This window comes from Eulemur rufifrons, chromosome 23 (genome assembly GCF_041146395.1).
Source record: "Eulemur rufifrons isolate Redbay chromosome 23, OSU_ERuf_1, whole genome shotgun sequence".
NCBI lineage: Eukaryota > Metazoa > Chordata > Mammalia > Primates > Lemuridae > Eulemur > Eulemur rufifrons.
This window is the reverse complement of record NC_091005.1, coordinates 26,659-94,802: the sequence shown is the minus strand read 5'-3', so window position 1 is coordinate 94,802 and position 68,144 is coordinate 26,659. Positions and strand designations below refer to the sequence as shown.

The following is a 68,144-nucleotide window of genomic DNA, read 5'->3' as shown; positions in this document are numbered from 1 at the left end:
AACTGGTGGACAAGTCAGGCATGGCGGATGCTGGGGACACTGATGCTGGGGTGGTTGTTGCAGGCGGACGGCGAGCCCGATCGATGCCCGTCATTGTCATGGCGGCCAGGAGCAGACGCCGAGCTCTGCCGCTGCCGCCTCTGTCGCCCCCGTGTGCAGCACTGGCGGCAACAGCCCAGGCCCAGCGGAGCTCCTCGCGCCTCCAGGCCACACGTCCGCAGTGACATTTCCCTGCTCCCCTCGGGAGGCACGATGTCAGCCCTGAGCCCGGTCACGCTCCCGCGGTGTCTTCCTGGGTCCTCACGTGTCCCCTCCTGGACAGGGAGTGCCGCGGAGGCCGGCGCTTTGCACGGTGCGCTCCGAGGACTCTCGGTGGTGTCCAGCGCTTTGCAGCCTCGGCAAACGCGGACTCACCTCAGCTGTCCCCAGAGCAGAGGGGACGGGTCCCCAGCCGCACTGGCCCCTCAGCTGGCTGCTGTGGGCACTCACGGGGTGAGGAGAGGCCCCGACTGTCGGGGACCAAGCCCTTCACTTCGTAGGTGAGGAAACGGACCCGGGGAAGTTGGGTAACGTGTTTCAACTACATCGTTTGTTTATTCATTGTTTAACAAAAAAAATCACATGTCAACCATGAATTCGGCTCTGGGGCTGGAGAGAAAGAAACTGCTTTGCCCTCAGGTGCGCTCGGGGCCCTGTGGGCGGCGGGGAAGCCTCCAGCAGGCAGGTGGTCCCGGGAGAGGGCTGGGAGGAGGTCTCTCCCCCGGAAGGCTGTATTCGGGGCCAGGAGGGCCCCCCACAAGGATGGCGTTCAGGGTGCACGTGGAGGATTTGGGGCAGGGGCCGTGTGAGGGGGTGTGGGGGGGCAGCCACGGGAAGCCCGGGCAGGGTGGTGTGGCCAAACACGCGGGCTGCGTCTGGCCCCTGAGGGGTGGATGGGCCGGAGCGGGAGAGACACAGGGGGCTGGGGGAGGGGCAGCAGGGTGGGGCCTCCCGTCGGGCACCCAGAGGGACCAGGGATCACAGAGGGGAGGGGGTGCCTTGCCAGGCCACATGGCGTGGGGGCAGCGGGCCGGGGCCCAGGCTCCTGCTGCAGCCAAGTGCGCGGCTGCGTCTGCCCCTGGGCGTCCGCCTCCACGTGGGGCTGAGCAGAAGTGAGTGTGCGGCTGCAGCCCCAAACACACCTGTGCACGCAGACACGCACACAGGTGCACACGTGGGCTCACACATGTGGGCTCACACACGCATGCACACAGGCAGGCACTCACGTGTGTGCCCCTGCTCTGCGGTCGGGGTAGAGGAGCATCATTTCGGGAGCTTCCTGAGGCCTGGGCCTTGCGTAGAGCTCGTGGCGCCCGCCCTGCTGGCTGTGGCAGAGGCCGGGCCGCAGTGGCGCAGGTCGGGGGTGCTGTGCCTGGCGCTGTTTCCCGGCACACCTGGAAGCACCTTCCCTGCCAGGTGGGGCACCAGGTCCGTGGCCAGGACAGGCCTCCTGCCGGGATTGGGCGCCGGGCACCCCAGGATGGGCAGCACAGAGGCCACACCTGCCCGCTTGGTGCGGAGAGAGCAGTGCTGAGGGCCGGGCGCCGGAGGAGGCAGAAAACAACTTGTTTTTGACGCTCCCCCCACCCAAGTCTGGCGGCCACTTCGCTGCCGGGGCAGGCGGAGAGGTTGCTGCTCCGCGCAAGGCAGGCCGGGCCGGGCTGCACCCCTGGGTGCTGTGTGTGCCACGGATGCCCCGGCCCCCACCCCAGGGTTCTTCCCTCCCCCTCAGGGACACCCTCTCCTCCCCAGCAACAAAGCACGGCCTCCCCTGCCCCTCGCTATGCACCCTGATCCTCCTCCTCCTCCTCCTCCTCTGTCCCCCCCTTCTCCCCCCAAAGGCGGGAGGGATGGAGCCGAGATCTGCTCCTGGCGATAATTGCTGGAAAGTTCAGTGCAGAAGCCGACAGCGATGCGGTGGGGGAGGGGAGAGCATTGAAATGCATGTGCACGGCTTGGCTTTGCAGCAGATGTTGGCATAATTAGAGAGAAAAAAATTATGAAATTAATTTGTGGTTCAATGTAAATTTCAGTAATGGGGAAAGCTGGGCTCTAGTCACCTCCTGTGCACGGAGAGACACGCACACGCACACACACGCACACTCACACGCACACGCAGCTGCCGGGGACGTGGTAATTGCCACGCTATAACGGGGCTGGCATGGAGTGCAGGGGGGAGGCAGCGGGTGGAGCCCATCCTCCCACAGGGAGACCTCGCAGCCGGGCAGGAGGCAGGCGTGGCGGGTCCTGGCCCACGTGCTGGGGTGTCAGGGGGGAACCCAGGAGGGCTTGGCCCCGGCTCAGGACGGGCGGGCGCTGGGGCCGTCCCAGGGAGCTCTGCCGGGAGCCGCCGGGCCGTGGGGCGGGGGCCGAGGCTGGTCCGTTGGGGAAGGGGTCTGGGGGGCAGGTGCCCAGCCGAAGCCTGTGTTCTGTGGCAATGCGGGGCCACAGAAAGTTCCGCAGCAGGGAGGGTGTGAGTGGCACGTCCGGTCCTCTTACTGAGCCTCCTCGATCAGGGGCCGCCTTCCTCCTGCTCTGCCGCCCCCACCCCACTGGGCACCGGGACTAGGGGGCCCCTGGGGCAGGCGGACCCTCTCTACCCCCCAGGGTAACCCTCACCCCACCCTGCCTTCCACCAGGCTGGGCTGGCTGAGTGACCCTCTGGGCCTCAGTTTCCCTGTCTGCTTCGGGAGGGCTGGGGGGCCTCTCCCTCTGCCGCCCTGGGCTGCTGTGAGGGAGGGCAAAGGAGGGGCCCTGGCCTGGGGACGCAGCCCCCACCCTGCCGGCCTCCGCCCTGCAGAGGCCCGACCCCACCTGCCCCGTGGCCTCTGGGACCCAGAGCCGCCCCATGGCCTCCCCCCACCCTGCTCCAGGGCTCCTGGGCCAGCATGGGCAGCAGGGGTCACCTCGCGTGGCTGACCCTGAGCCCTTGCCCGGGACCCCAGCCTGGAGCCTCCCGTCCACCCCTTTACCCCCATCCTCCGACGCTCCCTCACCCGCCTGGGGCTCAGCACAGACCCTGGCTGCCCAGGCCGCAGCCACTCAGGGTTCCTCATCCTGGAGCCCCCAGCACAGTTGGACTCTAGGCCACCTCCAGGGAGCCCTCCCGGCTGCCCTCTGGGGAAGGTGCACCCAGTCTGGGAGGTCTATGCCCCTGGGGCTCTGGGCTGCTCCGCACGGGGCCCCAGGGCGTGAGGTGGCCACAGTCAGAGGCTCCGTCCTCTTGGCGGCCTGAGAGCCCGTCTTCACGTGACGGGTTCTCTGCTGACCCCGCTGGACCCGAGTTGACCTCCAAGACTCAAGTATCAAAGGCTCAGAGAGAGGCCGGGAGACGCCCCCAGGTGCCACCACCTGTGGGCCAGGTGGGCAGGGCGGGTCCCGCTGCACCTCCCTCTCCTCCCCTGGGCCAGCCCCGGTGGGGACAGGCCCGTGTTTTGCGTGGTGGTCGATGGTCTCAGAGTCGCCCAGCAGTGGCTTCAGTGGGGCACGTGGTGGGGGTTCAGTGTGGCCCCCCAGGACCCCCCAGCCCAGTGCACAGAGGAGACAGTCACGGGGGTCTTGGTTGTCCGCCCAGGACCGCTGGGCTCGTGGGTGCCGGAGCCGATGCCGGGTCCCAGGTCTGGGTGGGCCCAGCCCCCTCTGCTGCCTCTGGGTAGGGCCAGGCCTCGGTGAGGGGACGCTGGTCTGAGCCTCAGTTTCCCCTGTTCAGTGGCAGTAGTGCTGCTGCCCACGTGAATGCTGGGAGAACAGGAGGCGGCGGCCGGGGCTCAGGTGCCCGGTGGGCCTGGGGGACGGGGGACGTTTCTCACTGGGCAGCAGCAGGATCTCTGGGAGGGGCTTCCCTCCTGGCCCCCCGCCGTCCCAGGGCCCCCCTGCAGCCGGGTGGGGCCGTCACACCTAAACAAGAAGGTCGAGAGGGGCGATGCGTGTCCCCGCGGGGTGGGTCTTGCACGTGGGTGTGCAAACCCTCGGGACTGGAGGGTCCGAGCCGAGCAGGTGGGGGCGGCTCTGTGCCCCGGGCCTGCAGGGCGGGCCAGCTGGGCGCCGTTGCCGGCGGTGGGGCCCACGGCCGAGTGCGCTGTGCCGGCCGTCTGCGTCGTGTGGACCTGTGGGTTCCTGGGCCACTCCGGCAGCCCCCTCCACCCCCAGCTCGGGAGCCTCCCCCATTATTCTGACATTCGTGCGCATCACGTAGCAGCAAGAAGTAATTTACTTAGAAGAAATTAAAAGTTCATTTTAATCGAGTGCACGCTGCAGTATGCAAATGAGCACATCAGAACCCTGCTTCAGAGACAAAGCTCTAATCAGCGCTTAACCCTGCAGGCGCTGGCGTGGGCTCCGGGGCCAGGCCTTGGGGAGACCGTCCCACCGGGCGGGGGACCAGCCACTCCCGGGCCCTGTTTGAGCTCTGTGCCCTGCGGAGAGCGTCCCTGCTGGGCCCAGGGAGGCCCCAGTGCCACTCGAAGACCCCCGAGGCCGACAGGAGGGCCCACACTGCAGAGCCCAGGGGGCCGGTGTCTCCTGCAGGCCGGTCACCTCCCCAAGGCCAGGACCGTGTCCCGCACAGGCTGGCGTCTGGCACACACTCGCTGCCTTCGCAGCTACGGCCCTGCAGGTGGGGTGGAGTGAGCGTCTTGTCCAATCCCAGAGAAATTTCAAGAAACAGCTGGCGTGTGGCTCCCACTGCCAGGCCCTGCCCTCCACGGGGCCTCGCAACCTGGTGGGGTCCTGGAACCCCCTCCTCCGGTGCTGAGGGAGACATTCCTTGGGGTCTCCCCTGGCCCTGGGGACCCTCCCACAGGGCCCCTCCTGCCAGCCAGAAGATGGGAGAGGCCAAAAAGCCAAAAGGGGCCCCCCGTGAGCCTCCTGGAGCCCAGCAGAGGCTGGGGGCTCAGGGCCCACCAGGCCAAAGCGGCAGGTTCTGGCCTTGTGACCGCGGTGTGTCACGTGACCTCTGGGGCCACCTGGACATCATTCCCAGCATCCCGTAAGCCCTCCCACAGCGGCTGGGCCGCTGCCTCTGCTCCTTCCTGGCAGCGTCGGCTTTAGGAACTGGGCCACGTGCTGGCGCCCGAGCCTGGTTGCAGAGCTCAGCGCCCAAGTGTCCCGTCGCCGTCCTCTCCTGACCTTCGCCCGGGTAGCCGTGGCAGCTATGCTGTGACTCCTAGAATCCTAACGCTCATCAGCCGTGCTCACGGCACAGGTCTCACGGAGCACACCCTGGGTGCCAGGTGTGGCACGTGACCCCGTGGGCAGCCACACTGGCCTTGTGTACGGACACGTGGATGGAGGTGCAGGGGGAGAGGCCTCTCCTCCAGGTCACGGGGTCAGCGGCCACGCCCAGTCTCCTGGAACCCAGGTCTCTGTGAGGCCAAGGCCCGTGTGCTTGGTCACGGTGGCCGCCAGGATGGGAGGGGAGGAAGCACGTGGCTGGGGAAGTTCCGGGGGGGGGGGCAGCAGGCGGGGAGGTCACAGGTCAGCCACGGCAGCGATGGGCGGGGCCGGCCTGCCAGGGCGCACACCCCGAGTGCCCGCATGCGTCTGGCACTGGGAGACGGCTCGCTGGGGGCAGCACGTGTGCAGACCTGTGCCCAGTCTCCAGGGTCGCAGGTGTCACGGGAGAGCTCTGTGCACTCAGACAGCCCCAGCGTGGTCCCGGCCACGTGGGATCCCTGGCAACCCACACGCAGGGTGTGCATTAGCCCTGAGCGGGAGGGGACACGGGAGCTGCCTGCTCGAGTGGCAAGCGGACTCCGTCTGCCTGCTGGCGCCAGAGACGCACGGCAGCCCCCGGAGCCCCCACAAGACGAGGGTGCCGTGGTGGACACGTGACATCTGCCGCGGTCGCAGCAAGTGTGGCCAGCCCCTCCCCTGCAGCGCTCCGGCGCCCGCGGCAGCCGCGCCACATCCCCTGCCCGGCCCTTCCTGACGTGCCCGTCCCACGCCCAGCTCCAGAGAACACGGATCACGCGCTCCCCGCGGCTCTTCGAGGGGCGTCTGCACCTCCGGGAACCTCTGCGTCGACCCCCCTGTGTCTCCCCGTCACATGGTGGTGGCGGCTCTTGGCCCGTACTTACCGCACGAGGGCCGGCCTCGCGCAGCACCTGGTGGCTTGTCTCGGCGGGTCCTCGGGGCCCCGGGAGGATCGTGCACGTGGACCGTCACCCCTCCTGCACGGAAAGATGGGGCAGGTTAAAAGTGTCCCGGGCGGGAACTGGAGCTGCTTCGCCACGGTGGGCGCCGCACCCTGTCTAGGCGGACGCACCGCTGTCCTCCGAGCTGCGCTTGCCCAGACCAGACGGGCTCGAGGAGGTGAATGCCTGCTGGGCACGGCCTCGGCTGTCACCAGGCCTTGCACGACCCTCCCACTGTGGGGACCCCACAAGCAAACGGCCCAGTGCCCAGGCCGTCCTCCGGCAGCTCCACACGTGGAGTGTCCTTGCTCCACCAGGGCCCGGGCAGGCGCCACCTCCTCCAGGAGGCCTGCAGGGCCCTCTGGGTGGGAGGATCCGCAGCACCTGACCCGTGACACCCGTCACCCTGGGGGGAGGGCGGCTGCGCGTGTCCCTCCCACCTGGTGCTGGATTTGGGGCACCACGAAGGGTCGTGGGACAAGTAAGCAGATGAAGAAGGTGCAGTGGCTCAGGGGACACACGTGTCTGCAGCTCCCAAAAACCGCAGGTGCGCGGCCGCTGGGGCGGGAGCCCCGCGTGGCCCTGCAGAGAAACGGGGCTGCGGCCGCGCCCAGCGTGGCACATGCGGGGACCACCCCAGCCGGGGACGTGGCAGGCGCCACGCGGGGCAGGAAGGAGTTAAGTCTTGGCAGCGGCTGCAGAAGGAATTGGTAAACAGTTTCTCTCCCTCGGCTAAATTAATATGCAAATTCCTAACCCCCCTCCGCTCCCTTCCCTTCCCTGAAATTAGCGAGGTAGAATGCTCCGGCTAATTACGCATTCGCGCGAGCAGGCTGCTTTGCCCGGCGCCGGGAGGATGCGGAGGATGGTTGTGAGAAGGTGGAACTGACGTCCCAGCGCAGCCTCTGCCACATCTGGACGCTCTCGTGTCCCAGCAGATGTGACCCGCGGTGACCGCCAGCCACCCCCGGCAGGGAAGGGAGTGGGGACTAGCGGTTGGCTCTGCGCCCCAGACGAGGGTCGAGGGGAGGCTGTGAGCAGCCCCCCGCCCTCCCTTTCCCCACTAGCCGACAAATAGAGCCCCCAGGACCCCCGGGTGTCCGTCCCCCACAGTCAGGACCTCTGGCCGGGCTGCTGGGACCAGAGCCGTGCGGGCAGGCGGTGTGAGCTGGGCTTGGTCCGGTTGGTGGAGCTCAGGCCGTGGCTGGCAGAGCTCTGTGGCTGCACCAAGGGCCTTGGCGCTGAGGGGCAGGGGTGGCTGAGCCCACGGGACCCTGCCCTCCAACCCCCTCGGCCGTGGCAGCGCCCACACAGATATATTATATGTTGTGGTTGTTCATAAAACTTCATTTCAAAATGGAGTTTCTCGGCCAAGTGAGAGTCTGAACAGCAGGAGAGAACAGAGACCAGGGCTGCCGGGCACCAGGGATGGATGGGTCCACCAGGAGTGGGCTCAGGGTCCCCGACTCAGAGCTATGGGTGGGCCAGCCAGGGACACTTTCTCAGGGGACCCCGTTCTGCTCCTGCTGGTGCAGCCCAGCCTCTCAGCCCCCTCCCACCAGGCACCGTCAGCGGCCCCGGACACACTGCCCTCTGTGCTAGTCACGGCTCTCTTGGTGGCCCCTCACCTCCATCCCAGTCAAAGCCCCCTCCAGACTGACACCGCGCCCAGCCCCCGTCTCCTCCCCTCATGCCTGGACCACTCCTGGGAAGCTCCTGATCCTCTCTCATTCTTGCTGAGTGTGGACACGGCATTCCCAGCATCTGGGAGTGTGTCTTCCAACTCTAAGGCCCCGCAGGATACAGCTTTGTGCTCTGTCTCTGCAGCACCTGTGGTCCTGGCCCTGACCCCAACACACTTAAAATCCGTCTGTTGGGAAGTTGGCGAAAGGATTCATTAGGCAGCCCCTGCTCTGCTGGACACACTGCTTGCCGCTGCGGAGAGGGAGACCCTTCCCGAAACGCAAGCCCAGTAGCAGGGAGGCCTGGGAGTCTCCTACACTCACCCAAGTCACTCACACTGCAGGCAGCGGCATCACCATCACTGTCGTCACCATCATCCTCACCATCACTCACCTTCATCACCACCATCATCACCATCACCATCATCATCACCATCATCACCATCACCATCACTATCATCACCATCATCACCACCATCATCACCATCACCACCATCATCATCACCACCATCATCACCATCACCACCATCATCATCACCACCATCATCACCATCACCATCATCATCACCATCATCACCACCATCATCACCATCATCACCATTAACATAATCACCATCATCATCACCATCATCACCACCATCATCACCATCATAATCATCACCACCATGATCACCATCACCACCTTTATTATCATCACCACATCATCATCACCATCACCATCACCATCATCACCACCATCATCACGATCATCACCATTAACATAATCACCATGATCATCACTATCACCACCATCATAATCACCATCACCACCATGATCACCATCACCACCATCACCACTTTCATTATCCTCACCACATCATCATCACCTTCGTTATTACCATCACCATCACCACCATCACCATCACCATCATCATCATCATCATGACTATCTTCCTCACCAGAGCAACCCCTGCCTGTCTCTGGGCACCTGCTTTGAACCAGACATCATGAGAAATGGTTAAACACATTATCACACTGAACTGGTACAGCTCGTTGGGGTGTGTCCTAGTATTTTCCTCAGTTTTCAGACGAAGAAACTGAGGCCCTTAGCTAGTGACAGCCTGGACTTGAACCTAGGTCTTTCTGACACCAAGATCCCAAGTTCGCAGCCCTGTATCCCGTTTCTTCCCACTCCCCCGAGGCCATGTCTTAAGGTGAGGGGTGGCGACTGAAGGAGCAGCGCATCGGGGAGCCTGGGCTGCTGCTGAGGATAGAGCCACCTACCCCAGCGTGAGTCACACCCCGAGGGACTAGAGTGGCGTGAACCCCAGACGTCCAAATAGCGTGTGTCTCAGGATAACCGAGGAGAAGGTTTAGCACCTGCAGGATTCTTACCTCTCCCAGAGTGTTTGAGGACCAGCAGACAGCGGTCACTGGGTGAGCCCGACCCAGCTGGTATGGTGCCCTTGGCAGGCAGGCAGGACGGGGACTGGGGGCTCAGGAGCACCCGGGACCCAGAGGCTGTCCCCGACCTAGGTCGGAGAGGATGCAGGATGGCCAGGGACAGTGTGTGGGTCCCAGAGCTAGCCAGATGCACGTGTGCGTGGGGCCGCGGGAAGCGGCCTCGGCCCAGTGGGAGGCTGGCGGGACCTGCCTCCCGCAGTTTCCTTCTCCTTCGACCCGGGGCACAGAGACCCCGTCCTTTTCTACCCTCCCAGAGCTTCCCAGGCCCCTGCCCTCGGGGCACATCCTGTCCCCAGAACTCTCTGCCTGGCCCTTCTCCTCGGCCTCGTCAACCTGCAGCTCAGGAAACGGCCCCACAGGAGGGCCAGGCAGCCTTGGTGGCTTCTCCAGGGAAGGACCAGGGCCCAGGATTCAGCGTTCAGAGGGTCAGAACCGCTCCCTGCTGGTGGTAGGACGGCTCCCTGGCCCTGCCTGCAGAGAGGTCAGGCCAGAGGCTCCACTGGGCCCAGGGCTCTCCCGGTCCTTGCGCAGGTGGCCCCAGGGGGAAGCTTTAGACCCTGGGGGGCTGTTTAGATCCTGGGGGCCAATGGCCAAGTGGGGCCCGTTTACCCCCAGCTGCCGTTTCCTGCGGTGAATTTGGCCAGGCTGAGCCGAGTGTCCTCTGTGGACTCAGGCATGGCTGCGCTCAGTGTCCCATCACACAGATGAGAGAGCCCGGGCTCAGAGACAAGGCCACACGCAGCCAGCCGCAGAGCCAGGGTCAGCCCAGTGTGCAGTCCTAGACCCCGGCCCCTCCGAGACCCCCTCCGCCTCCGCCCACCGAGAGCCGTGAGCAGAGTGCCGTGGGGGGTGCAGGCCCTGAGGTGCACAGAGAGCTTTTCGGAGCCAGTGACAGGTGGCAGTGGGCACCTGAGCCCCTGGGGAGCTCAGCCTGTCGTCCACCCCCCTGCTAAGCTAGGCTGGGCCCCGAGTGTGGCGTTTGGCGAGGGGTGACCCGGAGCTGCTGCCCCAGATGAGAAGGGGGTTCCTCGTGTCCACAGAGTGATCGCACCTGCTCAGGTGAGGCCAGACCGTGGCACGGACACGCCTGCCACGCCTACAGCTCTGGGGGCCTCGGACTCGGAGGAGGTGGGGGTGGCATTCCAGGTGCGGTGGCTGCGCAAGCAAAGGACGGCGCAGGGGGCAGGTGCCGGCTACGGGACAGGGGCCAGGCCCAGTACCACCCGCGCAGGCCCAGGAGCACTGGGTGGGCTGAGAGAGTTCCTCCAGGGAGCGCCAGCCCGGGGCTAAGCCAGGCAGGTGCGTGGCAGCCACCACGGCACTGACAGCAGGAGGAGCTCGGCCAGACCCCACTGTGGCACCGGCTGCGGGGTTGGGGGCCTGTTCAGAGGCCACGGTCGCTGGGAAGACGCTCGAGAGAGGGGTGACGCGGGCAGTCTCAGACATGGAGCCTGGGTGTCGCCCGCCTGTGCCAGCAGCGTGCACGAGGAGTGGGGCCGGGAGAAGTGACCCAGGCCACGGGCGCCGTCCTCCCCAGGCCCGGCCGGGAGGGCGCAGAACTGTGAGCTTGTCCACTGAGTCTCGGGGGCCTGGCGGGAGTCCTGGGGTGGAGGCTGGGCCAGCCCCTCCTTGCCGGCTGACAGCAGCGGGGGCTCCCTGTGGACTTTGTGGGGCCTGGGGAGGCCAAGCCTGGACCCCTAGGTGCAGGATTGGGTCATTTTTGCCCAGCGTGGCTTCCAGCCGATGTTGAATGAGGGGACACAGGGTCGGGGGTGGGCGGTGATGGCAGGTGGCAGGGAGTCGGGCTGGTCCCCACACAGCCGGGGCCAGGTGGGCTGCAGGAGTCGGTCCCGTTGGCATGGGCTGGGGCTCTCGGACACCAAGTGACAGAGGATGACGTAAAATCTCACCCCGGCCTGTCTCAGTCCTACGAGGCGAGACCCCTGCCTGCCAGGGCCCAGGGCTGCTGAGCCGGGATAGCCGACACCCGGCTCTCGTGAGGACACGAGGTCCAGGGCTGGGGTGGCGTGAGGTGAGCAGGGGGCACGTCGGGGACGGCGTGGCGGGTTGGGGTGGATGGCAGGGCTCCGGCTTCGTCCTGGGGCCAGGCTGGGCGCAGCCTCACTCTCCGTGGTGTGGGGAGCGGCAGACGGCTTTTATGTCAAGAGGCAGAAAGACGCCATGAATATTTCATGAGGGAAGCGCTGTGGGGCCTCGAGGAACATCTGGCAAAGTCTCCGGGGAGCTGAGCGGGCACAGGAAGCCGCGCTGTGAAATTCGGGAGGCGGAGGGGAGGGGCGGGGAGGCAGGTGGGCGTGCAGCCTCCTGCGGGGGGCCCCCTCCCAGCCTCCCGCCTCCGCCTCCTGTTCCCATCGAAGGGGACCTGCCCGTGCCAGGCCGGGGGGACGTCCAGGTCCCTTCCTCATTTCCCCACCAGGCCCACAGCAGCTCAGAGCAGCTCGGGGGGAGGGGACCCGAGAGGGAGTCTAGACCGGAGCTCGGGCAGGACGGCTCAGGGCACCAGAGGTCACCTGGGGCCTCCCAGCATGTGCCCCATCGGCTGTGATCAGGCCTGGGGGTCCTTGTGCCCATCGCTGGAGGCACAGTGGACAGGCAGGGCCACCCGCAGCCCCTCGGGTGCTGACCGCCTGCTGGGTGCTCAGACCTGCTCGTGGGAGAGGCCCAGGAGCAGGCGCTCAGCACCGACACTGCGGCCGGCCTTGTCCTGCATGCGGCCACTGATGCTGTGGCCAGCCTTGTCCTGCATGTGGCCACTGGCGCCCATGCGGGAGAGGTGCCCACCCATGTTACTGACCACAAGATGGAGGCCTGGGAACCCCAGGTGCGGTCATCCCCCTGGCCAGCAGACCCTAGACTTGCCACCTGGCGTGCTGCCAGCAGGTGCTCTGAGGGGCAGGGATGCTGCGGACCCCCCAGTCCCAGGAGCCAGTGGAGACCCCAGGCTGGCACCAGCCCTGCTTGGCCGGCAGGGCCGGGTCCCCACCCGGGCACTGGCCCACCCCAGACGCCCGTGGAGGGGAAGCCGCCCCGACACAAAGCTCTGGCCGGAGTCCGGGGCTGAAGCCCCCAGGCAGCCCCTCCCCAGGCTCAGGCTTGGCGGGTCGTGAAGGCGCCTGGCGAGACGGGGTGGCCCGTCCCTGGGAGCCCTTCCCACTGCAGGGGTCTCAGGGGGGCCTCTGCTGCGGTCTGCGATGATCTGAAGCCTGGACACCCCTGGGCTGTCGCTCCCACCCGGCCCCAGGACCCCGTATCTCCGGCCTCTGTGCCACCTCCGTGCCTCAGCCCCGCCCAGCCCTCGCTGCCCTCCTAGGGACCCTATGGGGCTGGGGTCCTGGCCACCCCGTCCTGCAGCCCCCATTCGGCTCATGTGCCCCTGTCCCTCCCGCAGGGCACCTTCGTCCTGGGGCTGGGCTGGCCGCTCAGAGCGTCACCCTGGGACAGGGGCCAGTCCCGACCCCAGTGTGGCCAGCGGCCATCCATACCGCGCCCCAGCTGCGGTGCGGGTCCCGGTGCCAGGTGACAGCAGCCGCTGTGCGTGGGAGGGGAAGGCACACGGGTCTCCAGAGCTGGGGGGCAGCCCTGCCAGCTCCACACCGCCCGCCCGCGCGCCCTCTCCGCGGTGCCTGGCCCTCTCCGCCCGCCGGCCTCGAGCCCCGGGAAGGGCAGCGGGACTCGGCCCTCCCAGCCCCAGCCGCGGCGCCTTCCCACCGGGCACCCCGCCCCGAGCCCCGGCAGCTGGGCTTGTTGGCAGCGCCACTGAAGCCCCCTTTTGACGGCACATTTGGCTTCGGTCCCACCGATCTGTGCACAGGCACCGAGGTGCCAACCAGGCTGTGTGCGTTGGGGGGCCTGGGCAGGGAGGGACGTGGAAACGCTTCCCTGGGGGTCCCGGGCCCTCCAGGTAGAGCCCTCCACCCACCCGCCCTGCCGGCACCCGCGAGAGGAAACAGACTGACATTCAAGGACGGTTTGGGGACTTTCCAAAAATGGGGCAACGGGGACCTGGGCATGGAGCCCACAGGACGTCTGGCAGAGACAGTGCCACCCGAGACCCCCAGGGAGGGCCCAGCACTGCAGCCCCTGAGGGCCAGGCCACTGTCCCCAGTCACCCCGCTAGCCCCATCTGGCCGTCCCCCCAGTGCTCGCCGGGGGATGCAGGCGAAGCCCCGAGAACAGCCCCAAGGCAGTGACGGGGAGCCGGCGGCTGGGGGTCTACCGAGCCGGCCCAGATGCCCGCCGGACACGACCTCCCCCACGACACCCACACCCAGCCCGGCACCTGCACCCGCGAGCCCTGCGCCGCCTACCTGTGTCGCCGCCGTCTGCCGCCCCAGCCCCGTCCTCCGTGCCACTCTGCCAACCGGCTGCCGCCTCCCGGCATGGACTGCAGCGGTCTGCGGCGGGTTTTGTCCGTGGCGTGTGTCCCCGTGCAGCCGCTGGCGCGCGTCGGTGGCACATGTCCATCTTCCCGGCGTGTCGCCCCCGCCCTCCCCCTCCTGGTGCCTCCAGAGCCCCCAGCACCAGCCTGGGGGGGACTTGGCACGACCAAGCCCGGCCAGCCTCTCACCGCTGAGCATGGCACGCTTCTCTCTTTCTGTGTCTTACACACGCGTCCTCCCTCACACGCACACACCAAGCCCCCACCCCGGCAACACGCAGCCCTTCTGTCGGGCGCAGACCCAGCCCAGAGAGCCGGAGCAGGCGGGGCGGAGGGAAGGGGCTTCGCGGAGCCAGGACCCCCAGCCCTGTGGCTCTGTTCCTCCCGTCCCCGACCCTCCCTCTTACGTAAAGTGCCAGGAAGGAAAAAAGGAAACTCAAAGTCACGTCACATTTCGGAGCCTCCTGGCTGGACGCACCTGTCCGCTGGCCTGGTCCTTCCGGCAAGCTCCGGCCCCATCCCCCACCGCGGCCACGCCCAGCCCCCAGTGTCCCATCCCTCACAGGGCGTTTCCTCACCGAGGCCAGCTCTGGCTCATGTACTGCAGATACGTGGCCTGCCCGGGGGTGGGGGTTGCTGCTGTCGTGGGCACACGCCAGGGTCCCGGGCCGAGTCAGGGGGTCCCAAGTGGCCGTGAGGGTCAAGGCTGACCTCCGGCCGAGTTCAGGGGGTGGCGGGACAGGCTGGGGACTGCAGCGCCCACCCCATGCTGTCTCCCCTGCTGGGGGAGCCCTAGTGCGGCCAGCGCTCACCCCCCAGAGCCACTGGGACCCCCGAGATGCAGGTTTTGCTGGGGGTGGGATACACGGGGCCAGGACAGGGACGGGTGGCCCACGGGCTGGAGATGCCAGAGGCCTCCGATTAGTGTGAAGCCCCAGCCATGATGCGGGCAAGGGGTGCGAGGGCCGGACCCACGTCTACCGCTCTGGGCTCTGCCCGCTCCGCCAGGCTGTGTTCTCCTCCTCCTCCCTGGCTCTGCCCGCTGGGCCTGGCGCCCTGGCCCGGCCCTGGCTGCCCGAAGCCGGTCGTGGCCGGCTGCTCACTGGCTGTGGGGCTGGAGGAAGGTGTCCCCTGCACCACGGCCTCAGTCTCCCCCTCTGTGCCATGATAACGCTGGCATCTCTGAGGCTTCTGCGCTGGGGGACCCTCCTCACAGGAGACTACTGGCTCTAGGCCCTTTGTCTTGGGGCTCTGGGGCATCCACGGAGCCCCAGAGGGAGGCTGAGGAAGGGGAACCACGTGGCAGGGCCGCGGCCCCAGTGTGGTCCAGCCAGGCCAGGCCAGGCGGGAGGAAGGAGGAAGCGGGCTGGGCGGGGAAGGCCTGGCCTGGGATTTCCCAGCCACACGGGCCGGAAACGTGTGCCCTGGCCAACCTGCCCCGGGCCACGCGACCCTAGGGGCTCTGCGGCCTCCAGAGGGGAGGTGCCCAAAGGCCCCGACTCCAACCCGGGATCCCTGTTGGCTCGGGAATGGTGTGGAGGGGCTCGTGGGAGCCTCCCCGGGGACCCAGCCCAGGCAAGGCTGTGGGCCTGGCCGCTGTGCCGCGGGAGCAGGGAGAACCGGCCTCGGTCTGTGAAGGCAGCCGGGGCTCGGGCCGTCCGCCCTGCCTCCCACGGGCGTCCAGGGTGCTCTGTGGGAAGGTGCCGGCCCCGGCTGTCGGGGAGTCCTGCTGGACGGGGCCCCTACCCAGCCCCCTACCCAAACCCCTGGCAGCGTGGGGCTCAACTGGGAAGGCACCATCAGCAGAGCATCACAGCGCTGGGGTCCAAGTGCTGCCCACTGGCTGCCTGTGTTCCTCTCTGAACCTCAGGCTCCTCGTCGGCCTGGTGGGAACAGCTGCTAGTTCCTGTTCCTCCCCTGACCTGTGCCGCCCTCACGTCAGGGAGTGTAGACCTCCCCCCCTCTCTCCCCAGCATGAGCCCTTGGTGCGGCTGTGGGGGGTTCACAGAGATGTTCACTGAGCGAGTGTGTCCCATGTCACCCCCACCTCCCAGCTTCACCTTCAAATGTGAACAAAACGCAGGTCATGACCTCGCTGCTAAGCACCCTTTCAAACTGCTTCTGCAGGCCCTTCTAGGACAGGCCACCCCGCAAATCCATGGGCTCGCACCACGGAAGGGTTAGGGCCCTCCTTCCAGCACCGCAGAGGACGCAGAGGCCACAAGAATTTGCCGGAAGACGCCGGGGACAGCCAGGGCCCCTCCGGCAAAGAGCTCAGCCTCAGCCAGGCAGCTGCTTCTAGAAGTCTCCTGCCCTCCCTACCCCAGGGGCTTAAAGGTTTGCTCTGCCAGTCACCAGCCCACTGTGGCCCGTGTCACAGCCCCTGGCCTGGTTCGGAGCCCCCGGGCCGGCCCCACCCCCCGGCATGTCAGCACAGAGCCCGCTGGCTGCTCTGAAGTTATCCCCTGCCCCAGGGGTCGGACGCTCTGGGCTCAGCTGCAGCCCAGGCCCATGAGAACAGCGGAGCGGTCCCCAGCCGTCCCCACGTGCTGGCAGGCTGGGTCCTCTTCCGGCTCTGCGGGCTCCGAGGGGCTCAGGCTCCCAGAGGCCAGCCCAGCGCAGCTGCGCGGAGCTGAAGCATGCAGCGCGTGGGCGTTGGAATGTTCCGCCCGCAGGGCCCGGCGCCACCCAGCCCCAGGGACTGGGAAGTGAAATCGGGGGTCTGTGCCGGGTGTGGCCGTGAGGGGCAGTGGGGCCACCAGGCAGATGGTTCACGGCTGGCCTGGGGGCTGGTCTTCGAGGCTGCCCGGGCACCTGGGCCAACGCTGCTGTCCTCAGAGGAGGAGAGAACACGCGTCCCAGCTGGAGGGGCTGGACCTCGGGGATGGGGCAGGGACCCCCACCCTCCCGGGGCTGCCCCACCGCAGGAGGTAGCGATTCCGTGGCCTGGCCCGTGGCGGATGGGGAGGAGCCTCAAGCTTGTCCCACCGGGCACCCCCCCCCACGGCTTCCGCATCTCCATGCCCTGAGGCCTGAGTAGCCACGCCTGCCTGGGGGCTGCGTGGCCAGAGCCCCTGCTCTCAGGCCCCCGAGAGACAGCCTCGTTGTTGTTAACCCCTCCCCCTTTCGCAGCAGAGGAAACTGAGGCGCAGAGACGGGACCCGCTAGGTGGTCAGCAGGGCCATGGAAAATGGAACCCTGAGCAGTCTGGGGAGGGTGGTGGCTGTGCCCCAGGTGGCAGGGTGACGTGGCGCAGCTGGGAGGGGAAGGAGTGGGGACAGGGGGGCCCTGGGCCCAGAGCTCGGCCTCGTCCCCACAGCGGCTGGCGTGCTTTGCACACACAGTTCCTCGGGCCACCCGGGGTCTCGGTGAAGCACAGAGAGGGGTTTCCAGCCACGGGACTCGTCCACACGCATCTGAGCCCCGAGGCGGGGGGCACAGTTAGTGTTTCCCAAACTGTTCCACACAGACCCCTGTTTCTCGTGGACGCCCCACGGGGCCGGCAGAGTGGAAGCACTTGGGGAGTGAGTGTTGGGCCAGGCCTGGGACGCTGCTGGTGGCTCAGGGCTGTGGTGCCTCTGACCACAAGGGCCACACAGTGTACCCAGGACACCCGTGCTGACCGGCAGGTCCCCCCGAGGGCACCAGACCCCAGCCCGCCCTCTGTCAGCCTCTGCCCACCACCAGGTGGCTGGGAGGGGACCCGGTCGGCCAGATCTGGACCCAGCCAGGCCAGAGCGGGTGAGCGCAGGCCCCGGTCTCCGAGCCATGGCTCTGTGGCCACCTCGTGAGGGGGAGCTCAGAGCTCCACGCGGACCCAGCCAGGCTTTCTCAAACTGGGTTCCCTAGGAAGTCAGGGTTCTGTGGGCCCTTCTGAGGCTGCCTTGATGGGCAGCCAGGCAGCACCCCCATCCCTCCGCCCTCCTGGGCCGCCAGCTGCTAGGTTCACGTGCTCCTGGCCGATGTTTGCAACAAGTCAACACTGGCTTCCATTTTAAAAAGATTGGGGGGAGGGAAGGATGGTTACAGAGAAATATGTGTTAAAAAATGTAAACCATGAATTTCATCCAGCCCCGTATTTCAACGTAAGGGAAACTGAGTCTCCAAGAGTAGCCGTGAGCTGCTGCGCCCTGTGGAGCCTGGCTGGGTGGGCGTGAGCAGGTTCCCCCGGCAGGGTGGGGGCTCCCGTCAGCCTGGAGCTCCTCGGGTCGCCCCACGCAGGGCTCCCAGCTGCGCCCTGTCTGGCATCCACATCGGCAGGTGTGTCTGCCCTGCTGAGCCCGGCAGGGACCCGCCGTTTTCTCTGGGGTGCTCCTCACACAGGGGCCAGCAGGGAAGGTTTGCAGACCCTCGCTGAGCCAGGGCAGGGAGGTGACGGACAGGCCAGCAGTGCCTCATTGCTGCTGTCCCCAGACCCGCTGGCCTGAGACCAGGGGAGCAGCCAGGTGTGGACCCAGCGGTAAGAGGGCACACCCTGTGCAGAGAAAGTCACACTTTAAAACCCTAGTGGTCGTGCTGGCCAAATAAAACACCTCCACAGCCGAGTTTGGCCGGATCTGTGACGCAGGAGCCAGCGGAGCGGAGCCAGCCTAGAGCCCGCGGAGGCTGAGCTTCCGCTGCATGGGGGCCGCATACACAGCCCACCCACCAAGTCACCGCCACCGGCAAACCCTTGCAGAGCAGCACTGGGCGCCTGCCCCGCGCTCTGGACAGACACACCAGCCCTGCCCTGCCATAGGCTTGCTGTGTGGCCTGGGAAGGCCACTCGACCTCTCTGAGCCTCAGTGTTGCCACGTGTCTAATGGGGGGTAACACTAAGTGGGGATAAGTGAGGACAGGCTGGGCAGGGGGAGGCTCCCAGGAGTCTGATGGCTGAAGCAAATTGAGGGGCAGGGAGGGGAAGGCCATGAGGGAGCCACGGGGGGCTGGGCAGGCCACGCCAGCAATACCACAGCCGGGCCCAATGAACTGCAGCTGCTGTGGAGGGTACCCAACCCCCTGGGTCACATCTGTGCACAGCACACATGTCCTTGTCCTCAAGGGTCTTGTCAGGTGTGTTGCCCGAGCAGCCAGGACTCAAAACCGCAGCTGTGCCCCGACCTCCCGCCCAGGGCTACCGAGGGAGCTGCCCCTCCCCCAGGGCTGGAGGCTGAAGGTCAGATGGCCATTGCAGCTCTGACCCCACTTTCCCCTAGTGGGACTGCCAGGACCCCTGCCCACGCAGACATCCCCGGCCACACACGCTGCCCGAGTGCTGGCCAGCCGCAGTGATAACCCGGCACCAGGCACCACGGGGACCCAGCGAGGGTTGAGGCTCTACTTGAGAACCGAGGTGGCTGGGAAGTCCTGGTGCCGGCACAGCCAGACCAGCCCCATCAGCAGCTGGCCGAGCTCCCCTGGGACGCTGACATATGCTCAGAACTGAGAATCACCGGTGGGGACAGTTCTCACGAGGAGACAGGCAGGGATGGGATGTACAGCCTAGCTATGGACCAGCCCCGTGGAGTTCTCCCAGCTCCACCATGCACTGGCTCTGAGACGTTGGCAAGATCCCTGCCTTCCGCAAGCCTCAGTTTCCCCAGCTGTGAAATCCCAGCTCCACCATGCACTGGCTCTGAGACGTTGGCAAGATCCCTGCCTTCCGCAAGCCTCAGTTTCCTCAGCTGTGAAATAGAAATAGGACTACTTCTACCCTCCCAGGTCCTTGACAAGATCAAATAAGGTGACACTCTGTGCATATTCCTGGCACAGAGAAGGTGCCCACCCATGTGCACTGTCCTGTGATAGGCACAGGTTGGCCACTGTAACCCTTGCAGGCCCCTGGGAATGGAGGCATTGTCACCTACACTTACAGGAGAGGACACTGAGGTGCTAAGAGGTTCAGCAGCCCCCGTGAGGCCATGAAGCCAGTAGAGAAGGAGCTGGAAACTCAACTGGGATGGGGGTGATGATGGTGATGGTGGTGATGATGATGGTGTTGGTGGTGAAGATGATGGTGATGGTGAGGATGATGGTGGTGATGGTGATGATGATGGTGGTGATGGTGATGATGATGGTGGTGATGGTGATGATGACGATGGTGATGGTGATGATGGCGATGATGATGGTGGTGATGGTGAGGATGATGATGGTGATGATGGTGATGATGGTGGTGGTGATGGTGATGATGGTGGTGATGGTGTTGGTGGTGAAGATGATGGTGATGGTGATGATGGTGGTGGTGATGGTGATGATGGTGGTGATGGTGTTGGTGGTGAAGATGATGGTGATGGTGAGGATGATGATGGTGATGATGGTGATGATGGTGGTGGTGATGGTGATGATGGTGGTGATGGTGATGGTGGTGATGGTGGTGATGGTGATGGTGATGATGATGATTATGGTGATGAGGATGATGGTCGCGATATCTAACACTTACAGCACTTACTCTATCCCAGCCATCGTTCTTAGCAGTTTATACATACTAACTCATTTAATTCTCACAGTAAGCCAATGGCTACATCCATTTTGCAGATGAGGACAGTGAAGCAGAAGAGGGACAGATGAGAGAGAGAAAGACTTGTTCAAGGCGCACGGCCAGTAAGCTGCAGAGCAGGGACTCGGAGCCGGCACCTGCCGGGGCTGCACTGTCCTGGCCCGAGACGCGGCGCTGCTCTCAGGAAGGAAACTTGCGAAACGGGGCGCACGGCGCTGAGTCCAGGGGAGAGAGGGGGACCCCTCTGTGAGCAGCGGGGTTACATGGGAGGCGCAATGGACTGAACGTTGTGTCCCCTCAAAATTCATATGTTGAATTCTTGACCCCCGTGACGGTGTTGGGTGGGGCCTCTGATAGGTGATTGGGTCATGAGGGTGGAGCCCTCACACCTGGGATACTGACTTATAACAGGGACCCCAGGAGCCAGCCAGCCCTCTTCTTGACGCATGTGGACACAGGGAGAAGCTGGCCGTCCCCAGAACCCACCCACGCGGCACCCTGGCTCGGACCTCCAGCCTCCAGAACTGCGAGATGCAAATTTCTGCTGTTTTAAGCCACCCAGTCTGTGGTCTTTTGTGACAACAGTCCACACCCTCATACGCACCGTGTCACTACGAGCAGGGTCTACTCACACTCCGCGAGGGACACCGTGGGCCCTGCCTTCTGGGAGGGGACAGTGTGGCAAGACGTAGAATAGCACTGAACATCGTCATACGCTTCAGTCTGGCGGCTCCGCTGTTGGGAATTCGTTTATCCCGAGGAAACATTAACGTTGTAGTTGAGTGCTGGGATTTGTCGGCGAGGACGTTGTGCGAACATGACTTACAATACTGAGAGCGGGAAGCACCTCACTTGCCCACGTCTGGGGTCGGCAGGAGCCTGGAGACTCTACTCGGCCTTAAAAACGTGGCTGTAGGTACCATATTGGAGCATCCAGATTTCACGATATACCAAGCGGGAAGGTGAGTTATAACACGAATTGCTCTATGACTCGTTACATTTATAAAAGGCACATGAGGCTGTAGAAAAACAGCACAGACACATTTCAAAATGTTAACAGATTCCTGGCTAGTGTCCCGGCTGCCCATGCCAGGGCTCTGTCCTGCTGGACCTGCCCTACGTCGTGCCAGCGTCCACCACGTGGCCCCAACACTCAGCTTTGCTCGCTCGTGCCTTTGGGGCGGGGGGCAGGGCACGGGGGGAGTCGGCCACAGGGCCGGTTGCCCAGGGCTGACACCCGTGGCTCTAGGAACCTGCAGACGCGCGTGGTCAGGCCCCTGCAGGCTCCTGGAAACCCTGAGGCCGTGCCCAGGACTTTCCGGACTCCTCTGCAGCCTCGGCTGGGGCCGCAGGAGCTGCTTGCAGGGCGGCTCCCCACGCGGCGGTGGGCAGGACTCTCCTCAGGACCGCCTGAGTGTCCTCATCACAAGGTGCTGGCTTCCCCCAGGGTGTGACCTGAGAGAGAATCGGTCTGCGCTCATGGGCACAGACCCAGAGGCCGGGCCCAGTGGGGCGACCTCAGAGGCGGGCGGGGCCGGAACCCTGGTCTTGCCTGACTCCACTGCTGGCCCCGAACCTCTGCCCTGAGTGGCTGCTGAGCAAATCGAACCCAAGTGCCCCCAGGGCTGACCCCTTTCCAGTGTAACAGCCTTGAAAGCTCAGCACTGCCGCAGGAAGGTGATGTGTTCACAGGTGGCAGAAGTTCCCCTTGTGCGCAAACGGCTGCCAGCCAGATCTGTGTGGCTTTAATCCAGGGAAAAGGTGTGACCCAGACACCCCAGCAGTTTGGGCCCGTTGAGTGGAGGTGAGAGGGAGCTGGCGGCGGTTCCCCCTCCCCACATTCCTGGACACTCCAGCCGGGAGAATGTCTTCTGGGAAAGGCTGGGCAGGTGCGGGGACACCTTGGGGGGCCTGAGCCCAAGGTGGGGACAGGGACTGCCCTGAGCTGCACCCAAATTGTGGGGTGAGGAGACGCGGCAGGTGGCTCGGCGGCAGCAAACGCTGTTGTCAGGCTACCGGAGGGACCACCCGGTGACTCCGCATCTGCCTGCTGAGCACCTGTTCTGGGTCTCTGGGCAGCTGGTGATAAAGATGCTATGACAACAGGGAAAAGTAGCAGCAGTTCATGTTTATTAACAGCCTCACCTGGCCTGGCTCCTTAGTCCTCACAGCAGCCCTTCGAGGTAGAACCGTTACGCACTTGGACATGAGGTCCGTCCAGGGCTCATCTCACTCAAGTTTGCAAGGAGCTCCTGGCTGGAGGCGCTCGCGGAGTTTCACCCCATTTGGTCCCGGCCACCCGAGAGACAGCTTCTCAAGGCACTTCTCCTCGGAGAGTCAGAGCCTGAGTGCACGCGGGCTCAGTACAGGCTGGGGACAGGCGGGAGGGGCCTGCGGAGCTCCAGGAGCAGCAGAGCTCGGCCTCCCTGGGACACAGACCTCTGGCTCTGAGCCACTGAGGCACAGCCCTTCACAACCAGGGCCAGTTCCCACGAAAGCGGCCAGGGCGCGAGGCTGGGCACAGGGCGGGAGTTCTCCCTGGGGGGTAGCTGCTTCCAGCCACGCGTCTTGCAGACCTCGTCCCGCACAGTGGGGAGTCCTAGTGTACAACTTCGTGTTCTGATTTTCAAATTTGTTTTTAGGAAGTTATTTTTATGCTTTTGGGTTTTTTTTCTGAGACAGAGTCTTACTCTGTTGCCCGGGCTAGAGTGCCGTGGCGTCAGCCTTGCTCACAGCAACCTCAAACTCCTGGGCTCAAGCGATCCTCCTGCCTCAGCCTCCCGAGTAGCTGGGACTACAGGTGTGAGGCACCACACTTGGCTACTTTTTCTACTGTTAGTAGAGATGGGGTCTTGCTCTTGCTCAGGCTGGTCTCAAACTCCTGACCTCAAGTGATCCTCCCACCTTGGCCTCCCAGAGTGCTTACTACAGGCGTGAGCCACCGCACTGGCCAATCCTCACAGTTTAAAGAGCCCCCTCTCCTTTCTGCTCACCAGAGGTGACAACTTTGGCCTGATTCTCCTGGCGTTTACCTCCAGGGCCATCACTGGGCTTCCCGTTGGCCACATCCCACACCCCTCCCCACCCCACACCCCTCCCCACCCCACACCCCTCCCCACAGAGCCAGCAGGAAACTTGCTTAGGTCAACCTCAGTGTTTGCACGTTAGTTAATGTTTAGGTTATAAATGTTTACATTATTGTAGTTTTGCAAATGCTATTGACAACCAAACCCCCTAGTACAACACAATAACTTGGCCTTTGCTAGGAAACACGTCTTTCTGTTTTCCCAGTATTTAATCATTGCCTTATTTTCTTGATTAGTTTTCTATCCCTTATTTATCCCTCATCTATCCCCAAACTGTCCTTGCACTACTCCAGTCTCCTCAGTGTCGTAAACACACAAGGCACCTTATCAGTCTGGTCTCCCTGGAGATGATCTGCCCAACCTGTCAGGCTGGGGTCCCCCGGATAGGAAACAAGGCCAGAGAGGAGGGAGCTGGCCCAAGGCAGGGCGGCTTCGGGGCTTTGGCAGGACCCTGTAGGTGCTGAGCAGGTTGTGACTGGGCCACTGCAGCTGCCTTGGGGACCACTGAGGGGCCGGTGCAGCAGGGGTGCCAGGAGGAGGCCTCGGCAGGAGTCCAGGTGGGAGCAAGGGTCCCCTGGGGGCCGCAGTGGAGATGGTGGGACCTGGCTGGGTCAGTTTTCGGAAGAATCTGCAGAAGCCAATAGGACTGGACGTGGGATGGGAAGGAAGGAGGCAGTCGGAGGACTGAGCCCCAGGAACAAAGGGACATGGGAAGTCTGCGGTGTGGCAGCTGCTTGGGGGAAGACCTGGGTTCCCGCGGGCCCACGGCAGGGCTGGGTGTCCCCTGGGCATCCCAGTGCGATGCCAGGCGGGCACTTAGGGCCTTCTCTACCCCGGTTCTGACATGTCTGGACGACGTCTGCCTGGCTGCTGTGGCCTCACCTCACTCCCTGCGCGGGGCACTCTGTGGCCCTTCGTGCTGCTAATTTTCCTGAATTTCTCTGATGCTTGACGACTCCTCTCCCCTCTGCTCTCCCTTCCTGAAAATACGATATTTTGCACATTGGACCTCCTGATCGGGCCCACCGACTTTCTTATCTTTCCTCTCCTGCTTTTCATCTCTTGGTCTTTTTGTTCCACTTCTGGGAGATTTCCCTAACTGTATTTCCCAGCACTTCCACTGAGGTTTTTACTTGGACTGATGTAGTCGTAATCTCCACGACCTCCCGTGTCACTGGAATGTTCTTTCTTGGGGGATCTTGTTCTTACTCCAGGGGCTACGCTGTTCCCTGCTGTGTGAGGACGTTAGCGGGTTGTTTCGAAGTTCTCGCTCCTACAGTCCCGGCCCTGCGCTTGCTCTGCTGGTCGTTTCGGCCACATCTCGTGTGACAAGCTGCTCGTGACGCGGAGCTGAGGTCTGGAGCCGGAGCCAGCGCGCCCGACAAAGTTAGCGCGGCCACGACGGGCCCAGCCGGGTCGCCGCGGGACCCACGGCCGGGCCGCCCGGAACCCGCCGCCGCGGCGCCGCGCCCGGAGGGACGCACTTGGGCGCCGGACGCTTCGCGCGGGGGACTCTGTTGGGCGCCGGACGCAGTTCCGGCCCGACCCGGCCTGACCCCGGCCTGACCCCTGCCGGACCCCGGTGAGCGCGCAGCGGCAGCGGAGAACAAGAAGGACCAACCGGCGAGGTAGAGCGCGCCCCCGGCCTCCACGCGCGCCCCCGGCCTCCACGCGCGCCCCCGGCCTCCACGCGCGCCCCCGGCCTCCACGCGCGCCCCCGGCCTCCACGCGCGCCCCCGGCCTCCCCGCCCTCAGGCGCAGGCTCCCAGCCAGCCCGGCCGTCGCGGGGCTGCCGCTCCTGGGCCCCCACCCAGGCCGGGCAGGCGGGGTCTGGACACCGGCCCCGCCACCAGCTGGCGCGCCCGCCCGGCGGGTTGTTGGCCGCCCTGGGCCGCGACTGCCGCCAAGTCCCGCGGGTGCCCCCCTGGCGGGGACGCTGCCCAGTCAGTCATTAGCGTGAAACGTTTTCTGTTGTGTCTAAAATAAGTTCGTTTCCATTTCTCTCGGGGCCTGCAGGAGCCGTCCTGGAAGCGCCCCCGCCCCGTTTTATTTGCTTACTCCGGGTGCGCTGGGGCACAGGTTCGAGGTTCGGTTCGCAGCCCCCGGGGCGGGTGGCTCCTGGGGGCATGTCAGTGCGGGTGTTCCGCAGGCTGGGCCCGCAGCCACTCCCTGCAGAGGGGGGTGGCGTCAAAGAGGAGGTGGTATTTAGGCTGGGCCTGGAAGGATGATGGGGAATTTGCCAGAAAGGAAGAGGGTGAGTGTTAGCAGAAGAACGAGAACTGTGTGTTGGGGGCATTGGTGATTTCTCCGCCCAGGAGTGGGGACGTTTGCGACAGGGGCCCAAGGCTGAGACCTGATGTGTGGGCCGCGGGTGCTCGATGCTGGGCCGAGGACCAGAGCGCCGGGCGCCTGTGCGGGCGCTGGGAGGTTTGTAGCAGAGGAGCGACCCGATTGGTGTGACACGTGGCGCGGCCCGGTGTTCTGTGACGCCTGTAAGGCCAGGCCTCCCTTGTCTTCAAGACAGAACTGGTGGATTAAACTGTGGGTTTGGAATAGCTTGGCACCCTTCTAGGTTATATTTTTAAAATGGTATTTTTTTTCCTAAAATGGATATGGGTTTCAAGCATGTGTTTTTCCCTTTTTGTTTTTTGTTTTTTGTTTTTTTTTACTTGAAAATACTGCTCACAAACGCAATGTGAATGTCTGTTACTTAAAACTATAATTTTGGGCCGGGTGAGGTGGCTCACATCTGTAATCCTAGCTCTCTGGGAGGCCGAGGCGGGCGGATTGTTTGAGCTCAGAAGTTCGAGACCAGCCTGAGCAAGAGCGAGACCCCGTATCTACTAGAAAAAAATAGAAAGAAATGATCTGGACAACTAAAAATATATATAGAAAAAATTAGCCGGACATGGTGGCGCATGCCTGTATTTCCAGCTACTCGGGAGGCTGAGGCAGGAGGATCCCTTGAGCCCAGGAGTTTGAGGTTGCTGTGAGCTAGGCTGACGCCACAGCAGTCTAGCCCAGGCAACAGAGTGAGACTCTGTCTCCAAATATATATATATAACATTTTGGAAACAACTCCCCAGACCACCATGTTGAGCTGCGGACCCTGCACCGCAGGGAGAGGCCACCGCCCCTCACCCTGGTCGAGGTCGCAGGCGAGAGGAAGTGCTGGCGTCCTCTTTGCACACAGGTTCTGAGGGTGGCTGGGTCAGGTGTGTGGGGTAGATCAGGTGCCATTTTATTCATTTCGAAACCAGCCCCCTCCATTTGAATGCAAGTATCGTTCTTATCAAGCAATTTTTGTCCCAGGCTCAATGGTGAGCGCCCTGCAGTGATGGCGGCCGTTTGTTTTCCACTCGGCGTGCCCCTGGGCATCATTCCCTGTGAACTCCGTGAGGCAGGTCTCATGCTCATCCCGCCTTGTAGACGGGAAGTCAAGGCTTAGGTGAAAAAACTAGATGAAAAGAATGACCATTCAGGTCCAGGTCTGCGTTGACTCTAAACTCTGCTCTTGGCTCTGGGGTGGGACGTGTGTTCCGGAGAGGTCCCATGTCTTGGTCTGCTCTGTGAATCTGGTGCTTACAGCACTCAGGGGCCTCTGCCCACGGCTCCGACCGGGGTCTCGCCTCCCTCCGGGGGGAATCGGAGAGCAGCTGTGTTCCCAAATCCTAGAGGACGTGATGTCTTTACCAACAAGAGGCCGTCCAGGCTCACACACATTCCTTAGCTTTTGGCAGGTTCTTGCACATGGCCCCATGGTGACACTGCTCACCTCAGGGGGCTCAGCGTGCTGAGTGACAGGTGCATGAAGTCGGTTGATTAAGAAGGAGCCCCCTGACCGCATTGCCTTTGTTTGGTGGGCAGTGTCACTCCAAGCTGTGCTGCTGGTGGTGAGGGGAGCCCCGCGATCGAAGGGAGGGTCCCTGTGGCTAGAAGGGGGGGGTCTCCGCAGGAGCTGTGGGTCTCTCTGGACCTGAGGTGTTCACAGCCGTCTGCCCTGGGTAGATTTTTTTGCTTGTTCAAGGCAGGGCTCTGATCCAGATGACCTTGAAGACTTGAGCTCCGTACTGAAAGGGTTTATGAGTGGGTGGTTCAGGGTCTCATACCTGAGAGATTTAAGGCTGGTTTCATGGGGCTACCCGTTTCCCACACGCTTGGTGGGAGAGTAAATCAGGGCCTCTTTGGAGGGGACTTTGGCAACATTTACCAAAACTGAAGGGGGCCCAGCAACGCCACTTCCTGGCATCTGTTCCACAGACACCCCCGTGTGAGCACAGCCTTAGACGGGAGGACTTTCCTCGTCGCTGTCATCGGTGCCGAGATGACGTTGGCTTGGCTGCTCCTCGCCCCTCAGGTCCAGGCTTTACTGTCCCTCCCGCCCCGGGTGTCTCCTGGAACCACGTGGGCTCCCTGGGAGCCGGGACTGTCTCATACAGAGCCCACACGTCGTGCCACCTCTCGGATGCCCAGCAATTCAGCGCTCGGGATTCTGCCCAGGGACCTGCACTTTGAGGGCTTTGCCTGGCCTGGCCCGGCCCGTCACTTGGGCAGGTCCGCTGAGCTCTGAGCCTGTGGACAGTCCACTCCTGCTCTCCTGCCACCAGCAACCAGCCACTTTGACGCTGGCCCCATGTCGCAGGGCGAGGGGTTTGTGGCAGTGCCCAGGGGGGGACCCGTGTCTTGGCAGCGGGCTTGGCGTGCACTTGAACTCGCCTTGTCAGAACTTGGTTCCTCGTGGTCTGCCTGGCTCTGCCGAGCCCTTGAACTAGAGGAAGTTGGCGTCTCACCTGCATTTGTCTGTTGTTTTGAGAGCAACAGCTGTAGATAATTATTAATACAAACACCTTGTCTATCCACCTTCCGTAACAAATAGTTTCTTGGTCTTTCTTTTTTGTATGAAAGAAAATACTAATGTTGAAGTTGGAGCATCTTCATTTTTTAAAAATAAATGACATTCATTACACTTTCTTTCTCTGATTACGAAAATCATACATGCTTATGGCGGAGAACTTGGAGAGAATTGGGAAGTGCTAAGAAGAAAACAAAAATTACCCAGCATTCTTGTTATGTTGTGAATTTGGGTGCTCTCCCGCAACTCTTTTTTTTTTTTGAATTATGACTATATTTTTCCCTCAGTAATGTTGCAGGAAGCCTTTCCCATCAGTACAGTGCACGCCGCTCTGCAGTTGGGGTTAGTGGCTGCCTGACACCCATGCGTGTACCTGTGCACGAGTGTGCGTGTACCAGCGTGTGCGCAGCGTGATTTCCCTGGGCTTCTCCTGGGCCAGTTGGTTTAGTTCCAGTTTTTCAACATCGTAAGGAAGTGAATCCACCGGACTGAACATCCCGTATGTGTGTGTTTATGTGCATCTCTGTTTCCTTATGGTGAGTGTTTAAATACAGCCATGGAGCAAAGGGTTTGCGTTGCCGATTTTCAGGGTTTTGGCCGCATGTTCATTTCGAGATGGGGGAGCGTCTTCCCCCATTGCTGAGCGAGGCTCGGCCTCCCCAGAAGCCCGTCGAGGGGCCTGCGATGTGGCCCTGGGGCCGCCAGGTGCCTCCCTTGGGCACGTGTCTTAACCCCTCCCAGGTGGGCTCACCGCAGCCTCCCCCAGACCTGCTGTGAATTTAGGGTTTATGACGACATTCTTAATTTGGGGGTTGTGCTAAAGACACGAGCGAGGTTTCCTGTCTGAATTTGCTGGTGTCAAGTCAGGCGGTGAGTGGCCACCCCTGGTCGGGTTGTGCGAAGTCCCTCTGGAGGCGACAGGCCCTCTCCCCTGTTAACAGAAGCCCTGGCAGGGGAGGGGGGTCCTTCCTGTGCTCCTTTCCCCTCTGCTGACCATCGCCTCCCCGCTGCGGAATGTACGGCTCCCTGTGGTGGCCGGAGCTCCCGAAGCCTGGGTGGGAGGCGGCAGGTGCCTGTCCCCTGAGACCCCAGAGGTGCCCGGGCCCCTGCCTGGGTGATCCAGGGGAATGTGTGGTCGTGGGCGGCTGAGCTGTGGCTGCATTCAGCCCTCCTGCCACGCCTCCCGGGAGCCTCCGCACAAGACATCATTTGGTTCTGACAGTCTTTATTGTTGCGGAGTTTGTTTGTTTTGTTAGATAATTATAAAGCGTTGCGTATAATCTGTTTTTTAAATTAAGAGCAGAGAGCAAAACTGTTTAGTATGTGCAACAAACAATAACACGTTAGTTTTCCCCTGGCGAGTTAACAAAAGAAGGAAAAGTGAGGATTTCTCAGGGAAAGAACATTCTGAGCGTGGAGCAACGGTCCCGCAGGGGCTCAGCGTGGGGCTGGGGGTCGCCCTGCCCTGTGGTGTCGCGGGAGAGGAGGTTCTCGGCCTTGTCACAATGTTGTCCCTTAGTTTGGAATCGAACATCCTCCCCTCCCCTGTGTAACACTATTCAGAATTTACCTGAAGTACATTGAATTTATTTGGTTCTCCTTGGTTTTACCTAGTTTATTTCATTGTTTTTAGACCTCGTGTGGTTTTGAAATCCTTCAACTAATGAGGTTAAATAAAAAGCTGGGGTGTTGGACATTTGGATTTCAAAAGTGTTGTGTAAGTGTAAGCATCTCACGTGTGAGGGTGTCACCTTACGGCTGGCACGTGGGCAGACGCCATCTGTTTGGGAATTTGGGGTGTTAAGTATGAAATGTCCGGTTTCCTGACGTACTGAGGCAGTTGATATCTCTGACATTTCACTTTGACACTTCTTGTTTTATTTTAATTGTGAGGGTACATCAGTCTTTCAGATGCACAGTTTGGCTTGTGATTATCTTTCAAATTTTTTTTTTTAGAGCAATTTTTGTAAAACCATGGATAAGTCAAAAATTCGTGTTATTTTTGAATATGAGTTCCGTTGTGGAACCAATACAGCGCAGACAGCTCAAAATATCAAAGAAGTGTTTGGGAAGGGTGTGGCTAATGAACGCACAGGACGTCGATGGTTTGAGAAGTTCCATTCTGGTGATTTCAATCTTGAAAATGAGCCACGTGGGTGACCTGAGACCAAGGTGGATGATGATGAGCTGAAAGCTGTAGTGGAAGCGAATCCGTCTCAACCTACGCGTGAATTAGCAGCCAGGTTTGACATCACTATTCCAACAATATTGGACCATTTGAAACAAATCGGCCAGGTAAAGAAGCTGGATAGATGGTTCCACATGAATTAAACAAGCGTCAGAAGAGAAATAGTCTCCAAGCTTGCCTGCCTTTGCTGTCACGACATACAGGCGAACCATTTCTACACCGTGTTGTTACATGTGTTGGAAGATAGATTCTTCTTGACAATTGCAGGTGTTCGGCACAATGGTTGGATAAAGATGAAGTGCCGAAACACAGTCCAAAATTGAATATTTATCAAAAAGAGCTAATGGTGTCTGCTTGGTGGTCCAGCGCTGGTGTTACCCACTTCAGCTTCATGAAACCTGGTCAGTCATTTACAGCGGATGTCTACGGCAACCTGTTGGACAAAATGACGAGGACACTTGCGATTAAGCAGCTGAGATCGGTCAATAGAGACAGGCCGGTCCCCTTCCAAGATGATGCTCGACCACATGTCACACAAATGATGCTGCTTAAACCACAGAAGCTGCACTTGGAAACTCTCTGTCATCCACCGTATTCACCAGACCTTGCCCCAGCTGACTGCCACTTCTCCCAGGCTTTGGACCACTTCTTGCCCGGAAAAATATTCAATTCTGAACAAGCTGTGGAAAACGCCTTTCACGATTTCATCACACTGACGCTCCAGGCTTTGCTGCTGGCGTAAACAAGCTACTGTTAGGATGGCCAAACTGGGTCGATAGTTTAGGCGCAGACTTTGATTAATTGTACTGCTCCTTGTTTGAGATAGTAAACTACACTTTTGAGCTGAAATCGGACATTTCATATTTAATGACCTGACATTAGGGACGGACCCAGGTGGGCGCTAACGTGCTGTGCTCTCTCTTCTCCAGCGATGGCCCCCCACGTGGCGCTGTCCCTCCGGCGCCTGGCCTGTGCCTTGGCCTCCTGCCGGCCATCTCCGGTGAGACACAGAGGAAGGGACCTCCTGCACACAGCCCCGGCGGTCCGCGCAGACAGGGCTGCGCCAGTGTTCGCCCGAGCACTGGCCTTTGGGGACAGAGTCGCCATCGTTGACCAGCACGGCAGCCACACGTACAGGGACCTGTACCACCGCAGCCTCCACCTGTCCCGGGAGATCTGCAGGCTCCGCGGCTGTGCCGGCGGGGACCTCGGCGAGGAGAGAGTGGCCTTCCTGTGCTCCAACGACGTCTCCTACGTGGTCGCCCAGTGGGCCTCCTGGATGAGCGGCGGCATCGCGGTTCCCCTCTACAGGAAGCACCCCGAGCCCCAGCTGGAGTATTTCATCCAGGACTCCCGGAGCTCCGTGGTCCTGGCCGGCCCGGAGCACGTGGGGCGCCTGAGCCCAGTGGTCAGGAGGCTGGGGGTCCCGCTGCTGCCCCTCACACCCGCCGTCTACGAGGGGGCGGCCGGGGAGCCGGCGGAGGGGCAGGTGCAGGAGCAGGAGTGGAGCGACCGGGGCGCCATGCTCATCTACACCAGCGGGAGCACGGGCAGGCCCAAGGGCGTGCTGACCACCCACGGCAACGTCGCGGCCGTGGTGAGTGTCGGGCAGGCGGGAGCCGCAGCCACAGCGGGGTCTGCTGCGTCCCCCCCCAGGCTGCGATGGCGTCAGTCTGGGCTGGGTCTCAAGGCCGAAAGCGCTTTCCTGTTCATCTTTCTCTGTAGGGCCGTTTGTGGCGGTCACCGCCCTATGACCCTGTGTGGGATGCCTGGCGACAGCTGGCCATAGGGTGTGGCCACCAGCCGGACACAGGAAGCAGGGGTCGGGGTGGAGCACCAGGTATAGAGGGACGCGGGGTCCCCTGAGTGGCCCCACCAGGACTGGGTGACGTGTTCAGGTCAGGAGGGACGGCTGTGTATGATGGGGGGTACTTGGCATGTGGGATTAGGACCCAAAACCAGGATTTATTTGGGCAACCTGAAAGCAGGTTGCGTTTGTGAACAGCCGCGCTTCCTGTGTCCTCCCCTCCCCGGAGGGGCTTGTCTGGAGAGACGGACTCCTCCCTCCCGAGGAGAGTGGGGATCCCGCTTGCTGCCCCACGGGGACTCAGACGGGGCGTCTCACACGCTCCTCAGTAGAGCCGAGAGTGTGCCCAGGCCCTGCCTCCAGGGCGGATTCCGCGGGAGCCCAGCAGGGACAGATGCTGGGCCCCTCGTGGTGGCCGGGGCTGGGCCCCGAGCCTGGGCGGTGCTGAAATCACACCTCTGCCCGCCTGGGTGCTTGCGAAGTCCATTCCGCCACCCCTGAGCTTGCGGGGACGTGTGGCTCTGTTGGGCGTCCCTGGGGCGCACAGGCCTCCTGGCGGATCCTGGGCATCCACCGTCGTCCCCTTTTAGACTCTGTGGTGGGAGGAACAGCAAAGAGCCGCCGTCTGCTGTTCCTTCCCTCGGCTGGCAGCGAGCGGCGCCCACGTGGGAGTCGGGTCTGCGCGTGGGGCGGCGGTGGTGGCCTCGCGCTCCTGCTCCAGGCTGTGCTGTTGTCCCCACAGGTGACCGGGCTGGTCCACAAGTGGGCGTGGACGAAGGACGACGTGATCCTCCACGTGCTCCCGCTGCACCACGTCCACGGCGTGGTCAACAAGCTGCTCTGCCCGCTCTGGGTGGGCGCGGCCTGCGTGATGCTGCCCGAGTTCAGTGCCCAGCGGGTGAGTCAGGGGCGGGCCCCCGCGCCGCCTTGGGCACAGTCGGCCCCCTTATCCACGGGGGAGACCTCCCGGGACCCCCGCTGGGTGCCTGGAGCCACGGATGGTACGAGCCTGTCACGCGCTTTCTCCTGCACGTACCTAGGGTGAGGCTTAATTCATAAACAGGCACGGTAAGCGATTGACAAGTGATACTACAATAGAGCAACTGTGACAGGGTAAGAGTTGTGACCCCACCGTGCGCAGACGGAGGGCCCCCGCTTCCCGGCCCTGAGCCCCAGGAAATCTGGATCAGGAGCCCACACAGGCTGAGCCTGAGGGATCTGCCCCCTTCCGACCCAGACCCCTCCCGCCGGGCCCACCGCCAGCACGGGGTCAGTTTCCACACGGGTTTGGAGGGGCCAAGCGTCCGAGCCACCGCGGGCAGGGCTCCGAGCTTGCAGTCCTCGGAGGCCCCACAGTGGGTGGCGTCATGGAGAGTAGGATGCTGCTCTCAGCGCCTCGCTTTAGGGCAGCAGGTGCCCTCTGGGGTCACTTCGGTAGATTCCAGGAAGGGCCAGGCCCTCTCGGCTGGGAGTGGTTCCCGGAGCAGCAGCTGGGAGTCAGGTGTTGTGTGTGACGGTGGGGACAGGTCAGCGTCCTTCATCCGCCGGTGCCGTCACTGCTGTTGGACTGTGCGTGTGCTGTCTGTCACTGCAGTGTGACTGCGTGTGCTCTCTGTCTGTCACTGCAGTGTGACTGCGTGTGCTCTCTGTCTGTCACTGCAGTGTGACTGCGTGTGCTCTCTGTCTGTCACTGCACTGACTGCGTGTGCTCTCTGTCTGTCACTTTACCGTGACTGTGTGTGCTCTGTCCCTCCGTAGCTCCAGAGGACTCGCGGGGCCACGTGAGTGCTTGCTCGAGGGGGCCTGGCTGAGACGCCCAGTCCTCGGGTGCAGGGACAGCTTCCCGGGCCGTCCTCCCTCCTGTCCTGCCTGCGCGGCCTGTGAGGAAAGGAGCCTCCGCTCTCGGGCCTGGCACTGGTCCGGTCCGTGTCTGCGCCACTCTGCTTCCCTCTCCGAGCGCTCGTGGTGCTAAAGCAAGCCCTGGGTGGGCAGATGGCGGCCCTGTGCCACAGGCTGTTGCAAGGAGCCCAGGCGCCGGGGGGTGACGCTGAGCTTGGGAGATGGTGTCACTGTCACGTGTGATGGTGCCAGGCCGTGCAGGGTGCCACCAGGACTCCTCAGGAAGCAGTTTCATCCCGCAGCTCTGCGAGCAGGGTCAGCCGCACCGGACACACAGACGGGACGCTGCCGGTGTGGGGTCCCGCCTGCCCCGTCCTGACCCGCACTCCGAGTTGCCCCCGTGCTGCTGTGGCCTCTGTGGCGGGCGTGGCTGGGTCATGTGCTTTCGTTGCCCTTTGCTTGGGTGTTGTGACGTGGAGTCCCCGGGGCTGACGAGCCGCTGGAGCGTGTTGGTGGCTCCGCTGTGCCAGCCCCGCCAGGCCATGACATCGTCCTTGCCCTCGACACTCCTTCGCCGCCGCGGCCCGGCCTTCTGACGTTTATTACGTGAGCTGGTTTCCTGTTCTTGGCCTTCGTTTAAACAGAATCGTAGAGTTTGTGTCTCGCTTCTTTCTCTGACATGTTTTTAAGATTTATCCAAAATCTCAAAATTTATCCAGAACCGTACGGAACGCACGTGTCAGAGGTCAGTCCCTTTTCTTCCTGAGTCCCGCAGTGGCGCCTCCGATCCGCTGTCGATGGGACTTTGGGCTTTTCCAGTTCGTGGGTTTCCGAATAAAGCTGCTGGAACATTCTCGCACAAGTCTCTTTGCAGACGGGTGATTTCATTTCTTCTGGGTAAACACCAGGGTCGCGTCGCGGGGTCATCGGTTAGCATCGTCTAACTTTGTAGGAAGCAGCCAAACCGTGCTCCAGGTGTCGTCCGTGTCTCAGTCCCGTGGGCAGCGTGTGAGAGCAGCTATTGCTGCGCACGCGTGTCTGAGCGTGGTCCCACTGGTGGGTGCGTGACGCTGTCTCTCTGTCGTCGTAAAATCTGCGTTTCTCTGGTGAGTGATGATGTCGGACACTTCATGTGTTCATTGGTCATTCACACGTGTCCTTTCATGACGTGACTCTTCGAGTCTCTTGCCCACGTTTCGGTTAGATTATCTGTCCGTTGCTAACCTGTGGGTGTTCTTCATGGATTCTGCGCAAGGCTCTTGTCAGAAATATATCCGTGAGTCTTTCCCCCGGCTCCGGCTTGCTGTTTCACTTCTCTTGGACAGTCTTGGCAAAGAGTTTTAACTTGAATCACGCTAATTTGGGACTGGTAATGGTATCTGCCTGTCCAGTTGCTGCCCCTCCCCACGGGCCAGGCACGGTGTCCCTTACAGGGTGGCCCCGGGGGAGGGGTCCGTGGCCTGGGGCAGCCCTTTCAGCTGGGGCCGTGTGGACGTGTCAGTGTCACCGTAAGGAGAGGCCCCGGTTACGAACACGGCCAGGGACCGGGAAACACCTGGCACCGCGTTGGCTTCCTTGTCTCTGACTGGACACTTCCTTTTTTTGCTTCAGGTTTGGGAAAAGTTCTTAAGTTCTGAAACTCCACGGATTAATGTATTTATGGCAGTGCCTACAATCTACACCAAACTGATGGATTACTATGACGAACATTTCACCCAGCCACACGTCCGAGATTTCGTGCGTGCAGTGTGTGAAGAAAAAATTAGGTAAATGAAAAGAGCCCGCTTTCCCGCTCAGAAAGTCCTTGAGGATCAGCTTGTACAACTTAATTCTAGTGACTCGGTTCCACTCGGTTTTAGGAAGCTGTGTTTTTCATCCCCTCCAAACGATGCATCCATACACCTCTCTCTGTCGATCACTATTTGTATCTGTAGATTCTGTCTTTGCGTCCATCTGTCCATATTCAGTGTCTGTATCTCTCTCCGTCTGTCTGTATCTGTCTGTGTCTCTCTGTCCATCCACTTCCTGTCTGTCTCTCTGGCTTCCCTGTCTCTGTCTCTCTACTTTGCCGTCTCTCTGTCTGTGTCTCTGTCTGTCTCTGTCTCAACCTGCGCTATGGTAGGACCCGGGCACGGACAGAGGACGACAGACCGACCCGCGCTCGTGCCCGGCTCCCGCCTGCTGTGTGTCCCTCTCCCCGACGGGCACGTGCTGCCCTGCCCTGGCTCCTGGGCAGACACCTGTCCCCGCGGTGCCAAGCTGGGTCTCTGGGGTCACTCAGCGGCGCAGTTTGCTCTGCGTTCCCTGATGAGCCTGCAGACACGGTGGGTTTCTCCTCCCTCTCTTAATCGACGTGTGACTCGCTAACTGGGAGGCGCAGGCGTGAGCGTGTAGCTCGGTGAATCCCCACACCCCTGACGGACCCGTGTTACCAGCAGAGGCCCGGGTGGGATGTTCTTCCTCTTCTGCAAGCGGGACAGGTGACGGGGCAGCACCCAGCAGGAAGCGAACAGGCTCCCGCTGGACGGCAGGGACCTTGAGTCCCGCTCAGATGCGCTTTGTGCATCGCTCTGCTCCCTGTCTGCAGAGACGTCCCGCGGCACTCGGCCCGTGCTCTGCCCTGGCCGCTCTGGCCACCCCCTGAGAGTCCAGGGAGGGACCCACCCCCTGTGGACACGCCGGGGGCTGGGCAGGGCCGACAGGGCGTCCAGGGCTCAGTAGCACGTTTTGCCGCATCTAAAGAACCAAGGCAAGAGCGAGGCAGTGGGGGAGCATTGGGGGGTTCTGGCGACAGGTTAGGAGACTGGTCAGCTGGTCTGGCTGTGGGGGGGCACTGGGTAGCACCCCGCAGAGGGGACACAGTGGCTGGCACCACTCGGCTCATGCTGCAGACAAGAGGGTCTTCCCTTCTGCACGTGGCAGCTCAGTGAGGTGCCGATGGAGAGGAGGCAGGAGCTCACGGACGTGACATGAACATCCTGTCCTCGCTGTGGCCCGCGAGCCTCCCCGAGCGTCGTCTGGCTCGGTGGCGCTCAGCTCCTGGGGGTGCGTCTGGCTCCCGGCTCCTCAACGTGACAATATCCACAAACTAAGGGTGTTGTCTTTGTTAGTGCCATTATCGCTGTTTTTTAGGATTGTTTGTGAACAGCATATTAATTATTTGCAAAGAGTGCTACCAAAGACTCTAAAAATATTTTGTTGTCTTGATTAACCATTCATCCTTTTTGAAGACCTATTTTCATTCTAAAATATACATAACATTATTTTTCAAAAAATGAAGTTAGGTTTTAGTACACTACAGTTTTTATCAAGAATTTTAAAATGTATTGGCCGGGCGCGGTGGCTCACGCCTGTGATCCCAGCAGTCTGGGAGGCCGAAGTGGGAGGATCGCTCGAGCTCAGCAGTTCGAGACCAGCCTGAGCAAGAGCGAGACCCCGTCTCTAGTTTAAAAAAAAAAAAAGAAAAAGCATATTGATGCTGGGTGAAGGACGCTTCTCGTGGGCTGTGTTTCATTGTATCGATACGTACACAGAAGCGTCGTGTTTGCATGCGAGGGCCCTGCGCTCTCGGAAGCTGAGGCTGCCTTTGGTTGTGCTGCGTAGGCTGATGGTCTCGGGCTCGGCCGCCCTGCCCCTGCCCGTGCTGGAGAAGTGGAAGGACATCACGGGGCACACCCTGCTGGAGAGGTACGGGATGACGGAGGTCGGCATGGCCCTGTCTGGCCCCCTGAGCGCCGCTCGCCTGCCAGGTAGGAGCCCTTCCCGCAGCGGTGCCCCTCCCCCGCTTGGCCCTGAGCCCTCAGGTGGGCCAGTCTCGGCCCCCGGGACAGGCCAGCAGGCCAGGAGAGCCCTCTGGGGCCCTCGCCATCTGCTACGACCCGTCCCCTCTGGGCAGGTGTCCAGGGCAGGGTGGCAGGGACGGTGCCCTTCACACAGGCGCCTGCCTGCATTACCCGCGGGTGCCCAGGACACGGGTGCGGGCACGTGTTCTCAGGGCAGAACGCTTTGATGGCCGCCGCCCACTCCAGACACGGCAGTGGCGGGGCCTCCCAGGGGCATCGAGTCCAGGTGCCACGCCGTGCCCGTGGCGGGGGGAGAGACGGTGGGCGTGGTGGGCAGGGGCGTTGAGTCCACTCCGGTTTGTCCAGGGCAGAGGCAGGCGCAGTTTGGAAGTGAGAGTGAGGGGAGCCCGAGCCTGTCCCCGAGTCCACACTGCCACCTGCTCACACGCAGCGCAGTGCTCGTCCTTGGGGGGGCAGCTCAGTGGGATTAAAAAGCTCCATCATCATCAAGGCGGAGAGGCAGGCGCCGCCTCAGAGACCCTGTTGGCAGCCTCCTGAGCCGCGTTTCTGGAGCAGCAGGGTCGAAGCGGGGTTTTCCCCACGTTCTGGGCTCTGGTCTAATTCCCAGGCCCCGCTGGCTCTGCCTGGGACGGTCTTGACCTCTGAGTCTGCGGGTTTGTTTCCAGCTCTGGGCTGGCGGAAGGGCCAGGGAGAGAGAGAAGCCGTGTGGAGGGTGAACGGTGCGTGCGTTGCCGTGTCGGCCTCCCTGCGTCCCCGAGACGAGGGGCCGTGCGCGTGCTCACTCTGACCGCAGCTGAGGTCGGAGGCCCAGCGTTGCAGGGACTCCCGGCCTGTCGGCTGCTTCCCTCCCTTGGGTCCAGGCACCAGGACGGCGGCCGTGGGCCCGTTAGCTGTCTGGGGAGAGCTCACAGCCGAGCTAAGAGCGACGGCTGTCACGAGTGACGGTGCCATCCCCACTGCTGTGACAGGCGGCCGCTCCCTCGGGCTCTCACGGCAGCGTCGCTGCGCCTGCTTCTTGCTGTGTCCAGACACTGTCCCAGAACCTTCTCGGCCGAGGCAGAGGGTCCGGGCAGCGTGGGACGGCCACGTGCCTTCCCCACCCGAGGCTCCCATTGGTCCCACGTCCCCCCTGTGTTCCAGGGCCGAGGGGCAGCTTGCGGCCGGCGGCCCGGCCTGCTGGGGCAGGAGCCCGGGCACAGCTCGAGGCCTGAGCAGGTGTCTCGCGGCTGACGGGGGCTCGGAGGGAACGGGAGCCGGGGCAGGTGTTCGTGTCTGAGGGACGGTGCGTCCCGCGTAAGATTCTGAACTCCAGTTGGAGAAGAGCTTCCAGATGGAACCATCGCGTCTGCTCGACGGCGGGAGCCGCGCTCAGGGAACTCTGTCTCGGGGGCTTCAGGAAACCCTGCGGCAGCCTCGCGGGTGATCAGTCGGCTGCCGTGTGGAGTTTCCTGGAGCTCGGGCCGTGCCTCCCAGCACTGCACCCCGACCTCGTGCCCGCGCAGGAGCAGAGCAGCCGCTGCAGCAGGGAGTGCAGACCCGGCCCCGGCCGGCGCGGCGGTCAGCTCTCCCCCCGCCCACGCAGCCTCGCTCTTCCTCCCACTTATGTGCTCCGCTAGCGCCGTGTCCTGGGCCGTTCACACACAGGCAGGTTGCAGGTGACCACAGGCTGCGGTCACAGGAGCTGAAGCCACGGTCCGCCTGCCACAGCCGGGCCATGAGACAGGGCAGCAGGAGGCTCGTGGAGCGCGGCCTGGTGTCCCAGCCGTCAGAGCGGCGGCCCTGGCCGGGTCCGGGGGCAATTTAGTGCCACATGCTCATCAGCCAGAGCTGGAGCCCCCACCCAGCCACACTGCGTGTCCCACAACATGCGTGTCCCATGCTATGCATGTCCCATGCCATGCGTGTCCCATGCTATGTGTGTCCCACAACATGCGTGTCCCATGCCATGCGTGTCCCATGCCATGCGTGTCCCATGCTATGTGTGTCCCATGCCATGTGTGTCCCACAACATGCGTGTCCCCTGCTATGCGTGTCCCACAACATGCGTGTCCCATGCCATGCGTGTCCCATGCCATGCGTGTCCCATGCCATGTGTGTCCCACAACAGCTGGGTGACAGTGAGTCCTGCCCCAGCACCTGGTGTTACACGACCAGGTCACTGTCTGAAAGCAGCCTCCACTGTCCCACCAGGGGCCCAAGCCACGGCCAGAGCGGGGCCACCGCGGCCCTCACATGTGCCGGGCGGGGCCTCACCTTTCCCGGTGTGAGGTGTGACTGTGGCCACATTGGGACGGCTCAGGTGGGCGGATACACTGAGCAGACCCCGGGTGCCTGGTAAGTGAGGCGCAGTGGGGCCGTGGGTGAGTGCTGCCCCAGCCTGCTCCGTCCCTGGCCCCCGTCAGTCCCCTCACAGACGGCCCCGGGGTCGTCCGGGTGCGGTGCCGGCGCCCCCCGGCCAGGCAGGTGTAGCAAACACGGAGCTGACACTGGAGGCTTCTGGAATCACTTGGGAAGTGATGTGTGAAGCGTTCGGAACCTGCCCGACGCACGGCGAGCTTGTGACCGCCTGCCGCGGGCCGTCACTGTGGCGTCACCCGGCCTCTGTGCACCTCTGGCACACGCGGCCTGTGGCTCCCACACGCACGAACACACAGGAGCCCACCACGGTGCCCGCGCCATGTGGGGGGTCTCTCCTCCAAACCCCTCTAACCCCACCTTCTTCCCTCCTGCAGGTTCCGTGGGGACCCCGCTGCCCGGGGTGGAGGTGCGCATCGTCTCTGAGAACCCACAGAAGGAAGGCTGCCCCTACGTCATCCACGCCGAGGGGAATGAGAGGGAGACCAAGGTAGGCCACGCCTGTCTGCGCTGGTGGGGTGGGCGGCCCCCTGCCGCAGGGCTAGAAGCCCACCCAGTGCGGTCGCACACGCCGTCTCTTCCCCGAGTCCTCACCAGCAGGCCCAGCCCTCCCGGGTGAGGGAGACGCGGGCTGGTTGCTCAGGGCGGTCGCTCCTGTCCCATCCTCGCCCTGCCGGTCCCCTGCCTGCTCACACCCTCCCCAGGCGTGGCCCACCTGGCCCCTCCCAGCAGCACTGTCTGTTGGGGAAGCTCCGACATGGTCACTGCGGCCTTGGCCAAGGGACAGCCCGAGACAGAAGAGCCGCGTCCTTGCAGACGGGCGTCCTGCTGACAGTACTGACCTAGCACAGCCGCACCCAGCCCGAGCCGACACTGACCCCTGACCCCCAGGGCGGGTGTGGCGGATTCGCCGAGGTACACAAGCTCCCGGACACACTGCTGCAGACATCGGCGGTGGCTCCGAGCTATGTGTCACTGACGGTGACATGGGTGCGAGACGTCGTCTTGTCTCGACGAGGGTTTCAGCAGCTGAGGGTCTGCTCTTCCGGAAGGACCTCAAGTCATGGAGAAAAGTTTGGGGATTATTGGGAAATGGAATTTGGATTTAAAAGGACATTATTCTCTCTGAAGCCACCATCCACACTAGACACTACGCATACTCGATGACGTCACCCTGAGAAGATTTTGGAAGATCAAGGAGTTGCGAGTTCTCGTCTCAGCTGTTCCTCCTCTGTGGCCGGCTCGGCCACCGGCCTCTCCCGAGGGTTCTGAGGCCCCGCTGTCGGCGTGAGCCCCTCGGGTAGCACTGGACGCCGCGGCTGGAGGGGCGGCCGTGGCTGGACGCCGTGGCTGGAGGGGCGGCCGTGGCTGGACGCCGTGGCTGGGGCACACCAGCGGGCTGTGCAGTTCTGTGAAAGGCCGGGGTGGCGTCAGGAAGCTGGCGTCTGGTTCACCCACGGAAACGTCTCCCCAGGCCCCACAGCAGGCCACACCCCGTGTGGAGGTGCCTCCTTCAACAAGTCCCTGATTTTTCAAAATGAGGAGATGAGTCCTCTCTCTGATGCAGGACATTCCAGATGGCGGGTGATGGGCCTCAGTGAGCTCGTGGGTACCAGCCTCCCGGGTCACGGTCAGCCGCTGTCGCAGTTGAGCACAGAGGCCCCACCCCCCTTACCTGTGGGCAGGGGCCTCGGCTGGTGTCTTTGCGGGACTTGCCCTGTCAGGCCTCCCCTGGCTCACGGTCCCCTCCTGGGATGGCAGGAAGCCCCGGCTCCGTGTCACGTAAGGCCTCCCTCCCACCCGCCGTGGTCACAGTGGAGGAGTCCTGGGATTCTGTGCCTCCTGCGACCCTGTCAGGTCCCGGGTGTTTAACGGGAGCCTCTAGTCATTCTTGAACTCTCGGGCCTCACCTGGCCTCACCACGGAATGTTCCCTCTTTCCATGATGCCATGCAAAGCAGTAAGTGTCAGACGGCCCTGGGTGGGCGCTGCCAGCTCTGAGCTGCCGCAGTCGCCGTGGGCAAGGCCGTGGGCAAGGCCGTGGGCAGCTGCTCTCCTCTGTGCTCCGTGGTCTGAGAAACGCCCTGAAGATGGGACTTGGGCACAGCGCTTAGAAGGGGACAGAGGGCTGGTGTCCAGCCCGGGCCCTGAGCTCTGAGGCTGGGGCCAGTGGCATCTTTGGGTCTGGAGAACACAGTGAAAGGACCTGCTTTTCACAGCTGCTTTGAGAGCAGTGAGGTGACAGACAGCTCCCAGCGCCAAGGACAGCGGGGGACCTGAGCCCTGGTGTGACCAGGTTCTGCCTGGGGAAAGCTGCGTTTCTGAACCATTTTCACAGAGTGTCGACTTCAGAAAGCGTGTGGCCCTCGTGGGCAGACAGCGGCCTGCGCCGGCCCGTGTGGGTGCACAGGGTGCGGGCGGAGACCCTGCCGTGGGAGGCGGGCGCCCAGCTCCAACGGCTCGTCTCTCTCCCACAGGTGACCCCAGGGTTCGAGGAGAAGGAAGGGGAGCTGCTGGTCAGGGGCCCCTCTGTGTTCCGAGAGTACTGGGATAAACCGGAAGAAACTAGAACCGCCTTCACCTCGGACGGCTGGTTCAAAACAGGTAGGACCCAGCTCCGCGGGAGTGGAGAGGGCGGAGCAAGAGTGTGACTCGGACCCCAGGTTAAGTCTGTGCTGGCGTCACCGAGCTGCAGGTAGAGGGTGGGGGGGCCGAGTCCCCGCTGAGCGCCCAGCCTCCCGCCAGCCGCTAGAAGGGGGCTCCGCAGGCCCACGTCCCTCAGGAGCCGGGAGCCCCCCTGCCCGCAAGGAGGCTCCCACGCGCCTGGCCGCCCAGGGGACAGGGCCCCCACCTCCTAGGTGCACCCTGACTCTGCACCAAAGGCCCTCGTCTCACCCCCCCACCACGCGGCCTGCCTCGCTTCGTAAACCTTCCCCTCCCCCCACCCGGGGTCAGAAGTCATCTTGCTGTGACGTGAGCCGTTGTGGTCGGTCCCTAGTCGCGTCACCCCCAGGTTCGTGCGCTGCCTCTGTGTTGTGGCCCGAACAGGCCTGTGGGGAGTGACCTGTCGGCCAGACCCAGGGAGCCCGGCCGTGCCGTGGTCAGGGAAGGCGCTGGCGCCCCTGAGTGCTGGCGGGACCCGCCTGCCACCCTCGCGCTCCCTCCCCAGACACAGCCCAGGGCTGCCCTGCCCACGTCCTCTGAGAAGCTGGCAGGACGCGGCCATGCGGCAGAGACGGGAAACGTGTGTAGTCGGCTGGGCTTGCCCACTGGGCTGTGTCTGGAAGGCGCGGCCAGGACGCCGCTCCTGACGGTGGGATTCGGGTGGTTCCTTTTCTTCTCTCTCTGTCTTGTTTGGTTTGGTTTGGTTTTTGCCTTTCTATATTTCTGAAATTTTTGTGTTGAACATGCATTATTTTATAATAACCTTAAGGTGATATTTTACAAAAAGAAAGGCCTATTTCCACATCTGAATATGCTCCAGCCCAGGGCGGGAAACGTGGCTGCTCCCTGCTCTCCTGTGGGGCGCAGAGCCCAGGAGGCCGCGGCAGCCGGGACGGGCCCGTGAGGGTCCCGAGCGCATCGGAGGAGCGGCCGTGATCTAGGGAAGGGGGCAGCGGCCTGTGGCCCGAGAGGCTGCAAAGCTATGCTGTGAGGCTGGTGTCTGGGGGTGTGTGGCCACCTGTGCCGCCTCCCCCGGGGAATGTGGGGCCGCATGGAGACCCCTGCAGCCTTAGGGTCGGGGGGACCCAGATGCCCAGAACTTTGTGAGCCCTGTGGAGTGGGGGCCTGGGGAGAAGGCCAGAGGGAGGGTCCTCTGCTGAGAGGTGGGGGCGCCGAGCGGTCCTTCTGCCTCCCCTGCCGGTCCCATCCCCACCTGCAACCCCAGAGCCCTCGTGGGCTCTCGCTCGCCCTGGGAGTGCATCCTCCTCCCCCTCTCCGCCCACAGCCGTGGTCAGCAGCGCGCAGTCCCGTGGGTGGCCGTGGTCAGCGGCGCCCAGTCCCGTGGGTGGCCGTGGTCAGCAGCGCCCAGTCCCGTGGGCAGGGGGGCAGAAGCGGTGGCAGGTGTGGCCTCCAAGGTGCCCTGGTCACTCTCGCTAGGCAGGCGCGTGGGGCGTCTCCGAGGTTTGCAGGGCGAGCGATGTGTGAGTCCCCAGAATGGGCCAGTGCCCAGAAACGCACGTCTATGGGGTGGGGGACGGGTGGGGGCCTGGAAGCCCAGGGGACCTGCTCCTGCCCCGTCTGCTGCTGGGCGTGGCCAGTGCGCAGCACACCTGCCCGGGGCCTCCTAGCGTCCCAGGAACGCAAGTGGATCCTGTCATGAGCGTCCCTCAGACGCAGAATGGAGGGAATCCAGACTCCTGCGCTGGTCTTGCTCTCGCCCAGCCCCCGGCAGCCCTCGGGGTGGTCCTGCCTGGGAAGCCTGACCTGCTTTGCCGCTCTCTTATTTTAAACTCAGATAAAAAGCTGCAGGTTTTTTCTCTTTGAGAGCTCAGGAGCCAAAACCCCACGGATCTTGCCGGCAGCAGGGCTCCCTGGGCCGCCGGGGGCCGCGGTGCAGAGTGGGGGCAGTCGCGCTGATGAATATTTCAGCTGCGAAGGAAAAGCACGCATTAATTATTGTAAAGAGATGTCTTTAGGAGAAAGCGATTTTGAAATTCAGTTTAATTTCATTGTAATGTGCTGCGAACAGGAAGGGAGTGTGTGTGTTTAATTGGCTCTCGGGGGCAGGGCCTGGGAGCCGCACGCCTTTGTCACAGGCCATTAGCGACACAGGCTGCATAATGAGAGCCCGCAATCAGCTCACAGCTGCCGGCTCCTGCAGGGAGAGCATGATATTAAATAGAAATCAGGATAAATTAAACTTAACCCTTCCCCGGCCAGCCCCCCCTGCCACGCGGATCCTGCCGTGAGCTGCCGGCGGGCGGGCACCGAGGAGGCCGAGTACGGGCTGGGTGAGGGGAGGTCGCCCGCGGTGACGCCGCCGCCCCCTCCGGCCCGCGCTGCCTCCTTGCAGGGCCCACGGGGGCCGCCCTGGCGCCGCTCCCTGATGGGCAGAGTGACGTCTGCAGCCTCTGACCTCCCCGGCCCCACTGCGAGCGCCTGGCTCACCTGCTGCCCGGGCGGGTGGACGGCGCTTCCAGGGGCCCAGCGTCCTGGGGGTTCCGTGGCCCCATGTTCCGGCCTCGGCCGGGCAGGTGCTGTGACCAAACAGTGGCCCTTCTGCGGGCTGGCTTGAGGGCAGTGGGCCAGGAGAGGGGCTGGGGGGTCTTGGAAGGCAGCAGGGAGGGAGCCCCATGGCGTGACCCCTTAGCAGCAGCCTCAGGCCCCGGAGGACCCCGGGAGCCCACGGGCGCGGGCAGGAAAGGAGAACGTATGGTCGAGAAGCCGCCTGGGGAGCGAGGACACGACGGCCTGTCCCCAGCTGAGCGTCAGCCCTGCCGTCCCGAGGGCACGTCGAGGACAGGACACAGGCCACCGGGCCCGGGCCCAGCCCAGTGGGCTCCACACCCCACACCCCTGCTGGGCCCGCAGCTTCCCTCATGACCACACGCGCACGGGGTTCCTCAGGTGACACGGCCGTGTTCAGGGACGGCGTGTACTGGATCCGCGGCCGGACCTCGGTGGACATCATCAAGAGTGGGGGCTACAAAGTCAGCGCCTTGGAGGTCGAGCGGCACCTGCTGGGCCACCCCAGCATCACAGGTGAGCAGCCAGGCCGTCTCCGCGCGTGAGTCGGGGACAAGGCGACACTTTCCTACCTGCCCCCGGGACCCCCTGCCCTGGCCACAGCACGAGGGGCTCTGCCAGAACCGTGGGGGCGACACTGCCACCGCGCCCACAGCCAGATCCAGCCCTGAGCAGGACGCGAGTCCCGTGTGCAGAGTCCACTTGCGCGTGGCTAGCGGGCGTGTCCGAGGCGGCGTGGCCCCGCACAGACAGCCGAGTGGCAGGAAGGCCGAGCCCCAGAATGCCCAGCCCCCGACGGGCGCTTGGGAGCTGCCCTCACCCCTCCCTACAGGACCCGCCAGCCCCACTCGGGGTGACGCAGCGTCCCGAGGCCTTGCTGTGGGCACCTCCACGACTGCGGCTAGACGTCACCCAGGTCCCCAGGGCCCCATCCTGTTCCTCTGTCCTCAGATGTGGCTGTGATCGGAGTTCCAGATATGACCTGGGGCCAGCGGGTCACGGCTGTGGTGACCCTCCGAGAAGGACACTCGCTGTCCCACAGGGAGCTCAAGGAGTGGGCAAGGTAGGGCACCCACGGGGCCGGGGCCGGGCGAGGTAGGGCACCCACGGGGCCGGGCGAGGTAGGGCACCCACAGGGCCGGGCAAGGTAGGGCACCCACGGGGCCGGGGCCGGGCGAGGTAGGGCGCCCACGGGGCCGGGGCCGGGCGAGGTAGGGCGCCCACGGGGCTGGGGCCGGGCGAGGTAGGGCGCCCACGGGGCCGGGCAAGGTAGGGCGCCCACGGGGCCGGGGCCGGGCGAGGTAGGGCACCCACGGGGCCGGGGCCGGGCGAGGTAGGGCGCCCACGGGGCCGGGCGAGGTAGGGCGCCCACGGGGCCGGGGCCGGGCGAGGTAGGGCGCCCACGGGGCCGGGCGAGGTAGGGCGCCCACGGGGCCGGGGCCGGGCGAGGTAGGGCGCCCACGGGGCCGGGGCCGGGCGAGGTAGGGCGCCCATGGGGCCGGGGCCGGGCGAGGTAGGGCACCCACGTGGCTGGGCAAGGTAGGGCACCCACGGGGCCGGGGCCGGGCGAGGTAGGGCGCCCACGGGGCCGGGCGAGGTAGGGCGCCCACGGGGCCGGGGCCGGGCGAGGTAGGGCGCCCACGGGGCCGGGGCCGGGCAAGGTAGGGCACCCATGGGGCCGGGGCCGGGCGAGGTAGGGCACCCACGGGGCTGGGCAAGGTAGGGCACCCACGGGGCCGGGGCCGGGCGAGGTAGGGCGCCCACGGGGCCGGGGCCGCAGCCCTCTCAGAGGTGGAAGTGAGGAGGCGGGAAGGGTTGGCCACGTGGACCCCCGGGGACGCGGCCTCTGCCCCCCACGAGGCGCAGACCTGGAGACCCGGTCTCGTGCCGGGTGGGGCGGAGCACTCTGGGCCTCCCGCCCCACAGTCCGCTCACAGGCGACCTCTGAGGTGGCAAAGCTTGTGCTCCTGAGCCCTCTGCGGCCCTCGGGAAGGTCTGTCCTGGTGTGGGGAGAAATCCCCGCTCGGGACAGGAGACTCTGTGGTCGACCCGCAGCTGAGCCTGAGCCACGGCCGGCGCCGGGTGAGCAGGCACAGGGGCCCTTCCCGCCCCACCTGTGCGCCCTCCTGCCGGCACAGCCTCTCCCCTCCCGCACTCCGGGGCGGACCCCCAGTGCCGTCCCTGCCTCAGTCCTGGCTCTTCCTGTCCCAGAGCCCCTGGCACCCGAGGCCAGCACCCTCCACTGTCCCTCCACTCGGCCCCGCCAGGCCCCCCCTGCAGACGCACCCCAAAGCCCCCAGGGCCTTTCTCCACCTGTCCCGGCAGTGCAGGGTCCCGCCTGAGCCTGAGCAAGTCCTGGGTCTGGCGAGACCCAGGAGCGAGAGCTCGGAAAGGAAGCTTTTAGCGTCACCTGGAATTTTCTCCTCCTGTTCCCTCCCCCACCTCCCTGCCTCCCCTGCTTGCTGCCTCCTCAGCGCTAAGATATTTTTGGCTCGTCCGACATGATTTCGCAAACAGTAGGAATCCTTGTTTCATCAAGGGCAGCGCAGCTGGGCGATTACGGATCCCCGGGATTTGCAGAACCGCAGTCGGTGTTAAACCCTGCGGTCTAACAAAGGCAGGGAGGAGTCTACTTGGCCGGTCGCTGCTTTCATTAAACAACTACTTTGTCGAAAACAAAAAAATAGGCATCACGTACTGAGAGTTTCAGGGTGTGAGCAGCAGGAGCTGGAGTCCAGGCGCTCCGCGGGCCTGGCGTCCTCGGACGGGGACTGCAGTGCCCGGGACACCAGGCCAGGTGCGCCCAGCTCTGTGCTCACGGGGCCCTGGGCGCCTGCGCGGGCAGCAGAGCTGAGACTCACTCAGGCTGCGCTTGTCTCCGCAGAGGCGTCCTGGCCCCGTACGCCGTGCCCGCCGAGCTCCTGCTGGTGGCCGAGATCCCCCGGAACCAGATGGGCAAGGTCAACAAGCGGGACCTGGCCCGGCAGCTCTACCCGGCCTGACCGGCCGCAGGCCCGGCGAGGACCCCCTCGCGGCAGACACGCCCTTGGCACCCGGCGCCTGCGAGGGCCTGGCAGGGGCCAGAGCCCCCAGATCAAGAACTGCCCGTCTGGGCTGGAGTCCCCAGCCCTAGGCTGACTGTCACATGGGGCGGTGGCCCCCGCCACCCCCACAGCTGCTCGGGCACCCCCTCTCCTGAGTGCCCTGAGGTTGCCGGGCTCTCTCCAGGGCAGGTCCCGGGAGGGTCCCAGAGGTGTCACCGAGAAAGGAAACGAAATAAAGACTCCGTGGGCGGAAACACACACGTGTCCCGTGCTGTCTGCCCACCCGGAGCACACACCCTCCCTCAGCCGAGCAGCCCACGCTGCCCGGTCAGAGCAGGAGCAGGTGCCTGGGGCTTGGCCAGGCCCCCTGAGTGGCCTGGGGCGGGCAGGGTCGGCTTGGGGACAGAGCCGGCTCTGACCCCAGCCAGACCTCTGGGAAGCCCGGCCTGTCGCAGGCCCGAGGAACAGCGGCAGGAGCCCCGATGACCGGCTCGTCCCCAAGGCCACAGCTGCAGTGCAGCCCCTAGAATCTTGGATGCCCCTTCGTTGGTGGCCAGGGTGAAGTCCCCTCCGCCTCCCCCTTACCTGCGGCTCCACGCTGTGGGGACGTTCCCGCCGGACAGTGGCAGTCAAGGAACCACCTTTCTCCCAGGCGCCCAAGCCCAACACCCAGAAGGCCTGAGCCCTCTCTGCCTCAGTTTCCCTACTCTGTGAGCTGAGGCTCTCTTGGGGCAGCCGTCTGGGCCCTGACCAGACCCCCCACCCCAAACAGCACGTCACCAGCAAGTCTCGGCCGGGACCCCGAGGACGCCTCACACTCACGTTTCTGTGACGGCAGATCCACCTCCCTGGCCTGACCTCGGACGCTGCTGGTCACCGACAGCTGTTTGAACACGTGATGTGACCACTGCCCCAGGGTCCCCTCCTGCTGGGGAAGGACCCTCCTCCCCTGTCTGTGGGGCGGGATCTTTGTCTCCGTCTCAATAAACTTCCTGTCGCTAGTTGGCTGCACTCGAATTGTTTCCAGCGTGAAGCCAAGAACTCACCCGGTGAGTGCAGGGGGCCCTCCCTAATGTGGACCCCCAGCCCGGTGTCATTTCCTCACAGGGGACAGGCACCCCGGGCCGCACCACGCCCTCGGCCCTCCCTTGGCCTCTGAGGGCACCCACCCCCCAGTTCACTGCTCCCTGCCCCACCTCCCCGCACTGGGACACGTGGGCATCTGTGTGTGAGACCGTGTGTCAGCGGGGTGCACGTGCACACCTGTGACTGTAAGAGGAGTGCCCGCCTCCCTCTGCACGCGTGTGCGCAGGTGACTGGCCTGGCCCTGCCCTGCCCCGGGGTCCTCTCCCTCGAGCTGGAGCTGGTGCCCACCCCACAGCCCTCTTGCAGGTGGCTTGCCGGGCACGTCCCCGTCGGCAGTCTGGTCACACGCGAGCATCCGGCCACTCTGAGGTGGCTACAGGACATTAAGGCGTCAGTCTGCTTCATCACGGCCCCCGCCCTCCCCCACGCGCAGAGAAGACCATTAACACAACACGACGACAGGCAGCGCGTTTAACGCACCAGAGACATTCCCGTTAGCACCCGCTTTGGTGGGGAACAGCCATTTCTCAGCGAGAAAAAAGAGGACACCCCACACCAGCTGCCTGCTGCACACACATGCACAAATGTGCACATGCATGCACACGTGTACATGTGTGCGTGTACACGTTCACACAGAGACCCATACACACATGCACACAGACATACAGACACAGACACGTATACACGTGCACACAGACACATGCACAGACACACACATGCACACGCAGACACATTTACACACAGACACGTACACAGACACGTATACACATGCACACATGCATGTGCACACAGACACATTTACACACAGACATGTACACACATGCACACACATGCACACATACATGTGCACAGAGACATACACACATGCACACATACATGTGCACATAGAGACACGTATACACATGCACACAGACATATACACATAGAGACATGTATACACATACACACAGACACACGCACACACAGACATGTATGCACACACACACACACACACACACACAGACACCCAGGTGTCTGCAGACAACACAGATCTGGTCTCAGAAACCACCTTCCAAGTACCAGCTGCCCCGGGACCCCCAGTGTCCAGCAATAACCCAAGCAGGACAGGGGGGCCTGGCGACATTCCAGGGTGCGGCAGCCTCGGCTGCAGGGTGGGGAGGGAGGCGGGGGCCCGGGCCCCGCAGTTCCCTATCAGCAGGGGGTCCGCCCAGCACCCCTGCGTGGAAGCCCACGTAGGCCCCCAGCTCGAGCGGTCCTCGCCCAGAACAGGGATGCCTGGCAACATTTTAAACGTTGAGGACAGAGAAGATCGTGTGTGTGTCCTCACCAGAGTTTATCCAGCCCGAGCCTCCGGCCTCTTAAAGAAGTAAGGCTGGCCGGGCGCGGCGGCTCACACCCGTAATCCCAGCACTCGGGGAGGCCGAGGCAGGACCACTTGAGCCGAGGAGGTCAAGACCAGAACTGGGCACAGAGCAAGACCCCATTTCTACAAAGTTAAAAAGAAATTAGCTGGGCGTGGTGGTGCCTGTAGTCCCAGCTACTGGGCGGCTGAGGCGGAGGACGGCTTGGAGGCTGCAGTGAGCTGTGATGACGCCACTGCACTCAAGCCCAGGCCACACTGAGACCTTGTCTCAAAAAAAAAAAAAAAAAAAAACAGACAGTTGGGCATCCAGCGTCCTCAGGCCCACAGGGACGCCCCCCTGGCTGCCTCAGTGATCTGTGGGTTCGGTTCTCCGTGCTGAGAGGCGTCGTCCGTGGAGCTCATATTATTCCGTAACTTGCTTTTGTGGCTCTTGCTCCCGTCTGGTGTCCATCGGTTGACAGTCTCGCCCCGACTTTGCCCCACGGAGGCCGCGCCAGCCCTGCCCCAGCTTCGTGGGCCTCGCTGTGAACGCAGCTTCTTTTGCACAAGTGGAAGAATTTCTCCAGAAAATATTCCTGGGAGTGGAATGACTGTGTGAACTAAAATAAAATCTTCAGGACCCCCAGCTGCATGAATGGACCCCTCTTGGCCCCAGGGACCCCAGAAATACCCCAACGCTGAGTTGCTGCCACGAGCAGGGAGGTCAGACAGCCTCGTCACGCCCCTCCCTTCCTGGAGGGTCCTGTGTTGACAACTCGCTAACAGGCTAAGCCCGTTGCGAGGGCAGAGCCCGCCCCACACCTGCCGCCGCCACTCACCCCGCAGACGGCCGGAGTTTCGGCAAAGCCCGCGGCTGGTCTGACTCACAGGCTTCGGTATCTTGGCGCACTCCCAGCCTTGAGACAAGGCTCCGTGTCTTTAACTGATTCCAAACCAGAGAACTTTTCAACCCACCTGTAACCGGCAAGACCCGCTTTGGGATGTCCTGTCCTTTCGGGCAAAACCAACGTGCCCCTTCCTCGTGTTGACCCGGGGACTTAGGCACGAATGTATAAAACCAAACTGTGGCCCCGAGACCGCGCGTGTCCTCTCAGGACCTCTTGGGGCCACGTTCCCTGGGCCAGTCACACATGTCCGGTTCAGAACGAACTTCTTTAAACTATGTGACAGAGTTTGGAGTTTTCCCGTTATCAGCCGGGGCGGAGGCTCAGGTGTGTTCACGTGACTGGAGATGGCCCGGTGCCGTCCAGAGAGGCGCAGAGACGCCGCCCGCTCGGCCTCTGCCCCGCGGCCCACGCACGCTCACGCCCCAGCGCATCCGGGCTGTTCCTGCCCCGGTTCTCCCACCTCAATCTCAAGAGCAGTTCAATGTTCCTCTCAAAGAACCTCCTCGGAGTCCCTGTTGGAGTTGATCGAATTTATGGATCAGTTTGGTGAGATCTGACATTTTCGCAAGTCACGACCTCCAGGCCTTCGTGGTTTGCGCTTTTCTCTAATAACCACACGTGTCTTTTGGGAGGTTTAGTCCCAGACACTTAGCGCTTCTTGGAACTGTGAGTGGGGGTTTTATTTTGTTTTCGGGTTGGTTCCTGGGAGGCTGTGGGTTTGTGTGTCTCCGTCCCGAGCTCCCTGGGGTGCAGCCCCTCCCCGGGGTCCCCAGGCCCAGGTCCTCCGGCTGGAGAAGGAGGAGGACACTGTGGCCGTGGCCTCCGAGGCCCGAGGCCCCGCTGCCCCCAGGCGGGCGACGCCACAGAGCGCTTCCTGCCGGGCCTGCCGGAGAGAGACCCTTGCGGAGCCGGCGGCTGGCACTGCGGGAGGGTCTCTGCGCCGCAGCAGCTCAATTGATTCTATGCGGCGACTGATTTAATCTAAATGGTCATTAATGTGATTTACGCGGCTGCTTGGGATTCTTTGCTCCCAAATCTGTCACCAGCCCACGGATGAGACTGAAAGACAGTGGGGGGCGGGAAGGGGCGGGGCTGCTGGGCTCACTCAGGGCTCCCCAGCCCCCAGCGGTGCAGTGAGCATGGGGGGAACGGGAGGGGACCCGGCACCCGCAGTGGCACCTGGCCTCTGCCCTGCCCCAGCCACCCCGACCCCCGCGGTATGACCCTTGACAGTGCTGGGCTCCTGGGGTGGGAACAGGGGCCTAACCTGGGTCTCACGTGTCCGGGCACCAGCCCCGGAGGCCCAAAAGCCAGGCTGGGGCCAGGGGTTGCGCCGCTGGGAGGGGCTGCTGGATTCCTGGTGGAGGCCCCGGCTGTGGACACGCGGCTGAGTCTCAAGCCCACACCCTCCCCGTGGCACCGCTCAGGGACGCCAGTACTCTGGCAGCAGGGCGCACAGCAGAGAAACAGCCAAGGCTGCAGGCGCCATGCGATGAGACAGGAGGAAGTTCCCAAATCCATCTCCCCGAGAATTTGGGAGGAAGGGTTTGTAAAGATAGTTTGATGGGCAGAGGGCTGGGGAACCGGGCCTGCTGATGGCTGGGGACGACGCATGGGGTCGGGAAGCAGAAATCGTGCTGTGCCCAGTCAGGCCCCAGGTCACACGCGGTTCCTTGGCGTGGGCGACTGCTCTGATTGGGTGGGTTGGGCCACGGGATGCAGGGCCTGGAAGACACGTCTCAAAGACCAGCCTGGGGCTCACCAGGGGGTGTTGTCCACGGAGCCACGAAGACAGCCAGGAATCGTCACAGCCATCCACTGCTCGACTCCTGAGCAAGTACAGGACAGGACAGGACAGGACCGGACCGCAAGCTCCCCTCCCCCCTCCCCTCCCCTCCCTCCTCCCTCCTCCCCTCCCTCCTCCCTCCTCCCCTCCTCCCCTCCCTCCTCCCGTCACCGGAGTTGGGCTAAGAGGCTGAAGGACAGAGAGCCTGACATGGGGCAGGTGAGCGACTGTGAAACAGACACCGGGTGGAGGAGCAAACGGACAGACGTCCCAGTCAGGGCAGAGGTGGCCCCAGCTACTGGGTGTGATTTGCCGGGAGTGGGGACTGCGGGGTGGGGACTCTCCCAGGCTCACAGCTCTGTGGGCTGGGGCAGGACGGGGCCATGCGTGTCCCCTGCCTTCGTGGGGCTCTGCCAAACACAGCCTCCAGGCCCACGACTCACAGGTCGGCTTGGGGCTCAGGCGCTTCCCCGAGGGCAGCCTTGCCTCCCCACGCGGCCCCCCAGGGGCCCCGGCTGCCTGGAGTCTCAGGTGTGGGGGCTGCTCCCACCTGGGCCCCAGCCCGTCTCAGCTGAGTGTCTACTGCAGTGGATTTTGCTTCAAAACCAAGCCTGGAGGTGGCCGTCAATGGCATAAATTGCTTTAAAGACTCAGCCATTTGGAAAGAACCCGGGCAAACTCTGCTCTCCAGCCCCCTGTGACCCCATGGCGCCCTCCCGTCCGTGGCCAGCTGCCCTCTGACCCTCACGCTGGCTGGGGGCCGGGCTGACCCAGGAGCCCCCACTGGCCGGGCCCCAGCCCACGTGAGTCAGCCCTGGGGAGACGTCGGGTGGGGCTGGCCTGTGCTGCCCCTTCTCCTCTGCCCGTCCGGGGGGCTGCGAGAGCGGGGACAGTCCCCACGCTGAGCTGTAGAGCTGCGCCGGCCAGGCCAGGCATGGGGGACTGTGTCTGCAGGGCGTGTTGGTGGCGGGTGTGGCCAGGCGGGGGAGGGCCGCAGGAAAGGACCCCCCCACCAAGCTCGATCCTCAAGCCCCTCTGGCCAGTGGCCACCTCCCCCTCCCGCGCCCCCCCAGCGTCCCTGGAGCCACAGTGCCCCCTGCTGGCGCCAGGGGCTGTGACAGGCCGTGACGTCCATCCAGGCTGAGCACCCACCCTGTGCCGGGCCGCACAGGTCCAGTGATGATCTGGGAGACTGGCCCTGGCCGGGCCCAGCAAGGGGCACACAGAGAACCGGGTGGGCTCCCAGGGCTGGACCTGGGCCTGGCCAGATCCTCCGTCCCGTGGCTGGAGGGACATCAGGCCGCGTCAGGGCGGCTGGGCAGGACAGGACCCCCCAGCATCTCGGGGCAGCCCCGCCCAGATAGAGCCAGCCACCCTGGGACCCCCCGCCCGCCTCCCTGTAGGACTGTCTGGCTCACGCCAGCCCCCGTGCTCTGGAGGGGACAGAGGACGGCACGCCTGACCCTTAGTGGCTGATGTGTGTGTGTGTATTTGTACGTAATTCTACGTAAACCTGCATAATTTTGTATCTAATCATTATTATGTCACCGTACGATTACCATGTTGTTCTAAAGCAGGTGGCATCACTCCTTTGCTGAAAGCCGTCAGTGGCCCCCCGTTTTTTTCATGAGAAAGTTGAAAATGCCCCAACAGCCATGCTGAGCGCAGCGCTGGTCCCTGCCCACGCTGGGCCTCCTGCCCACAGAGCCTGCAGGTGTGGAGCAGGCGGGACCTCAAGTACATCCAGGGTTGCAGGGGTGCCGAGGGTCCCAGGCCTGCTCCTTGTCCCCCAAGTCCTCATCTGCTGGAGAGAGGAAAGAGGCGGGTGGCCAAGGGGAGGGTCCCCATGCTGGGCTGTGGAGCTGGAGCAGTGGGGAGGGTGAGGGAGAGGGCGTGAGCAAGGGGGTGACCGCCCGGCATGGCCAAGGCTACAGAGTTGGGAAAAAGGAGACGAGGCCCAAAGTGGGGTGACTTCCAGAGGTTTGGGGTATAGGAGGGTCAGATGTCCCCAAGTCAGCCGGGAAAGAGGGGGCCCTTCTGGAGGTGGTTGTCCTGCAGCCTGAAGTGGACCCTCACCCAGCTGACCTCCAGACTCATGGGGCCCAGCTGCTGCCTGTCCCCTCCTTTGACATAAGAGGAAACTGAGGCTGGAGCTAGGACTGGCCTCAGGGCTTCCCATCTGCCCTGGGCACCTTGCAGGGCGGGGTCCCTCACTGGAAGGCTGGCGGTCCAGCCCGAACCACCCCTCCCCCAGAGCCTGAGCACTGGGGGCTCACCCAGGACCCTGCCGGGTTATCCTGCCCCTCAAGACCCCCACAGCCCTGGAGGAAGGGTTTCTCTCTCCCTCCAGCTGGGTGGGAGGCAGATGGTCAAAAGCAAGGCGGAGGTAGAGTGAAAAATGGGGAGGGGTCCCCAGAGTAGTTTCCCCCAAGCCTTTTTCTGGACAAGGGGGCACTCCCTTCTACCCCAGCCCTAATCCCTACACTAGCACCGTGAGGCAGAAACCCAAAAGCATTCAGAGGGCTTCTGTACCCCCAGTTTTGGGGTCCGTAGCCTCAGAGACAGGAGGGTGGTCCCCAAAAGGCTATTCCCCTAGCCCCGGGGTCCTCCAAACCTGGAGATGGAGGGGCCCTCTGCCCTCCCGCATCTTGGAGCCACGAGTGCCAGGGACAGTCCTGGCCGGAGCCTCCCCTGGACAGCCTGGCCCCGTCCAAGCAGGCCAAGGGCACAGATGGCCCAGCACCTGCACAGCCACCCCCAGTCTGGAGAGGGGAGCAGAGCCGGAGCCTGCCACTGCTGCCGCCCCCACACCCCCACACCACCTGCCCCAAAGAAAGCAGCACATCGCTCCACCCTCCCTCCAGGGCTCCCGTGCTGTGCACTGGCCCTGCGGGAGCAGGTGTTGAGATGCACGCACATGCACACCCACACGCACATACACACGTGTGCACACGCACTCCCAGGGTGCAGGGCCTTGAGGAAAGCAGGTACAATATGTAACCAAATCACTACCACACCCACCAGGAGGCCAGAGGAGGAGGAAGAGCGCTGGCTACGGCGGGGAGGGGGCTCCAGGAGGAGGGGCGGCCTGACCTGGGCACCGAGGGTTGTGTCCAGCCCGTAGGCGACTGTGGGGAGGAGGGTGTTCCAGGCAGTGGGCGTCAGGGGACAAGGCGTCGGAGGAGACAAGTGGACCAGGGGAATTTGGGGAGCACTGGGAGTCGTGGGGGGGAGAGCCCAGGAGGTGGCTGACCCAGGGGGGTGAGGAGGGTGAACGTCATGGAGGTGTCCAGTGGCCTCAGCTGAGACACTAATTTTGGAGTCCCCAGTTCATGGTGGCATTTAAAGCTGTGGGACAGGTGGGAGCCCCGGCCCCCCCAGCATTCCGGGGCAGCTGCTGGCGCTCACCGTGCTCCCTGAAGCCTGGGAGGGCCTGCACCTTGCCCTGCACCCACGGCCCGGACACTGGCCACGTCTGGGTCCCGCCCAGTGCAGGGGACAGCAAGCAGACCCAGAAGAGACACGCTTCGGAGGTGCCCGCGAGACAAAACCCCGAAGGCACGAGGGAGCCGCCTCCAGGACAGCCCAGGCAGCGCCGGGGAGGAGCAGCCCGTGCAAAGGCCCTGAGGTCAGAGCGGGCCGGGGAGTTCCGGGAACAGCGCAGCGAGTAAGGAACGATTCCTCTCGGGTCCCCGGCCCGAAGCCCCTTCACCCCCGCCTTCTCCAGCGGGCCTCGTCCCGGCTATCTATCGGCTCCGCTAGCCCGGCACCGCCGCCAGCCCGCGCACCTGCCCTGTCACTCAGCCCTCGGCCCCGCCCCGCCAGAGGCCACGCCCAACTTGTGCACGTGCTGTCGCACGGCCCTGCCAGAGGCCTCCGACGTGTGTCACTCAGCCCCGGCCCCGCCCCACGCACTAGCTGTCCGGCCCCGCCCCAGCACTCGCGCTGTCAGTCATCGCTCGGTCACGCCCATGTCCCGCCCCCGGCCCCGCCAGAGGCCTCCCACGGGCTGTCACTCAGCCCCGGCCCCGCCCCGCGCACATGCTGCCGGGCCCCGCCCGCGCACTCGCGCTGTCACTCAGCGGCTCGCCGGCTTCGCTCCGGGCCGGAGGCTGGAGCCGCTGCCCGCGCCCCGCACCGCCGCCGGCCGCATGGGCGCCGCGCTGCTCCTCGCCCTCGGGCTGCTGGCCCAGGTAAGGCATCGGCGCCCGCGGGGTCCCCGCCTCCGGCCCGCGTCTCCCCAGGACCGTCCCGAGCGCCCGGGGGCTGCGGGCTGAGGGTCCCGGGTGGGAGCTGGACTGGGGCCCCAGGCACTGTGGGGCGGGGTGCCCGCGCCCAGGTGGGCTCCGAAGGGAGTGTAACCCGCCTCCGCCTGGACAGAGTTTGGGGGACTTGCCCTAGGACTGGGGAGTCTAGGCAGGGACAGCAGGAGGCCACCTAACAGGCCCTCCCTTGGGGGAGCGGGCAGAGCCTCCCCCAACCCCGCCTGGCCTGGGGGTGGCCAGTCCTGTGGTGGGGGCAGAGAGAGAGGGTGGCAGGGACCCCCCCAAGCTGGGGGACCTGGCGGGGTCCTTAGGGACTCCTTGCCTGTGGCCCGAGTTCACTCTGACCCTTGTGGTCTTGGGTGGTTTCCGGGCCCCCGCCCCCACCGCGTCCCCGGCCAGCAGGGCAGCTGCGGGCTCTGCCTTCTAGAAAGTCTCCAGGCTCTGGTCTCCGCTGTGGGAGCGGCTGTGGGAGCTGGGGACCCCACGCACCCCTCAGTGGCACATCCCAGCCTTTGTGTTCACCTGTAGACTGCAGCAGCCACCCCCACAAATCTCGGGACCCCTGGTACCCTGGTCTTCGCAATGTGGGCACAGACAGGGTGGGAGGAGGCACAGGCCTCTGACCCCCACCCCCACCACGGGCACTCCCTGGACAGGGCCACGTCTCCTCAGGCCCTGGGGACCTGGGGGTGGAGGATGTGGCCTCCGTGGCCCCTGCCACAGGGTCTGGGCTGAGCCAAGGGCAGGGCCTGGCTGTGGCTGGGACGTCCTCATGTGTCACAGGACAGCCCCTGGCCTCCTGGTTTAACAGACAATGATCTTAAACAGCCACCACTGGGCATCGTGGCTCTAGGGTGGTCAGGCAGCGCTGGACACTGGCGAGGGGTTGAGTCCCTTCCCAGCTCCCACCGATCGGGCTTCTGAGCCCCCCTAATTCCCACGGGCCTCCCAGCTCGGCCGGCCAGCTCGTGTGTCAGTTCCTGGGCCAGCCAGACCCCCCAGCAGCGGCCCCCCAGGGCACCCTCCGCTCCAGCCACTTCCACCCCTGGCTTTGGGCATCCATGGCCCCCGCTTGGCAACAGTGACCCTGCCGCCACGGCTGCCCAAGGCCTGCACCCCTCCGGCCCTGTGCAGGGCGCGGACCCTCACTCCAGGACCCATCGGCCCCAGGGACAGCGTGTCTTCCCTAGCCCCGCTCTGGGCACGTCGGGGGCTGGCGCTGTGGAAACATTCCTGGAGACCCTGCTCCTCTGGGTTTGGGGGTGTCTACCTCTCAACAGGCCTTGGGTGGGCTCTCCTTGTGGGGGCCGGATCCCTCCCGGGTTCCCTTTCCTCCCGGAGGGCGCCCTCCCCCGACTTCCCTCCCCAGGGCTATGGCACAATACCCCTCCCCCCAGACAGCTGGAGGCTGGGGGGTCGGTGGGGGCTGCGGTGGCTCAAATTAGCTCGGACCACTGAAATATGTCGGTCAGGACCTTCCCCCCTTCCCCCACCTGTCCCGGCTGTCAGACTTTTGTCCTCTGTCCAGGCACACGATTCTGTGGCCACCTGGGCACTCCTTCCTCACCTCCGTGAGTCCCCAGGCGGTGGCCTGGCCCCGCAGGGCTGTCTCGGGCGGCCCCAGGCCGGAGCTCTGCGCCCGTCCACGGCTTGCACCGTGGCCTTGGCTGAGGCTCCGGCCTCTCCCGCCCGCTCACCTCCGACGCCCACTGGGCCCCAGAATGTGGGGAGGGCGGTGAGGGCCATGTCTTCCCAGCTCCGAGGGGCCCCCCGTGGGCTGCGAAGGGCCCCCATGCCTGCGTCTGGGCTTCCAGGAGCCACCTGGTCTCTGGGGAAAAGACAGGGCCTCCGCAGCACCCGGGGCCTTGCAGGCGAGGACATCCCGTGCGGTGCGCCCGCTCCTCCAGGGCCGGGCCAGCGGGGTCTGTGACGGGAGGGCACAGCTGCCCCATCCCTCCCCTCCCCCACTCCTGCTCACCGGCCCCCCCAGCCCACAGCAGCTGGAGAGGGCGGGGCCCACAGGGGAGATGGGGCCACGCTGGGCCTGGCCGACAGCTGGGTCCATTCCTGACGTGCCATCCAGTGCGGTGGCCTCGGATTCCAGCCTAGGGAGGGTTTCAGGCCTGAGAAGCTTGGGGGGCATCCAGGCCAAGGACTTCTTGCCCCCTCCCAAGCAAGCCCCACCCACGCTCCCACCGGGCACGTTCCTGGCTTCTGGAAATGTCTTTCTTTGGCAAGTGGGTGGAGCGCAAGTGTGAGGCAGCCCCGGGACCCCCTCCCCAAGCCCGACTCGCAGGTGGCGGGAAACTCTCCCTCCCTTGAGCCAGGCAGGGGCTGCGGCGGGGGGTGGGGTGGCAGTGGGCAAGCTCTGGCACTCAGCCTTCACTGCGGGTTGGCGTAGCTCTGTCCACACCGCAGAGAGGGACCAGGGCCTGGGTGCCAACGCGGGAGACCTGGTCTCAGTGTCAATCCCGCCACCCTGGAGACCAGCACCGCTACCCGGGCTCAGGCCCAGGTGGCAAAGCACCTGTTGCCGTGGAGGGTGCGGGGTGAGGAGTTCAGTCACAGAGCTTGGCTTCCAGATGGTTCTCTCAGAGTCCGTGGTTAAGGGTGGGGGTCAAGGATGAACTTGAAGGTGTCGTTGGGCCTCCCCTTTGGGGAAGGGGGCACAGGGAGGAGGTGTGCCCCCCCAGCCCACGTCCACGAGGCCGACCCTCCAAGTCTCGTGCTGCAGCCCAGCGTGGGGGTCTGTGTGAGCTGGCAGTGTTGGTGGGGCCTTGTCCCGGACACCGGGTGTCCCGGCCTCCCCGGGGCGGCCCCCAGGCCTTCCCTCCAGCTGCCACGTCTTCTGGGAGGGGGAGGGCTGGGAGGACAGAGAACCAGCTGCAAAAATGCCCCCGAGAGCCCTGTCGGCTGTGGCCTGCCCGCCCCGCCCACCCACGTCCACCGCAGCCTCTGATCTGGGCGACGGGGCCCTGCCAAGGCTCTGTGGCCTCCACTGACCTCGTGAACTTGGGCTGTGGACAGGCGGAGGACCCAGGATTCCCAGGGTCTGCCATGACGGCGCCAGCCCAGAGCCAACCCAGCGGGCACCGTGCGAGACCCCTGACAGCTATATGGGGTTTACGGAGCCCGAGTCCCCCGCCCTCCCCCCAGGCCTGGCCCGGGGCAGGGGCGGGCTCTGTGTCTCGGGGTTCCCTTCGAGCACGGTTCAGGGCCTGGCTTAGGGCGCAGACCCGGAGCCGACCCTGGCTCTGCCCGTGTGGCTCTGAGCAGACCCTCAGCCTGGCCGACCCTCTCTCTAACCCTAGAGCTGGGCGAGGAGGACCCGGGGGCGGAGGGAGAGGGAGGTGTGCCCAGGCCCATCACGGAGCGGCCGGCCGTGTGCTGGACACAGACCCTGTGCTGCCGGCTGCGTGCCGGGCAGGCAGGTTTCCACTTGGCAGGAGCTCGCCCTGCCCTGGAAGTGGCTTCTGCTTCGCTGGTGCAGAGGCCAGCGCTGCCATCTGTCACTGGTGGGGACACCGGCATGGGCTGCTGGGAGCCTGGGGAGCCCTGCCCCGTCCTCTCCCCACTTCCTGTCTACAAAGGTTCTGCCGCTCTGCACCCTGGGGCTCTGGGTGAGAACAGGGGGTGCTTCGGGGGCAGACCCTCGGGGCTGTGGCTTTGGGCCCCCCGGGGCCTCCAGCTCAGGGCTCTGACGGGGCTGGGCCCACGCGCCCTGGATGCAGCGTGGTGGTGGGAACCGCGACTCCCGACTCCAAGGTGCGCCAACCCGCAGCCCAGGGCAAGGGCTTCACCCCCCGGATCCTCGGGGGTCCACGGATCCCAGCACCTGCCTGCACATGGCTCTCGGAGATCGTGCATGTGACTGCGTTTCTCTTTGTTGCAGAGCCTGGGCCTGTCTGTGGGCAGCCCTGGGCCGAGGAGGCCCAGCACCCTGTACCCCTGGCGCCGGGCACCAACGCTGGGCCGAGTGCGGAGGGCTTGGGTCATCCCCCCGATCAGCGTGTCCGAGAACCACAAGCGCCTCCCCTACCCGCTGGTGCAGGTGAGGGGCAGGCCCGGGTCACCCCAGGTCCCCATTCCCAGAAGGTCTCCCGGGAGCTGCAGGGCCAGGGTTTCTCGTCTGGGCCTGAAGTGTAGCCCCCGGGCCACACGCACACCGAGCTCTCTCCAGGCTGCAAGCCCTGCCGCAGGGACTTTTCACTTTGATTTTATTCACCGGACACGGAGCAGACGTTCGCTGGACCTGTGTGTACCAGCACCAGTTTCCTGCATGCTTGAAATGTGTCCCAGGACACCCAGGAGCTGTGCCTGCGATCGGGGCTTTAGGATGGGGACACCCTCGGGGGTCCGGGCTGGGGAAGGGTCTGAGGGGCTGCAGAGGGGCAGGGATGCCCCTCCCGTGGGAGCCCCTCCCCAGCCCCTTGTCCTGCCCCACAGATCAAGTCCGACAAGCAGCCGCTGGGCAGCGTCATCTACAGCATCCAGGGGCCGGGCGTAGATGAGGAGCCCCGGGGCGTCTTCTCCATCGACAGGCTCACGGGGAAGGTGTTCCTCAACACCGTGCTGGACCGAGAGAGGACGGACCGCTTCAGGGTGGGGGCCTGCCCGGTCGGCCTTTCCCCCCGGGGGGGGGGCCCTCCTCCACCCACCCTTCCGCCCCAGGGTGGCGTCCTTCAGGCCAAACCGCTGCTCCTGCCAGATCCAGGCACCCTGGTGGGGGGTAGGGCCAGGGATTTGGGACCCAGGACCTGCAGCCCGAGGAGGCAGGTGTCCGGGAGCACATGCCCATTTAACAGCTGGGCAGGTGGAGGCCGGTGGAGGAGGGGCTTGGTTCTGCCTGGGGAGGAGCAGGTGGTCTGCAGCAGGCTGGGGGGCTTAACCACACCCAGCTCTCCATGCCCTGGTCCCGTTTGGGGGTGGGGGTGTCACACAGGGTCCCAAGGCAGAGCAGCCCTCGCTCTGTTTGCACAGCTCCGAGCCTTCGCCCTGGACCTGGGAGGCTCCACCCTGGAGGACCCCACAGACCTGGAGATTGTGGTTGTGGACCAGAACGACAACCGGCCGGCCTTCCTGCAGGAGGCGTTCGAGGGCCACGTGCTGGAGGGTGCCGCCCCAGGTGAGGCCGTGCCCAGCACCAGCCGCGCTGCGGTGAAGGGTCAGGGGTCCTTTGTGCAACTGTCCCCTCTTTCTGCGTCCACTGCTGGTTCGTGGTTGCGACCAGTGGTTGTTATTAATATGGTGACAAAAGGTGGCGTTTGAGTTCCATCTTCCTCCTCCACTTGCCACGTGGTGGGACTTCCCTCTCCCCGCGTGGGTCTGTGTGCATTGCACGCGTGCACATCTGTGTGGGCCGGTGGCCGAGTCCTCAGTGTCACTTCGTGGTACTCACGTTGGCCCACGTTAGACAGTGGAGCCACCCGGCCGGCTGCGGTCTGGGCCCTTTCAGCAGCCACAGCTGGGGAATGTGCACGTACAGACGTGTGTGCGTGCCGGTGTGTGCACACGTATGTGCATCTGCACATGAACATGGTAGCATGCACATTCACGTGTATACCTGTGCACCCCTGTGTTTACATGCATGTGCAGGTATGTTCACACGTCTGTCTTCCTCACAACTCGCCCGTTCTCGGGGCCACCCCCACATCCAAGCCCACGCCACGGGGTCTCTCTCTCCCCCGCCCACATCCCTGGCTCCTCTCTGGCGGGAGAAACCTGGCGCCTGGCCCCTGCCGAAGGGAAGCCGGCTCTCAGCTTTCCATCCCCCGCTGGCGGATTCACGGGGTGGCAGCTCAGTCTCGGGGGGCCCTTAACCCTTCCAGCGCTGGGCCAGGGCTGACACTTTCAGTCCCTGATGGGCCGAGGCCCGAGACGCTCACGAAGGACCTGCTGGCCCGGAGCTGCTCCGCAGGGAGCCCCCGAAGCCCGTCCTCCCGCCCACCCGGTTCAATGTTCATACGCCGGAGCCGGGCATGGGTCAGGCCTAAATCTCATCACAGGGAAAGCGGGTGACAGGCAGGCAGCCCCTCCCCTCTCGTGTGGCCTCAGCATACACGCGTCCTCCGTCCCCCGGGGGGCTGGGGCTGCCCTGCACTACGGGTGGGTCCTGGCTGAACGCCGTGTCTGATGCCCCGGCCTCGATGCCCCGACAGCACAGGCCCAGCAAAGCCCTCCGCGTTCGGGTGCGCACAGGACAAACGGGGGCGGGACACAGCGCGGTGGGCTGCAGCGGGCAGGGAGAAGCGCGTGGACCGAGGGGTTGGCGGGTGCTGGCGGCCTCAGGAGGGGGACAAGACCCGGCTGCCCCAGCTGTGCTGGGCGAGTCGGACCCGAGGGGCTTGTGCACACGGAGCGCCCCCACCACAGTGGCCCACGCGCCTCCCTGCCCTTCCCAGGCACCTTCGTGACCAGGGCCGAGGCCACGGATGCCGACGACCCGGAGACGGACAACGCGGCGCTGCGGTACTCGATCCTGCAGCAGGGCGGCCCCCAGCTCTTCAGCATCGACGAGCTCACGGGGGAGATCCGCACCGTGCAAGTCGGGCTGGACCGGGAGGTGAGGCGGCGCACGGGACGCCGGCCGGGCACTGGCTATGCTGGGGTGTGCGGGGCCGGGCGGTGACGACTCACGTGGGGCGAAGCCACTGACAGGCAGAGACAATAGCTGCGCCCCTAGCAGGGCAGGGTGGGGGGGGGCTGGGTCGCAGCAGGGTGCCAGAGGTCCTGCCAGCCCTCGGTGTGGTTTCTGTCCCACCTCGCAGAGAACCTCCCAGGCCCCCTGCCCGCAGAGCAGAGCACCCTGGCTCTGGGCAGGGCCTTTCCAAGTGGCCCCCCGCCCTGGCCTCTTAGCAGCTGCTCCTGCTGCTCCCTTGCACCCTGGAGTCTCTGACTTCTGTCCGCCCTTTGCATGCAGTTCCTGTGTCAGGCCCCGCTGCCCCACCGCCAGCCAGCCTCATGGCCCCTGAAGACCCACCTTGCATCAGCACCTCTGGGAAGCCCTCTCTGGTTTCCCCACAGCCACCTGTGTGGGGCTCTGTAGGCCACGCGCTGTGTCACGTGGCCTTTGTCCGTTGTGTTTCCATCCCTGCCTCTAACCATGGCCCCCAGGGCAGGGGTCCCCTTTGTGTCCAGTATGCAGTAGGTGCCCTACAAATGCTGATCCACCACCATCACTGGCCTCTTGCCCACTCACAGGCTGGGGCAGAGTCTGTGGTTGACAACGATGTCACCGGGCCCCGTGTGCTTGGAAGCAGGACAGGGTTCTCAGAGCTGCGTGTGGCCTCCTGACACCCAGCGGCACCCGTGGGGGCCAAGCCCACCAAAGGGCCGGGCTCCCAGCCCTGCCCAGCCTCGCCCCACCTGGGCACCTCATCCTCTGACCCCGTGTCCTGGTGTCCACAGGTGGTCGCCGTGTACAACCTGACCCTGCAGGTGGCCGACATGTCCGGAGACGGCCTCACTGCCACCGCCTCAGCCATCATCTCTGTGGACGACATCAATGACAACGCCCCAGAGTTCACCAGGGACGAGGTGCTGCCACTGCCCCCCGCACCAGCCCTGCTCAGGGCCACCCCCTTGGGCTCCTGGCGAGGGTGGGGGCTCCATGTGGGGCTGGGGGCTGCTTGGGAAGGACCTTTGCTTGAGTAGCTACAAGCCCAAGCTAGCGGGCTCCAGAGCCGGCCATGCATAAGCGTGTAATGAGTCCGAAGCTGGGAGAGGCCCAGGGCCCCCCAGGAGGAGAAGACGGCACACGCCTCGGTGCCCGGCATGGACTGAGCCCACAGAGGGGAGCGGGGTCCCTGGGGGCAGCAACTCACGAAAAAGACCAATCTGGAGGACGCCCGGTGGGCAGCCACGCTGGGTGGGAGGGAGGGGGTCGTCGTGGTCAGGGCGCCGTGGTGAGGGCCAGGGCCGAGTGCCTCAGGGGCCCCCCACACTCCCCCACCCTGCTGCTGACGGGGCTTGGGCTCCCCAGTTCTTCATGGAGGCCCCAGAGGCTGTCAGCGGAGTGGACGTGGGGCGGCTCGAGGTGGAGGACAGGGACCTGCCGGGCTCCCCGAACTGGGCGGCCACATTCAGCATCCTGGGCGGTGACCCCGACGGGCAGTTCACTATCCGCACGGACCCCAAGACCAACGCGGGCGTGCTGTCCGTGGTGAAGGTGAGCGGCTCCCTGGCGCACACCGCTCCCCTGCCCGGGTCTGGCGCGCCCCACGCCAGCCGTGTCCCGCGGCCCCTGGCTCCTTCCCCCAGGGCGGCCTCCCCCGACCTCGGGATGGCGAGGGCACAGGGGGGCGTGGAGCCCCAGCCCCGGGACTGGGCAGGTTGGCACTGCAGGTCCCAGGCCACGCTGGCCACAGGGCAAGAGGCCCAGCGGCGGGAGGGACACCCTACACAGTGGCCGAGGTTTACAGCACTCGACCTCTTTATATGTACTTCACACGTAAAAATGCGACTGCACACCCGTGTCAGAGCCAGTGGGATCCATGTGTGCATGTTTATGTAGATGTTGACATATTAAGAGATTTATCGCCAGGGATTGGCTCGTGCAGTTGGGGGGTCTGGCTGGGCAGGTCTCAAATCCGCGGGGCGCTGGAACCCCAGTCTGCAGGCGCAAGTGCTTCTTCCTCAGAGAACCACAGTTTTGCTCCTAAAGCCTCAGCTGAGTGCATGAGGCCCGCCCACGTCAGCCAGAGTTATCTCCCTCATCTAAACCCTGCTGGCTACAGAGCCTGGCCACGCCTCCCCCGTGCCTCCTCTGCCCGACCCACGGGGCTGTCCCCAGCCACGGACACTACCGCTGCCCACCACCCTTGCAAATTCATTTTGAGTGATGGGTACTTATTTTACTATCTTCGTTATTGTTTGTGCCTTTTTGTCCTGCATAATTTTTATTTTTTTAAGGCTAAAAAGGGGAAGGAGGGAAGGAGGGCTCTCAGGATAGACCCGAGGCGTGGCTCCCCCACGGGGACCGTCTCTGGGCGCCCAGACCGGAGCCTGAGCGGTGACCAGCCCTGCCCCTCCACAGCCCCTGGACTACGAGAGCCGTGAGCTCTACCAGCTCACGGTGTCCGTGCAGAACGAGGCCCCCCTGCAGGCGGCTGCCCCCAGGGCCAAGCGGGGCCAGGCCAGGGTCACCGTGCACGTGCGGGACGTCAACGAGGCCCCCGTGTTCCGGGAGAACCCGCTTCGGACCAGCCTGGCTGAGGGGGCCCCCCCAGGAACCCCCGTGGCCACCTTCTCTGCCCAGGACCCCGACACGCAGCAGCTGCAGAGGCTCAGGTGGGGCAGAGGGTGGCCGGCAGCCCCCCTCCTGCGGGGGTTACCCGGGCTCCCGGGCCCTGGGGGTCGGAGGGTGGAGGTGCTGTCTGTCTCTGGGTTTCTGAGGGTCTGGGGATCTGAAGTTCCAGCCGTGTCCAGCAGGCCCTGGTCCCCCGGGGCTGGCTGCCACTGTCTTAATCTCACCCTCGTCTGGCCCTGTGTCTGTCTCCGCGTCGCACACACAGGGGCCCAGTGCCGGCTGGGCGTCAATCTGGGCTGTCACTCAGTTACCACAGGGCCCTCCCCCTACCCCCACAGAGCAGCTCACCGACCCTCCCCGAGCCTCAGTTTCCTCATCTGTCAGTTGGGACAGGGGAGGACTTGCCTCAAAGACTCATAGAAGGTGCCGGGTGACTGCGGCAGAGCCACATGGGCTGTGTGTGGTGTGTGCATGTGAGGTGTTTGTGTGGTGCGTGTGTGTGTGAGGTGTCTGTGTGGTGTGTGTGCTTGTGTGTGAGGTGTGTGTGTGGTGTGTGTGCAGTATATGTGTGGTGTGTGTGCATGTGTGTGTGAGGTGTATGTGTGGTGTGTGTGCGTGTGTGTGAGGTGTATGTGTGGTGTGTGTGCGTGTGTGTGAGGTGTATGTGTGGTGCATGTGCGTGTGTGTGTGAGGTGTCTGTGTGGTGTGTGCATGTGTGTGTGAGGTGTATGTGTGGTGTGTGTTCATGTGTGTGTGAGGTGTATGTGTGGTGTGTGTTCATGTGTGTGTGAGGTGTATGTGTGGTGAGTGCATGTGTGTGTGAGGTGTATGTGTGGTGTGAGGTATGTGTGTGGTGTGTGTTCATGTGTGTGTGAGGTGTATGTGTGGTGTGTGTTCATGTGTGTGTGAGGTGTATGTGTGGTGTGTGTTCATGTGTGTGTGAGGTGTATGTGTGGTGTGTGTTCATGTGTGTGTGAGGTGTATGTGTGGTGTGTGTTCATGTGTGTGTGAAGTTTATGTGTGCTGTGTGCATGTGTGTGAGGTGTATGTGTGCTGTGTGTGCATGTGTGTGAGGTGTATGTGTGGTGTGTGCATGTGTGTGTGAGGTGTATGTGTCGTGTGTGTTCATGTGTGTGTGAGGTGTATGTGTGGTGTGTGCATGTGTGTGTGAGGTG

The 68,144-nt window shown here is 63.9% G+C and overlaps 2 protein-coding genes across 3 annotated transcripts in view; both read left to right on the top strand.

Annotated features, from left to right (window-relative positions):
* Window positions 1-24,815: 24,815 nt before the first annotated feature.
* Window positions 24,816-49,307, top strand: ACSF3 (acyl-CoA synthetase family member 3). 2 transcript variants are annotated; one of them, XM_069456376.1, is made up of 10 exons: window positions 24,816-24,886; window positions 31,228-31,895; window positions 32,848-33,003; window positions 35,556-35,710; window positions 37,548-37,693; window positions 40,480-40,592; window positions 42,579-42,705; window positions 45,673-45,807; window positions 46,243-46,354; window positions 48,176-49,307. In XM_069456376.1, the coding sequence occupies exons 2-10, from the start codon at window positions 31,230-31,232 to the stop codon at window positions 48,291-48,293; spliced, it is 1,728 nt and encodes a 575-aa protein (XP_069312477.1). In that variant the 5' UTR covers window positions 24,816-24,886; window positions 31,228-31,229; the 3' UTR covers window positions 48,294-49,307. The 2 variants fall into 2 exon arrangements, with proteins under 2 accessions (XP_069312477.1, XP_069312476.1); XM_069456375.1 differs by having other exon boundaries at window positions 45,637-45,807.
* An 8,301-nt stretch (window positions 49,308-57,608) lies between these two features.
* Window positions 57,609-68,144, top strand: part of CDH15 (cadherin 15) — a 13,480-nt gene continuing 2,944 nt past the window's right edge. The window contains exons 1-8 of the mRNA XM_069456715.1: window positions 57,609-57,650; window positions 61,615-61,773; window positions 62,169-62,324; window positions 62,703-62,847; window positions 64,124-64,284; window positions 65,130-65,258; window positions 65,704-65,889; window positions 66,757-67,010. Coding sequence (XP_069312816.1) covers window positions 57,609-57,650; window positions 61,615-61,773; window positions 62,169-62,324; window positions 62,703-62,847; window positions 64,124-64,284; window positions 65,130-65,258; window positions 65,704-65,889; window positions 66,757-67,010 — 1,232 coding nt within the window. The remainder of the gene's footprint in view (window positions 57,651-61,614; window positions 61,774-62,168; window positions 62,325-62,702; window positions 62,848-64,123; window positions 64,285-65,129; window positions 65,259-65,703; window positions 65,890-66,756; window positions 67,011-68,144) is intronic.

Bases quoted from the DNA above. Each gene is read 5' to 3' on its own strand.
- ACSF3 (XM_069456375.1), top strand. From the start codon at position 31,230: ATGGCCCCCCACGTGGCGCTGTCCCTCCGGCGCCTGGCCTGTGCCTTG. The intron at 33,004-35,555 runs GTGAGTCAGGGG...TTTTTGCTTCAG, and splicing joins CCGAGTTCAGTGCCCAGCGG to GTTTGGGAAAAGTTCTTAAG. The intron at 42,706-45,636 runs GTAGGACCCAGC...CTGGGCCCGCAG, and splicing joins GGACGGCTGGTTCAAAACAG to CTTCCCTCATGACCACACGC.